This window comes from Gallinula chloropus (genome assembly GCF_964237585.1).
Source record: "Gallinula chloropus genome assembly, chromosome: Z".
Classification (NCBI taxonomy): Eukaryota; Metazoa; Chordata; class Aves; order Gruiformes; family Rallidae; genus Gallinula; species Gallinula chloropus.
Window position 1 is genome coordinate 1,091,430 of NC_140089.1, and position 70,776 is coordinate 1,162,205.

At 51.0% G+C, this 70,776-nt stretch overlaps 1 protein-coding gene across 1 annotated transcript; it reads left to right on the forward strand.

The window, feature by feature from the left end:
• Window positions 1-3,255: 3,255 nt before the first annotated feature.
• On the forward strand, window positions 3,256-37,815 carry PCSK1 (proprotein convertase subtilisin/kexin type 1; the record flags this gene model as incomplete). Its single annotated transcript, XM_084277942.1, has 14 exons — window positions 3,256-3,438; window positions 4,769-4,873; window positions 8,292-8,402; window positions 10,970-11,116; window positions 11,589-11,665; window positions 14,507-14,595; window positions 19,803-19,975; window positions 23,643-23,855; window positions 25,685-25,785; window positions 27,441-27,674; window positions 29,097-29,254; window positions 32,400-32,533; window positions 34,835-34,996; window positions 37,155-37,815. The coding sequence occupies 14 exons, from the start codon at window positions 3,256-3,258 to the stop codon at window positions 37,515-37,517; spliced, it is 2,250 nt and encodes a 749-aa protein (XP_084134068.1). The 3' UTR covers window positions 37,518-37,815.
• Between the last annotated feature and the right edge of the window lie 32,961 nt (window positions 37,816-70,776).

Here is a 70,776-nt window from a genome sequence, read left to right on the forward strand (position 1 = left end):
AGGTAACTACAGGCTGGTCAGTCTCACAGTGCAGATCCTCCTGGAAACTGTGCTCAGGCACATGGAAAATGAGGAGGTGACTGGTGACAGCCACCGTGGCTTCACCAAGGGCAAATGGTGCCTGACAAACCTGATGGCCTTCTACGATGGAGCCACAGCTCTGGTGGATAAGGGAAGACTGACAAACATCATCTGCCTGGACTTGTGCAAAGTATCTGACGCTGTCCTGAATGAAATCCTTGTCTGTTAACTGGAGAGACATGGATTTGATGGATGGACCAGTGGGTGGGTGAGGAATTGGCTGGAGGATCTCTCTGAAAGAGCTGTGGTCAATGGCTCAAAGTGCAAGTGGGGACCAGTGAGGACTGGTGCTGCTCAGGGCTGGGTACTGGTTAACACCAGGGTTTGGTGGTGTTTGACATCTGCTGGGATCGAGCGCACCCTCAACCAGCTTGCCAAAGACACTGAGCTGTGGGTGGGCTGACATGATGCAGGGAAAGGATGTCATCCAATGAGGCCTGGACAGGCTGGAGAGGGCACCTTATGAGGGGCTGTGGTGACAGGACAAGGAATGATGTCTTTTAACTGAGAGAGGATAGATTTAGATGAGATATTGGGAAGCAGAAACCCTTCTGGAGAGGGGGGAGGCCCTGGCACAGGGTGCCCAGAGAACCTGGGGCTGCCCTGGGATCCCTGGCAGGGCTCAAGGCAGGGTTGGATGGGGCTTGGGGCACCTTGGGACTGAGGGGGATGCCTCTCGTGGGGTCACTGGGGAGTCTGAGGGCCCTGCTCACCCCACCACCCTGGGGTTCTTCCACTGCACTCTATGATTCGATGAAAAGAGTGCAGAGGTTTTCCAGAACAGTCTTTGGGGTGCAGATGTTCCAACCACTGCACAAGACCTGGAAATACAAACAGCTGTTGCAGGTACACAGGGCTCCCGTTTCCTTTCTGTGTGCAGGTAACGCTTCTGCAGGGCTGCTTACTGCAAAATGTGAATCTCAAGCCAAGCTGCAGTCTTGGTGATGAGGAGAGAAGGGTAAGAAGCCCTCTGTGCCTTGAGTAGATAGGTGACACAGGAAAAGCCCGTGTGGACCCAGAAATCGCCCAGTGAGACAGCCACATGTACAGAAAGCCTCAGATCCACGTAGCTAAAAAGGGGAGAGAGGGATCTCCAAGGCATCTGTCCAGGGAAGTGAAGAAAATAACGTTTTTGGCAGTGAATCCTGAGAAAGTCATGCTGCGAGCACCGTAAATCAAAGCAAACAGAGAACACATGTCCTCCTCGCTGGCTTGACTCTGACAAACTGCACCCTGCCACTATCCCAGGCTGCGGGGAGGGCAGGTGATGGGGCTGTGCTGACGTTTTACTGGTGTTCGATCCGATATCAGTGTGTATCGATACCCTATCGGTGTTCCTGCTACACTTACTACTTCCTCATTGCCTTCCCCCCTCCCTTGATCCATTCAGATTCCTGGTATTTGGGGCTCCTTGACACCACCAGGGCTCAGGGCTCGTTGCTTCAGTATCCCCCCATCCCTACAGGCTCTCAGCACCGTGCCCATCCCTACTCCAGGATGCCTGAGGCTGAGATTCTGGATAACAAAACACTGTCCTTTCACAGTATTTCCCCTCTCCTCACTGTCCTGTATTTATATTTTCCATTAGTGCCCTGTTTTAGTAGCCAACCAAAGAGTAGGGCTGGTGGACCTGTCACTCTGCAGTGAACCGAGTGAGGAAACGAGTATTAAATCGCAGTTCTCACACTTAAAAGCAACTTACTGACTTTTCCAGTTTAAAAGCTGGAGGAATGGGGCGATGAAACAGACTTTTTACCTGCAAACCGAAGCTGCCAAAACGTTCAGGGGATTTAGGAAACGCTAGGCAATTTTTAGAGGCGTTTTCTGACACAGAGAGACAATGAATCCGGTAGTAAATAAAACAGAAGGAGCCCGGGAAATGCAGCTGCGAAATGAAAATAGGGAGGTAAACGAGTACTTAACAAACTGCAGCATTTGCTGGGGAAAATGCAACGTGTGGCCCGCCGGGTGAGGGTTAAAGGAGGGAGGGGAAAGGGGAAGAAAAAAAAAAAAAAAAGAGATAATTTAAAATTAATTTACAACGAGTCGGCACCGCACTTGGGGAGGAAGATGCTTGTTACATAATGGGACCCAGCCGCGGTGCCGATGGATGCAGCATACCCACGGCGGCTTGGAACTGCCGGCGACGGGGCGCGTTGAGGATGCACCACGGCGCACGAGGTCCCGGGGTTTTAATTTAATTGAAAAACAACCCGTTTGGCTCGGCCAGCCCTCCCCTCGCACCGCGGCTGGGATGCGAGGGATGCTCCCCTCCCTCCCTCCTCCCTCCCTTCCAGCGCCAGCGCGGGGCCGGGGATAACACCACCCCCCCACCCCCCCTCAATCTCCCCATCCCTCCCCCGCCTCCGAGGGGTCTGTGGGGGGACAGGGCGAGGTCCGGGGTGCTGCCTCACCTTCGGCTGGGGGGTGAATCCCTGCGAGCGTCTGTAACAAGGGCGCCGATCGCAGCGCAGCACAAAGCCGAGCCCCGCGCAGCCGTGCGCTCTCTGCCCCCGCCCGCGGGCACCGAGACCCCCCGCTCCCCCTCACCCCCTCCGCCTCCATCGCCCCAAGGGGGGGTGTGTGCTGGGGGGGGGGGGAGTCCGGAGGGGGATGGGGGATTGGGGTGGGGGGGCGATAAGTCCGCCAAGTTGCCGCCGCCGGGTACCGGCCGCCCCCGTCCCGCGGGTGCCGCCCGGTGCCAGCCGAGCTGCTCCCCCCGCCCCGCGCCCCTCCCGCTCGTTTCCGCGCCCCCTCCCCCGGGGAATTACCACCCCCCACACACACCTCCCACCCCCAATCGCCCCCCCCGCCCCCCCCCCCCCCCCCCCCCCGGTTCGGGGGCCAGGTACACTTGACGTCAGGATGGCTGTCGTCGTTTTGACGTGTAAACACTCATTTCCATTCCGGCTCCGGAGGGTCTGGGCGCCGCGCAGCCCCGGGCAGCCGCGCCGGCAGGCAAGGCAGGGCAAGGCAAGGCAGGGCAAGGCAAGGCAAGGCAAGGCAAGGCAAGGCAAGGCAGGGCAAGGCAAAGCAAGGCAAGGCAAGGCAGGGCAAGGCAAGGCAGGGACCCGCGCCGGGCCGCCTCCCCGCCCGCTCCCCTTGCGCTCGCCTAGCAACGCGGCGCCCCGCCGCAGCCCGCCGCCTCGCCGCCGCTGCCGGAGCCCCGCGGCCATGGACGGTCGGCTCTGGGCCGGCCGGAGCGCGGCCCTGGCGCTGCTGCTGGCCGCCTGCTGCCTGGCCCGCGGCGGCAGCGCCGAGCGCCAGTTCCTCAACGAGTGGGCGGCGGAGATCCCGGCCGGACCCGACGCCGCCAAAGCCATCGCGGAGGAGCTGGACTACGACCTCGTGGGGCAGGTACGGCCGGGAGAGGGGTGTGGGGGACACACACACACGGACCGGCGGGCAGAGAAGCGCGGGCGAGATGCCCCGCGCCGGGTCTGCTTTCCTTGCATCCCTCCATCCCTCCCTGCATCCCTCCATCCCCTCCTCTGGGCTGCCCAGAAACTTGTGGCCGGCGCCCCCCTCCACAGCCCCCCAGACCGCTACCCCGCGGGGCTCCGGGGAGTTTGAAGCGCCCTGTCCCTCCGACACCCCCCGGGTCGGGTCCACACCTGGCAGGGAGCCCCGCGGCCGTGACGCCCGGCCGGGGACGGCTGGGACGGAGGGGAGCGGGGAAGGCCGGGCAGGGCACCCCGCTCAGCCGGAGGGGAGCGGACAGGGCGCTGCGGCTCTGCCCGAGGGGAGCGGGCGGCAGGAGAGCGCGGGCAGCCCTGGCTCCGGCCCCGCACCGCCCCCGACCTGGCCCGCCGCCACCCCGCCCCCGAGGCTCCATCACCATCGCGGGGCTTCTCTCCAGCAGGCCCTCCCGGCGCTTTTTTTGGGATGCCGTGACGTCAGCGTTGTCAGGGATGAGTAACCGCCTTTAGGTAACAGCCTCGTCCCACCTCCAGACGAGGGGTCCTGTGCCAGGCGGCGCGTCTGGCAGCGCCGGGGGACCCCGCTCCTCCCAGCCGCCCCGCAGCCCTCGCCGCGGGTGGGTCCGGTGATGCGGGCGGCCCCTGCCTGGGTTCACACACCGGCCCCCATGCCCCGGGCACCGTCACGTTCCCCAGGCTCAAAGCCGGGTGTGATTCCACTGCCCTGAGTACGGTTGGAGCTGTCAGCCTTCCGCTCAACCTGTGTCCCCCCCCACTCCCCACCCTGCTTTGGGAAGAGGGGTGTTTAAAGCCGATGGGGTGCAGCCAGCGTTTGGGGAGGGGTCCAGCTGCTGCCCCGGTGCCAGCTCCAGCCCAGGGGATGCCGGTGCAACCCGCCCCCCCCCCCCCCCCCCCCCCCACCAAGTCGCTCCTCCAAAGCTGCAGTGAGTGTCCAGAGCAGGTGGAACTTGCGTGTGGCTGCACGTACAGCCCATCCTTTGCCGGCCATCAAGTGTGTGCTGGTCACTACTACGGGGTGCAACAGGGCTGCACACTGTAGTAGGGATACCGCTGCTTCCCTGGCTTACTTCCTCCCCAGGGTTCTTCTGGCTGCGCCTCTTTGAGGAGCGTTCCTCCGTTCGGGTTAAAATACCCCAAGGGTCGTTTGTTGCTCTTCCCCTCCCATCGTTTGAGCAGAACCAGGCGGTGACTGTTGATGCTTGTGGGGAAATACCTCTCCGTAGTTCAAGCACGCCTCTGTCTTACAGATCGGATCGCTCAAAAACCACTACCTGTTCAGGCACAAAAGCCACCCCAGGCGGTCTCGGAGGAGTGCCATTCACATCACTAAAAGACTTTCCGATGATGAGCGGGTGAGTGTTGCATCGGTGCTTTTTCATGCTCTCTGTTTATTCTGCCTCCTCATTGCCAGCTTCCTAATGAGGTCACAGGCAGGCTCTCCTTGCTTTGCAAGTCTAATATATCCAGCCATCCATACCCGTGCTGAATAATACTTTATTATTCTGTCATTAGCAGGCAGGATCTGACCTTCTCACACCATATTTTTTGCAAGCGCTTTCCAAATTAAGACTTAAGATAGGCAGCGTTGCAGAGGCTTGGGATTTCAGATGCCAGCGCTGTCGCTGATGAAAATACGACTGAGGATACACAGGGCTCAGTTCAAAGAACCAGAGGTGCAGTTGGTCCAGTCAGGCCACATCTGTGCAATTAATGTGGGAGTTAGGTTTGATTTAAAGGGAATGAATATTTAAAAATGAATAAGCGGGGGGAGGAGGGTGAAAGGCTGAGGTGATGCTGGATTGTCTTCTGTGCTAAAAAAAAAACCCCAACCCTTCTCAAAGGATCCATCACACGCTGTCTGGTGGCAGTCTTTGGGTACACTGGGATCCTGCAGCAACTGGGGAGCGGGCACACTGGAGAGCCAGGGATCTGAGGTGCAGGGCACTGATGAAGCAGGCTCCCTGTTTATTCAGCTTTATTCATGAGAGAGGCATGCCTGTAAACACACTGAGAAAATGGGGGGGGGGGGGTAGAGAAGGGTCAGGGAATTTAAGGAGCAGACCTGAATTCTGTCAGCCCCTCTTAAAAAAAAAAACACAACAACCAAACAAACCAATTTCTGGCAAAATTCAGAACAATGAAATTTGAATTTCAAATCAGCACGGCTGCAGCGAGCGCTGGAAAAATACAAGCAGTCCAAGGCACAAAGTAACCTAGTTGTGAAAACCAGCAATTTAACGGGTGAGGAGTTACTCCTCTGAGAAGAAGTAACTGGTTATCTGGAGGTTTTCGGTGGAGCTGTCACCTAGGAGCAAGTATTCTGGGCACAGGCAGAAGAATTAAAGGAGGGGGTGAGACGTGGGGCATTTGTTTTGCCTGTTCTGCTTCAAAACTGCACACTCAGATCTGTCTCCTTGTGAATGTTGGCTTCTTCCAGGTGATATCATTCTAAAACAGGGATGTTCAAAACCACAGCCATGACTTAGTGCTCTAATTCATACCCGTACCTGTATGGTTCAACACCACCATAGTAAAATGTTTGGGACTGGTCTTGGTTGCAGTTCCTTCCTTTTTTGGACTGAACTCCATCAAATTCATCACTTGCAACAGGGGAGCGTGACCATTTTTTAATATCCCCAATTCTGATGCTGTAGCCAGAATGGGAACACTCGTGTCACACGTGTTGATGTAGACTTACACACTTAGATCCAAAAGCACAGCTTCCAAGTCCTGCAGGTGATTTGCTAATTTTACTCCAATTTCCCTTTTATTTACCATCTAGTATGCAAATTGACTGGGTGAGTGAATGGGATGTAATTATGTCATTATGTAAGTATATAAACACAAAGCGATCATGCGATGCTGTGCAGTTAGACATGGACCTTTGCTCCCAAGAGCTCCTCTTGTGCAGCAGCAGCCTATTTAGAAAGATTTAAATCCGATCTTTACAGAGGGAGAGAGAAGGGAACCCCCTGCTTCTCTTTGTGTAAAGCCTTCATGAATTTCACGGTGTGTTAAGTGTGAAAGCCGGGACAACACTGGGCTCTGACCTGAATATTTCTCAGCTGCCTATAGATGTCCTGGTGCTTGTTGTAAACCCAGATAAAGGCCAGGGATGTACCGCAGGGGTGTGATTGTTGGGTTCCCTAAATTCCTCCAGCCTTTGTGCTGGTTTCTGAACCTGCTTTCTTGCAGGAGGCCTGCATCTGAAGAGCTCTTGCTGCGTTCTGTGTGTCAGCAACTGGGGAGCTGGCACGGGGCCTTCAGCCTTTGCCGTGGGTGGGTGGCCTGTCACCCAGCCACCGAGTGACAGGCATCTGGCTTGTTTGTCTGACAGACGTGCTCGGTGGTTTCAGCTCATTCCCCTCCATGCAGCTTGTCCACACTGAAATAATAAATAGCGAGGGTGGAAGTTGTCCCTTGTTAATTACTGCTGGGTGATGAGGAGGCCGCACTTTGCTGCGGGCAGGGAGGGGAGCTGTGCATGAGTATGTGTGACTCTGGGTCTCAATAGGGTGGTTTAAAACACTTCCATGAGTATATTCATCTTCTGTGACTAACTGTGGTTTGTAGGGGGGGTTGGCACCAAACACGTAGCGCAGGAAATCGTAGAGGAGAGCTTCCAGCGTTTGTGCCTGCCTGGTGTAGCTGCCGTTCTTCAGGGTGTATGTTCTTGTGGTGAATTTTCATTAGGCTCTCACTAGGAAGTCGTATTTTAATCAAATCAGCACTTTTTTATTACTGTAATTTCTGAGTCACCCTTGTTATCATTTCGTATATGGCGATGGATGTAAGGACCATCAGATCCCAGTAGAGAAAAACAACGAAATCTGTTCAGGCGTTTGCATGGGGAGGTTGTGTCCAAGGCACCCTCTGCTTGAGGCTTGTAGCAGGAGCGTGGCAGGGTACAGAGCTGGGGTTTGCTTTGCTGGCTGGGAAACTGAGATGAAACACACCAGCTCAGTCTGAGTGACTGTCCAGGTGCTGGCAATGAAGAACAGTTTTATTCCTGCTTCTGAAAGCAGCACACAGTACAGACAGAGACAGCAAATAAGGATTCGGATTGAACTGGGTTCAGTGGTGTGTTCAAGCTTTTAAAATGCAGCCTTAGTGACTTAAGAGATGGCTGTGCCCGTGCACAAATGCCACGCAGCTCGTTGTATCCATGCTTAAATAAAACATGCTGAAGCATTCTGGCTTTCAGTCGCCTTAAGTGGAATTATGCCAGTGATGAAGTTAGTCCAATATTCATAGCTTACTAATTGATGACATTTCAAAACACTACTGGGAAGGAGATTTGAAGGTCCAGCTGGGCTATGAGTAACAGCATCATTATGATTGCTAGACTAAAGCCAGAGATAATCTTTCTCCTTTCCTTTTAGCTCCTGAGGGAAATAGATGAGGATTAAAATGTAAGTAGGAGAAAGAAGCAGGCTGTGGGTTTGCTTGTTTCGGTAACCACCGCTGCTTAGATAACCTTCTAACCAAACCACACATTCGGTGTCAAAGCCTGCATCGCATGGCACTCACAGTTTGACTGTTAACTTGTACATAACGATCTCCTCTGAGTAGATTCTGTAGCGTTGTGATTTCACCGAGCCCTCTTCCCCAGACTGCAGTACCAGTGATCCTCCTCTCTGCATCAAAAATGACTCGTTCCGCTTTAGGCATCAAAAATCCCCCTGTGTGAGGGAACCCCTAACCCTCCCTAGGCTGGGAACGCTCTGACTTACAGAGGCTTGCTTGTCATGCTTGTGCAAATCGTTGTAGGTGTCGTGGGCAGAGCAGCAGTATGAAAAGAAGCGAACCAAGCGTGCCACCGTGAGAGACTCGGCAGAGAATCTCTTCAACGATCCTATGTGGAACCAGCAGTGGTATCTGGTGAGAGCGGGTTTCCTCATGTAACTGGGGGGGGGTGTTGAATTTTGGTTGTGCTATCAGCTGCCCTGAGCTATCAGAGTCATTGTCCCAAAGGGAGTTAATGAGGAGTCCCTCTCATTAGCACACAACACAAAAATGAGAGTTCTCTAGGATAACCCTCCCAGGCAACCTTCTGTTTCCTTTGTGCAAAGCCAAATTCAGACGGCTGCTTAGGATGGGGACTGGCATTAGAAAGTGGTGCCACAGCTAGAAGCTACCTTTGAGGTGCCTGAAATACTTCCACCTGGCATACTAAAAAGCCTGTGTCGCCTCTGAGGCTGGCCATGTGTTTCCTTACAGAACTGTGGTCATGCAGAGATGAAAACAAAAGCACACGCCTGTGGCGACTGCCCCCAGCCCCTTGGACTAGGGTTGAAGGAGAGAGGGTTCCCTGCAGCTTGCGTGTTCCAGGCCACGGAAAGGGAACGTCCTGCACTCTGTAGTTTCTCTTTGTCTGTGGCAGCTCAGAAGTGCAGTTGATCTCTTGTGCTTGATGTGGTTTCTTTCAAGCATCTAGCTGTACCTGCAGTCCGGGTGTCACTGCTTTCACAGGGGTAGGGATGGGATTAAAGGAGGGTGTAACAAACTGAGAAGAAGAGTCAAGCACAAGCGTGGGCCTGGGGGGGATGGAAACTCAGCACTGGGGAGGCCGCAGCTGGAGCGCTGGGCCCAGTGCTGGGCCCCTCACTGCCAGAAGGACATGGAGGGCCTGGAGCGAGTGCAGAGAAGGGCAACCAGGCTGGGGAAGGGGCTGGAGGGCAAATCCTCTGAGGAGCGGCTGAGGGAGCTGGGGGTGTTGAGCCTGGAGAAGAGGAGGCTGAGGGGAGACCTTCTCCCCACCTCCCCTGCCCTGCCAGGAGGGTGCAGAGAGGTGGGCGATGGTCTCTGCAGCCAGGGGCCAGGAGATGGGACAAGGGGCACTGGGCTCAAGCTGCCCCAGGGCAGGGTCAGCTCAGCTGGGAGGGAAAAGTTCTTCCCTGGCAGAGCTGTCAGGGCCTGGCCCAGGCTGCCCAGGGAGGGGCTGAGTCCCCAGCCCTGGGGGTGTTTAACAGGGGAGAGATGAGGTGCTCAGGGATCTGGTTTAGCACAGGACAGGGACGGTTGGACTCCATGAGCTTAAGGGGCTTTTCCAACCTGGTGATGCTGTGATTCTGTGAAATACCTTTCTCCAGTTCATTTTAGGGAGAGCAGACTGTTTGTATAACCGTTCCCCAGAGCTGGGGAAAATAAATTATAAGCCACATAGCGTAACGTGTTTCCAGATTCCTGCAGATGTCTTTTCAATGTAAAAAATTGGATATCTTTAAGAATTTGACTTTTCTTTGAAGCTGAGTATCTGTTTCCTTCTTTGCCTGTTTCCAGTAGGAGGCATGAAATTTTCCCTCTAGTTTTCCCACATGATAAACAGAAACATGATGCTTCCCCTTGTTTGCAGCAAGGGTTTGCAGCAAATTGTTGAATTTTTTTTCCTGTTTAAATGGATATGTGTGCTAGATATTTCCTTCCAAATATGTTCCCTGGCTTGTATTAAGTAACTTATTATTACCTGATTATTATGATTTGATGGCAACAGTTTTTTTTCTCTGTTGGGTGTACCTTCACACATCAACAGGAAAAATTATTATTTGAGGGATTCTGGAGAACAAATCTTGAAACTTCAAATAATTCCCTGAACAGAAACAAGTCAGGAGAGAGAGCATAAAATGAAAGAAAGCTCATTCCCATAAAAATTTCCTTTTTCTAAGCCTTGTTCTGTATGTGATGTTCATTTGGCAGCAAAGAAATGAAAAACCTGCGATCAACTAATGCGATTATGCACGGAGAAACAGAAATAAAATGCTTTTTTTTTTACACCAGTGTTTTTATGGGGGTTGCAAGCAAGTTTCCTAAATAAGATGTATGCGCTGCACATTTAATATTAGAGAGGAGAAATGACCCATTTAGGAGCTCGTCTTCAAAGAACTCACTGTGGAAGAAAAGGCTGTAGATGATTCATGCTTCCAGTTGATTTACCACAGGAACAGTAATGAGGGTAGTAAACAGAAAGTTGTGATTCAGCACAGTTGTTCCTAACCAAACGACTACCTTAATTGCTTTATCCATTAATTATTTTGCTCTGGCTAACTTGAATGTCAAAGGAGAAAGCGGCAGCTCACTGCACTGTGGGGCACTGTCTTGGCTTCTCATCCTTGGGAAGAACAAACATGAGCAGGTCTGATTATTTACTCAGACTTCCAAGGTTCATCCGTGCATCCCTACTATCCCCTGGTTTCTGCTGCCCACCTCCATTAAATACAAGATGCTCTTTGTTCATAAGGGGTCTTCAGGGCCCTCCAGGTAAAGGGGTTAATCTCTCAGTGCTACAAGTACCCGAGGAAACCAGTTTTTGTTTTATCTTTGCAAAATTTGAGGAAAAAGGTACAAGTTCAGGCTGGGATGATTTAGAGCTCCTTTGAAATATGACTTTGGGTCCATGTGCTATAAATGGATAAGAACGCTGGTGTATTTTAATCCTTTCTGTCCTCCAGCAAGACACAAGAATAACTCCATCCCTGCCCAAACTGGATCTCCATGTTATTCCTGTGTGGCAAAAAGGGATTACAGGCAAGGGAGTTGTCATCACAGTCCTGGATGATGGCCTGGAGTGGAATCACACTGACATCTACGCCAACTACGTAAGTTTGGGCATTAGAATGCTATGGAGTAAATGAATCAGTTGTAAATTTGATATGCAGACACTCATCTCCAGGTCGCTCTCTGTTCTGCAAGTCAGCTCCTACAGCACAGAGACTGAAGTATTTGCCTTGGGCATAATTTGGAACCTGGTCTGTGTCACAGGAAGCTGAGCGTTACTTAGCAATGATGGCAGGGTCTGGTTGGGTTGGGTTTTGGTTTTTTTTTTTGCTTAGTTCTGGGGCATGTCTGTATACAGTAGTTTAATGCTGAATTATTAAAGCTCCTTAAAAAATTTATGGAATTGTTAATGTCCATCAAATGCTACCAGCTTGATTTCTGTCATCACGAAGCACACCAAATAAATAAATAGCCCCAGAATCCATTTTGCTGTGCATTTTAAAGTTAATTTTCTAGCTGTCTGAATTAATTCTGGGTTTCTGTTTGTTTTGGGTTTTTTTTTTTTAAATGCAGGATCCCAAGGCAAGTTATGATTTCAACGACAACGATCACGATCCCTTTCCTAGATATGACCCAACAAATGAAAACAAGTGAGTAGCCTCCCGGTTACCAAAGAGAACAAAAGAGCAGATTATTCACGTGTGTGTTAGGACTCTGGATGTGTGTCCCCCCCCCCCCGGGGCAGTTATATAATGAAAGGAAACATTTGCATAACAATATCACAGAGGGGTTGAGGTGGGAAGGGAGCCCTGACCAGGCCAGGGCAACCAGGGAGAGCTGGAGGCGGGTTGCCCAGGACCGCATCTGACTATCCCCAGGGATGGAGACTCCACAGCCTCCCTGGGCAGGCTCTGCCACTGCTTGGTCTGTCATGCAGTGAAAAAGGGGAAACTCCTGAGTTTAAGTTCACACAAGGATGTGCAGGATTTGGCATGTGCACTGGAAACTAAGGACACTGAATTCCCAGGTGAAGAGCTTCATAGCTGTAGTCTCCCCATCATGTCTGGGATTTCTCCCTGTCTCTCTGTGTGCAAGGCACTGATATGTTTCCATAACCTGAGGGGAGCAATCTGTTCGTGCCACTGTGTGTGCTTTTAGAGTGGCACCTCCCTAAGCAGATTTTGACCTCAGTTCTCTGCTTTGCCCTGGGACAGTTAGATGTGTCTGTTGTGGTTTCACCCCATCCAAGAGCTGAGCACAGCGCAGCTGCTTGTTCTTTGATGGGGGGAGTGGGGGAAAGAGGGGGAGAAGAAAACCCAAGGAACCAAAACGCCTTGGGTTGGGATAAGGAGAGTTTACTGGGATAGCAGAGAGCTTGAGATAATAACAAGAACAGGACTTTATAGCAAAATACAGGAGACTGGTGAGACACAGTGCAGTGCCTCACCAAACCGTGCAGCTCAGAGCCATCCCGAAAACAAACCATCCCCAAACCTGTATGTCCCAGAACTGCCTGCTCCTCCCCCCACCAGCCCCCCTTTATGCTGAGCATCATGTAATTGGCATGGAATATCCCCCTTTGGCCAGTTCAGGTCACCTGTCCTGGCTGTGTCCCCTCCCTTCTCATTAGCAGGGAAATAGGAACAACTGAAAAGTCCTTGATTGCTTGGCAACAACTAGAAACATCCCCGTGTCATCAGCACTGCTCCCACCCTGACTCTCAAACACAGTGTTCCATCCCCTGCTAGGAAGAAATTAACTCTGTCCTGGCCAGAGTGTCCTGTGAAGGGCTCTGGAGGAGACAGTCTGAGAGAAAGCTGCTAAGAAACCCATCCCTTCAAGCCAGCTTTTGTAGCTGAGGCCACTGTTCTCCACTTCTGGCAGTGCCTCCTGAACCCACAGAGTCCCTTCTCGTTGTGCAGTCACACTCTGACCCCTCATGTGGGTTATGACAGTCAGACCCCAGAGGAGGCTACACTCGCTCTCATGACACTCTTCCTGCCTCTTCTGAGGCAAGAAGAAAGCTCATTCAGGTCAGATTTGGCCTAAACATCCTCAAAAGAACAGCCCAGGAAGTTTTGAAAGGCCTGAGCACAGGACAGCCAGTTGCTTCACTTAGTGCCCTTGTGGGTCGTGCAAGGAGGGAGGAATTTCTCTGATGCTCTCTCTAGGGCTACCTCTTGATACTCTGTGGAACATCTTGGTGAATCTGTCACACCTAGGCATATCCACGGTGGTTCAGGAAGGGATTTTGTCCATCAGAAAGGGAAGATTGTGGGTGTTTTTAAGGGCTGGTACACAGAAGATGTACATTTCTTAAACTGATTAGGGTGCTGCTAATCAGTAAAAGGATGGTAAGGATCCCTGTTGCCTGTCAGACCATATACAGTAGCATCCACAACGTAAATCAGTCTATGGGGAAAAATGCCAATCAATCAAAGGATAAATGTCCCATCAATAAGGCATCTGAAAAATGACATTTCTGCTCTGTTACAGCGTTATTTAAGAGCAAGCAGCCATTATCCTCTTGTTCCGATGACATTATCTCTTAAATCTACCTGTATTGCCTCCAATCTTTATTAATAAGTAAATGGAATTCAGCCCAGAAGCATTCAGGCACTTCATTGAATAACAGTCTGCAGGTTGTTAAGTAATATACCTCTTTTACAACCGCGCTCACATGGAGGCTTTCTGTGCTGTGGGATAAGAACCACCTCCTTGGGAAACAGTTGGCTACAAGAAAAACTTGGCAATGGTGAGGATACTTCAAAGACTGCCTGCTGCCTGCAACCCCAACAAATGCAGTCGTTAAAGGAGTCTCTAAATGTGTGATTCAGAGACCTGTATCGTGCTTCTGTCTGAAGAAGTTTTATCGGCATCTTACCCCCAGAATTTGACACTACTTTTGCACTGTGCTAAAACACTGCATCAAGAGGAGTGTGGGCAGCAGGTGACAGGAGGGGATCCTCCCCCTCTGCTCTGCCCTGCTCAGGGCCCACCTGGAGTGTTGTGTCCAGTGCTGGGCTCCCTGGGATCAACCAGCCAGGGATCTCCTGGAGAGAGTCCAGAGGAGGCTGCGAAGGGGATGAAGGGCCTGGAGCATCTCCCCTGGGAGGAAAGGCTGAGGGAGCTGGGGCTGTTCAGCCTGCAGAGGAGAAGCCTGAGAGGGGATCTGATCAATGGGGATCAAGAGCTGAAGGGTGGGACCCAGGGGCCATGGGCAGCCTCTGCTCAGTGTCTGTGGGGACAGGACAAGGGGCGATGGGCTCAAGTTGGAGCACAGGGAGTTCCCCTCAATGTGGGGAAGAACTTCTTGGCGGTGAGGGTGAGGGAGCCCTGGGACAGGCTGCCCAGGGGGTGTGGAGTCTCCTTCTCTGGAGAGATTCCAGCCCCACAGACCCCCCCCACATCAGGGAGGTCACTGATGAGTCTTTGTGCACAGTAAGGAAAGGTGCTATGAGGTGTTTTTTTATCCTTACCTGTTTCTTCAGGCACGGGACACGGTGTGCAGGAGAGATTGCCATGCAAGCCAACAACAGGAAATGTGGAGTTGGAGTGGCCTACAATTCCAAAGTTGGAGGTAAGGAAATTAACTTAATGAGGTGTCTAATATGAAAGGAAACCAGGCGGGTGCTCTGAAGTGCTGAGTGTTGTTCAGCTACCATCAGTCTGGCATAAGAACAACTGGTCCTTCTCAGAAAACACTGATCTTGCTGTGTTAGGCTACACAGTCCTGTCTGGCCATAGTGCAGAGCGTTATGTCTGTCTGACAGCATTTCTTGGATGTCAGCATACTTTCTGGGACGTGCTTATCAGTTGAAGGTGGGTAGAATATATAACAACAGCAGCAACACTGCAGGTGGTGATTGTGTTGATGATGATGGTGGTGGTGGTGGTGATAAGAATAGCAGCAACCTGTATTTTACCCAGAGATAGGACTGTATTTTTTAAGGAATGATGGGCTCACTTCTTATAATGGGTTATCCTGGAGGGTGGTGGCATGGGGGACGAGAAGGGCTGGGCAGAGTGGAAGTAAGAATGCACAGATTTATACCCACCCATGCCTGCAGCCTATGCTTTCCATCCACACAATTACATCTGAAAGGTCACGTCAGTCAGGATGCTCACAGGGCTGTGGCTGACGTTTCAGCAGCTTACTTCTGTGCTATCATCCTAAGTTAATTTTGAAAATAAGTAGAGTCTTGCTTGCCTGTCAATCAATATTGCCATCTTTTATTCAAGCCCTGACTGCAAGCTTTAATCCATTAGAGGTTTATAAAATGGTGACGATCGAAGTATCAGTTGCAAATGGTTATTTAGCTGAAAGGAAGATGCTTCTTCAATCCTGGTTTTTCCATTACTCCCTTTTTTCCTTCTAAACAAAGGGACAATGAGTGGCAATTGACACCCATTCCCCACCCTTTGGGTCTTGTGTTTGCGAGCTCCCATTTAACCCCGCCGAGCTGTCACAGGTGTCAGCTCCGCAGCCTGCCTCTGCCACGGTGCATTATGCTGTCACGCTCTGTTTAAACAAAATATCTCACTCAGAAGACGGAGACGCCGAATTTTCCAAGCAGGGCAGAGCGGGTGGAGCTGCAGAGATGCCTCAGCTCCCGCTGTGACCGTGTTTTAAGGCGCCTGCATCGACAGGGAAGATGCTTACCCAGTTGTTTGCATACGCTGTGTGTTCGTTTGCAAACACCGACTGCAGATCTGCACAGGGTGGTTCGTCTAGAAAAGGGAAAATAACAGGTGGAAAAAGCATCCCAACAATCCAAGTTGCCCAGAAAGCTGCTGACACCTGGGAGGGGAGAAGAAAGAATGGAAGAGCTGAAGGAAAGTGGAAGCTGTTACGTATGACCAGCCTGATGAAGATAAAACTTAGGGATCCCTATCCCTGTAACCTTAGGGATCTCTATCCCTAAGATGTGAGGGAAAAGTTCTTCCCAGGCAGAGTTGTTAGGGCCTGGCACAGGCTGCCCAGGGAGGGGCTGAGTCCCCACCCCTGTGTGTGTTTAACAGAGGGGAGATGAGGTGCTCAGGGATCTGGTTTAGCACAGGACAGGGATGGTTGGACTCCATGGGCTTAAAGGGCTCTTCCAACCTGGTGATGCTGGGATTCCATAGAATCACAAAATCATAGACTGGACTGGGTTGGAAAAGACCCCAAGGGTCCCAGAGCTCCAACACCCTGCCACAGGCAGGGACACCAACCTCCAGGCCTGGAGCTACACAGGGTTGCCCAGGGCCCCAGCCAACCTGGCCTTGAACACCCCCAGGGACGGGGCACCCACCCCCTCTCTGGGCAGCCCCTTCCAGCCCCTCACCACTCTCTCTGCACAGAACTTCCCCCCAGTCTCTCCTCTCCCCCTTCCCTCCTCCAGCTTCACTCCAGCCCCCTTGTCCTGCCAGTCTCTGCCCTTTAACAAGCCCATTCCCCTCCTGTTCCTGGGGTCCCTTCAGGGACGGGGAGGCTGCAGTGAGGTCCCCCCACAGCCTTCTCTTCTCCAGGCTGACCCAGCCCAGCTCCCTCAGCCTCTCTCCCTAGGGGAGCTGCTCCAGCCCTCTGAGCATCTCCATGGCTCCTCTGACCCCTCTCCACCAGCCCCACATCTCTCTTGTACTGGGCCCCATCCCTGGAAGGTATGTTCACAGAGCAGTGGGTGACAGGAGAAGCCTGCAAAAGGTTCAGATACATCTGGAGTGGCTGAACATCGGAATGATCTCTTGGATGTTCTGGGCTGTGCAGGATTCCTTTCTTCACAGCTGTTTTTTTCTCCTTTTTTGTTGCTAAATCCATGAAATGATGCATTACACGCTTCAGTTTGACATTAGTTCAGGATGGCTTCTTTATGTGGCTGTTTGCTTGTAGCAGTTGCTATACTGGATAGTTCCAGTGGTCCACAGCCGATGCCTCCTCCCTGACAGCCAGAGATAACAGCTGTAGGGAAGGAAACTCCTGGCACGTGGAATACCTTGTTCTCCGAGCTTTGCTGGCTTAGCTGTGCCTTGAGGGGTAAAACAAAAGGTTCCATTCCTTTTTTTTTTTCCCCTGTTTGCCACAAATATACTGACTTTGGTAATGCATGGTGTCCTCAGGACTCCCACCGGCGCCTAGCCGCGGTCTGGAACCATGCTTAGTCTCTTTGGTGCTCAGTGGCTGTGAGCCCCATGGGCTCTTCTGTGTGGAGAGAGGGAAGAAGCAGCTTGTTAACGCCAGCTGCTGGAGTGACACCTCTCAGTGTCCTTTATTGTTCACCTCATGTTCTGCACAGCAATGAGGGATGCACCTGTATCCATCACCTGTGGCGTGAAGCAGGGTGAGTGCATATTGACAGGTACCTGCCTGTAGCACTGAGCTGGGATATTTCCCTGGTGCTGCCATGGAAATCAAATGATGAAGAAGCTCCATTTTGCAGAGGACTGGGCTGAGAGTTCCCGCACAGCGATGTGATGCTAAAAATAACCCTCTGCTGGGCAGAGACATGGATGTGTCTGAAACTGCCTTGGGCTTTGCCCTTTGATTCTGTGGGACTGGCGGTGGGGACGGGCACGTGCAAGAATAGGAAGGAGTTTCTGCCAGGGGACCTAATTGGAGTCTGCTTAGGGAAATGCCACTGCAGTCATCACATCCCTGAGTTGACTTAAACGTGCAGGATTTTTGGAGATGGCAAAAAAAAAAACAAACCCCAAGACAGTGGGTTTTTTTAATTATTTTTCTTTCCCCTTGAACCGTTTTCACCAGCCAGTCGCCGGTGATGTCTTGTTTCCTTCCCCACTGTATCATTTACCCGCAGAGTTGGCTTTGTCTTCTCCTGTGGGAAATGTCTGCCCACCACCCTCTGCATTCCCAGCATCTCATTATGTGTTGCAAGCTCACACCCGGAGCCTGCAGCCGCTGCCACGCAGGCAGGTCTTTGCTCACAGCGCGCCGCTGCGCAACAACCTCACCATTCCCAGGGAGCTGAAAAACAGGGATGGGAAACGTGACAGATACAAGCCTGTCCCGGTGTTCTTGATACCTGAGGCACAGGATATGTACCCTGATCCTGTTCCCAACTTTGTCAGTGGCAGTGGAGTGGGGCGGATTAACGCCTTTGTCTGTTTTCTCCGCTAATTAATATGAAATAATAAAGCCTGGCTGTATGTCGGAGGCATTGCCAGTCCTAGAGCCCAGCCACTTGGGAAAAGAACTCCGCTGGCAGTCAGGTTTCTTTTCCCTGCTTAACAGTGTAAAAAAAAGAACAAGGCACTGAGCTGTGAGGGCAAGGTTGGGGTGGGGTTATTTTTTCCCCCCTTTTCTTATTCTTTATTTTTTTTTTTTTTGCTTTTTAATACAACCACCACGTTTTGCTTTGGGGAAAAAAAAAACCACCAAAAACCCAGCAACCCACCCCGTTTTGTGGAAGATGCTAGAAAACGAGCACTCGTAATTCACCAACTGCCAGCAACGGCGCAGCTGCTGTGGTAGGAACTTGCCAAGTTCAAGACAACCCAGACGTTTTTATTGCTTGAGAGCACAGGCTGGATCCCGGCTGCGGTGGCTCTCAGGCTGCTGCTGTTGCTGGGAGAGCCACGCCGCTGCGGGAAGTGTGCCAGGCTTGTGCTGCTCCTCTCCTCCTCTGGCACTGGACAGGGGTAGCCATCCTGCTGCAGAGCCCAGGATGCACAGGGTAGGAGATCCAGTGCAGATGAGGCACCGCTGGATTTTAAGTGCCACCGAGATCAGGCTGGCTCTGAAGAACATGGGATCGTGCCGTTGCTGAATGAAACATTAATGTCTGGGTACCTCTAGCCTCTCTGGATTGATCATGGTATTAAAAAGCCAGCAGAATTTTTCTGTGGTGGAGGTGGAAGAGCTGGTGAAATAGCGTCACAGAGACAGCAAGCCCTCAGTGACTGCCAGCACAAAGCGATTCAGAACACAGAGATCTACGTCTTTGAACCAAAAACTCTTGGAACTCTTCTAAAGATAAGAGCAGCGTTGGTAAGAGCTGTGTAATTTTAGCAGCTTGAGAAGTCTGCTGCAGATTTAAATGAGAGGAAGAAGGAGTTGATAGAGGCGACAGCTCGGTGCAGTAAGGAAAAGCAAGCACAGGGAGCAAAACACCAGCAGAAGGAGGGACAGAAGTAAATAACAGGCAAACAGGATGTTGTGAGGGGGGTTCTGTTAATGGTTGTAAGGAGCTTGGGGTTCTGAAAATAAAGATGAATGTACCATTTCCCACCAACACGTGCTGACCTGGGTGTTGCTTACATGGGCAGCAGTAGGCTGTGGCTGCAGTAGAATCATCATAGAATCCCAGCCTGGTCTGGGCTGGGAGGGACCCCAAGGGTCCCAGAGCTCCAACCCCCTGCCACAGGCAGGGACACCAACCTCCAGGCCTGGAGCTACACAAGGCTGCCCAGGGCCCCAGCCAACCTGGCCTTGAACACCCCCAGGGACGGGGCACCCACCCCCTCTCTGGGCAGCCCCTTCCAGCCCCTCACCACTCTCTCTGCAAAGAACTTCCCCCCAGTCTCTCCTCTCCCCCTTCCCTCCTCCAGCTTCACTCCAGCCCCTTGTCCTGCCAGTCTCTGCCCTTTAACAAGCCCATTCCCCTCCTGTTCCTGGGGTCCCTTCAGGGACGGGGAGGCTGCAGTGAGGTCCCCCCACAGCCTTCTCTTCTCCAGACTGTCATTATATATTAGTTTTGCTGGAAATATAACAAATGGTTAACACAGGCAAAGAGGAGGGAACAGGGAGTAAATCCAGTCTGTTTGTGGTTTCTTTTCCCCTCTGTCCAGGTATACGGATGCTGGATGGCATAGTCACTGATGCTATTGAGGCCAGCTCCATTGGATTCAACCCCGAACACGTGGACATTTACAGCGCAAGCTGGGGCCCTAATGACGATGGCAAAACTGTGGAGGGGCCTGGGAGGCTGGCACAGAAGGCTTTTGAGTATGGGATAAAGCAGGTATGATCCCTGAGAGGAAGATGCGGTGCTGGGAGGGGGCAGAGAGCGGAATTTTAAAGCAGTTGGTACCAGGGAAGAAAGGGAAGCGCTTGGTGCTGGCTTTGCTCAAAGATGTTTGAAAAGGAGGAGGTAGATTATCATGGTGCAGCTCAGAGAAAGTACCAGACAGAACAGGACTTGTAAAAACCCACCATCAGAGGTATCGAAGGTGGTTTTAAGCAGCCATCCCCCACAGATAAGCTTTCCTTCTTTTCCCATCCTTACTTTTGCTGCTTTTGTCTCGCCCTACCCCCACCCTTCTCTGCTGCTTGTTTTGTGCTGAGCAGTAATTGGATTTCTGTGCTGAAAGCCTATAAAACTTCATACAGAATTTCCTGCTCTGTGGATATTTTTCTGTGTGAAGTAGCGATGCGTTTTAGCACCCCCTGGATGGGCTTGTATTCTGTTAACTGCTTTAGTTTATAAATCAGTGTGTGTCGTGAGCCAATCGATGGTGAAAATGCATGATGAAGAGTATTGGGAACACAGATGGAATGAAATCCAGCTGGAGGCCGGTCACGAGTGGCATCCCCCAGGGCTCAGTCCTGGGTCCAGTTCTGTTCATAAAATCATATCATAGAATCCCAGCCTGGTCTGGGTTGGAAGGGACCCCAAGGGTCCCAGAGCTCCAACCCCCTGCCACAGGCAGGGACACCAACCTCCAGGCCTGGAGCTACACAAGGCTGCCCAGGGCCCCAGCCAACCTGGCCTTGAACACCCCCAGGGATGGGGCACCCACCCCCTCTCTGGGCAGCCCCTTCCAGCCCCTCACCACTCTTTGTGTAAAAAACTTCCCCCTAACATCTAATCGAAACCTTCCCTCCTTTAGCTTTAGTCCATTCCCCCTTGTCCTGCCATTATCTGCTCTTTTAAAAAGTCCAATCCCCTCCTGCCTATCAGCTCCCTTCAGGGACGGGGAGGCTGCAGTGAGGTCCCCCCACAGCCTTCTCTTCTCCAGGCTGACCCAGCCCAGCTCCCTCAGCCTCTCTGTGTAGGGGAGCTGCTCCAGCCCTCTGAGCATCTCCGTGGCTCCTCTGACCCCTCTCCACCAGCCCCACATCTCTCTTGTCCTGGGGCCCCAGCTCTGGACACAGGACTCCAGCTGGGGAGGGCAGAGCAGAGAGGGACAATCCCCTCTCTGTCCCTGCTGCCACCCCTCTGCTGATGAAGCCCAGGATCCCATTGGCCCTACGAGCTGCAAGAGCCACTGTTGGCTCATGTCAAGCTTCTCATCCACCACAATCCCCAAGTCCTTCTCAACATCTTTATCACTGACCTGGATGAAGGGATGGGATGTTCCCTCAGTGGTTTTGCAGATGCCACTGAGCTGGGAGGAAGCGTTGATCTGCCTGAGGGTGGGGAGGCTCTTCAGAGGGACCTGAACAGCCTGGGCCCATGGGCTGAGAGCCAGGGGATGAGGTTTAACAAGGCCAAGGGCAGAGTCCTGCCCATGGGACAGAACAACCCCAGGCAGCACTACAGGCTGTAGTGCCCACAGAGAGGTGGGCGATGGTCTCTTCAGCCAGGGGACAGAGATGGGACAAGGGGCAATGACATGAAGCTGTGCCAGGGCAGGGTTAGATTGGATAGTAGAAAAAAATTTTTACTGAAAGAGTTGTCAGGGCTGGCACAGGCTGCCCAGGGAGGGGCTGAGTCACCTTCCCTGGATGTGTTCAAGAAAAGGGTAGATGCGGTACTTAGGGATCTGGTTTAGCTCAGGATGGGAATGGTTGGACTTGCTGAAATACAGAGATGTTTTCCAACCTCGTGATTCTGTGATTCTGTTTTTGCAGTTCCTGTTTTGGGTCTGTTTGGAAGATAAGCAGGGTGCAAAGGGAGAGCTGATGGGGTTGTATTGATAAACTGATCTCGCCGCTGAGGTAGAGAGATAGCTGAAGATGGACAGGTACTAATATGGTGAGGAAGACTGAATCAGAGCCAGGAGAGAAGAGAAATGGAGGAAGGCTTGAAGGAGAGAGGCTTGAAGCAAAGAGAAAGGGGGTTTTGGAAGAAAGGCTGTTAACATTAGCAGACAGAAGGAGAGCAGAGGAAGGAAGAGGCTGGCAGGTGACAAATGTGCTCTGAGGGCTGAACAGAGACCTAGAGGAGTGGGCTGGCTGGTGAGATCTAAGTCCATAGACAGGCAGCAAGAGGAGAGGGAGAACTAAAGGCAGTAATTAGGGAACCAGTGTTGAGTGGTCTTACTCTGGAAAAGCAGGTCATTTGTTGAAGAATGTGTCTTTATTTACAGCTTTTTTAAATTTACCCACTACTTTGTGTGGCTCCCCTTGGCAAGGGTCTGTATGGTCCCCATTCTGCTTGAAGTCAGCCAGAGATGGGGCTGCCAGCAGCTCTCATCCCTGATGCCTTCATTGCTGGGCTGGCAAAGCACTTTATCCTACGCTTAGCCCTGAGCACCTGGGAGGCGTAAGTGGCATCCTGAGTGAAATCAAAGCAAGTGCTTACGTGTACCAGTGCTTCTCTGGACTGCAGCCTTTATTCTCAAAGGATGATACTCTCTCATCTTCTGTAATTGACGTGGCTTGTCCTTCTCATTTTGGCAGCTGTATCACAGAGAGCGCTCCTTACATTTCCTTACTTTTCATGTTTTAAGTGCTGCAAATGTCTCTGCACTTGCATGAATAGCTTCAAGCCTCCTCCGAGTGGGATGATAAAAGTCTGTATTTCCACTTCTCTTTCCAGCAAACAGACATATACTAGGGCTGGACAGGGTGAGATGTGCTTCTCAGTGGTAGCTGTGAGGGTTTACATGCTGTCAGGATCACTTGTTAGCTGCTGCTCCCTCATTACACGCTGCAGAGCAGGGCAGGGAATGAACCTGGAGACCGGTGGTGCTGTCCCCAGGCTTTTATAAGAGAAGGGAGGGTTTTCAGCCAAAGGGGCTTTCAGCAGGCAGGTGGTAGCGGTGAGAGGCTTCCTTACAAAAAATGAGCTGCTGGAGAGAAGTCATGTCGTGTACATCACTCACACTGCTTACCTTTACTCTGTGGTTATGGGAAAGGTGAAGTAAGCCCTGGTAAACTTGCAATTTCTTTAAAAAAAGAGAAAAGAATAATTAAAAAAAGATTAAAAATTTTACAAATTAAAAAATAAGATATATTGTAAACATTTTACACAACATTTTAAATTTTTATTTTAAAAATACAATTTAAAAATACTTTAATTTTTTAAAAATTAAATTATATATTTACATACTTTTAAAAAAATTAAATAAAAAATGTAAAAGAAAGAAAAGAAAAATAAAATAAAGAAAATTAAAAAAAGGGGAGAGGGATTTTTCCCAGAAATGTTCAGGAGTGAAGCATCAGCATGTGAGAAAACTGACCTTTAGAGCACAGTTTCTAACTTAAGAACCTATCCTGAGGAAAATTTCTGTGCCTGGAACACCAAACCTAGACCAGTCAGACTCAGGAGTACTGCTGGGTGTGGAGTAGGGAACTCAGGCAGCTCATTTCTCCTGCCTCCATGTTGTGTGGTTCTTATGGAAAATGTTCTTTTTCTACCTGGAAATATTTGGTATTAGAGGGTTTTGGTGGGGAGAGAAATCATCAGGAACACGTTGAGAGCCGTCAGTCCCTTTGGTAACCACCTACTCGCATTTCTCCAGGGCCGCAATGGGAAAGGCTCCATTTTTGTGTGGGCCTCTGGGAACGGAGGCCGCCAGGGCGACAACTGCGACTGCGACGGGTACACGGACAGCATCTACACCATCTCCATCAGCAGCGCTTCCCAGCAAGGCCTCTCTCCCTGGTATGCGGAGAAGTGCTCCTCCACCCTGGCCACGGCGTACAGCAGCGGGGATTACACCGACCAGAGAATTGTAGGTCGCTTTTACCAGGTTCAGAACAAACGCAGAGATGTGTTGTGTAGGCAGGGAGCAAACCAGAGCTCCTGACCCCTCAGTTTCATGTGCCTGCTTTGCGTTACCTGCTCTGTGCTTCTGCCTTGAAACACCACAGAATCACAGAATCCCAAGGCTGGAAAAGCCCTTTAAGCTCCTGGAGTCCAACCGTCCCTGTCCTGTGCTAAACCAGATCCCTGAGCACCTCATCTCCCCTCTGTTAAACACCCCCAGGGCTGGGGACTCAGCCCCTCCCTGGGCAGCCTGGGCCAGGCCCTGACAGCTCTGCCAGGGAAGAACTTTTCCCTCCCAGCTGAGCTGACCCTGCCCTGGGGCAGCTTGAGCCCATTGCCCCTTGTCCCATCTCCTGGCCCCTGGCTGCAGAGACCATCGCCCACCTCTCTGCACCCTCCTGGCAGGGCAGGGGAGGTGGGGAGAAGGTCTCCCCTCAGCCTCCTCTTCTCCAGGCTCAACACCCCCAGCTCCCTCAGCCGCTCCTCAGAGGATTTGCCCTCTAGCCCCTTCCCCAGCCTGGTTGCCCTTCTCTGCACTCGCTCCAGGCCCTCCATGTCCTTCTGGCAGTGAGGGGCCCAGCACTGGGCCCAGCACTCCAGCTGCGGCCTCCCCAGTGCCCAGCCCAGGGGCACAATCCCCTCCCCAGACCTGCTGGCCACGCTGGGCCTGGCACAAGCCAGGCTGCCCTTGGCCTTCCTGGCCCCCCGGGCACACTGCTGGCTCGTGGTCAGTCACAGTCACCCAACACTCCCAGGGCCTTCTCTGCCTGACAGCTCTTGGATTTGTAATCCAAAAAGGGACTGGATTCCCAGGACATCTTACTTCCTGGAGCCAGGTGAAATCTTGGTTTCTATATGTGTAAATCCACCCGCTGTTTGCGTACGACACAGGTCTCTGCATGGAGCTGGATGCAGACCCATTCCTTAGAAAGGACAGACGAAGGGAGACATGGAGTAAAAGGAGAAAGAATCTGTGAAGTCGATGTACCCTATGAGTCAGTACTTCTGATATAACTTGCTATTAGCTTTTCTGAGACTGCCAGCCCCCGGGTTCCCACTTACGACAGCGACAATAGTGAGCTTCCAAACCTGTGAAAGGTACTCAGCAAGCAGGCAGCGCAGCAGCCTCTGTGCCTTCATTAAATGTGCAAGAAATAACTTGTACTGCAGAAAATTGCTGTGATAAAATAATGTAGCAGCACTTGTAATTTCTGTTCAGCCGCGGTGGATGCTAATTTTACAATAGCCTACATGGATGGGGATTAAAAGGATGTCAATCCAAGTTAGCCTGGAGATCCATCCCTCCTGAGTGGCTTCTCCTCTTAGCCGAGATGTAGATACACGGGCAGATGAGTTTGGTATTTAATTTCCAAATAAAGCACGTGTTTCATTGCAAATTATAGTTCTTCTGCTGAAGAGGGAGCAGAACACCAATACTAATCCTATGAGTAATTTTCTAGCAAGCAGTAATTTTAAATGTTCTAGGCCCAACACAATGATCTGTTTTTATGATTCACCAGTAAGCCTGAAACACTTATTGTGAAACCTTAGAATAAAATAAGATATTCAGTGTGGGAGTATTTTGTTCCAACACAAAGCGTTTTGATACAAAAATTATAGCTGAAGTGAGAAGAGTGGATTGAAATCTGAACGGATTTAGACACCCATCCCTGCTCCTGCTGGTGAGGAGTGCATTAATACGCACCGCGCCGGGGAGGCGGGGTTGGGTGTGTGTGGCTGTGACTGTATTTACAACTGTTTCTTCACACAACCCCCATGTTTTGGGTCTTTCAGACGAGCGCTGACCTCCACAACGAGTGCACGGAGACGCACACCGGCACCTCGGCCTCCGCTCCGCTGGCAGCGGGGATTTTCGCTCTGGCGCTGGAAGCCAAGTAAGATGTCACTGGGTCACCTGAGCATCTCCTCTCTCTCTCAGCCACCCCAGCATCTCCCCCAAAATGTTCTCCGTTGGAGAGCAGCACCACCTCGTACTGCAGCTCCATGTTCTGTCAGTCAGGCTCGCTCAGCCTGGTGACAAAAATCAAGCAGCTGCCTGGCAAAGCAGAACCGACGCCAAGTAAATCATGATGACTGAGGAGTTCTAGTCTGTTCTGTGCAACAATTGTTTGCCAAGTTCTGGTCAATTGCACTTAAAAGCAGGGAGGCCTGTGTCAGGACAAGGTAATTTGGAGGCAGGAGGTTACAGGGGTTTAAGTTAAGTCTTCGGTCAATTTACTAAACCTTTTTCCGCCCATAAGGAGTCATAAAGTGGGAGGTACAGCATCATAGCAGTCAGGGAGCAGGCAGGTTCAGGTCTTGTAGGGCTGGTGGTTAGAAGATAAGTCTTGGAGCCAGGGAGAGTGAACAGGATGGGGCAGGACAATGGCTTTCTCACAGAAAACACTTTGGTCACTGGGGCGTAGGCTTAGTACTTGAATGGTGTAGGTTCAGCTCTGTTTTCTGCTGCATACTCCTTTGATGGCTGAAGCCAGGATACCTACAGCCATATTTTAAAGGGCAGAGTTAATCACAGATAGACATCATAGAACCATAGAATCATGAACTGGTCTGGGTTGGGAGGGACCCCAAGGGTCACAGAGCTCCAACCCCCTGCCACAGGCAGGGACACCAACCTCCAGGCCTGGAGCTACACAAGGCTGCCCAGGGCCTCAGCCAACCTGGCCTTGAACACCCCCAGGGACGGGGCACCCACCCCCTCTCTGGGCAGCCCATTCCAGGCCCTCACCACTCTCTCTGCAAAGAACTTCCCCCCAGTCTCTCCTCTCCCCCTTCCCTCCTCCAGCTTCACTCCAGCCCCCTTGTCCTGCCAGTCTCTGCCCTTTAACAAGCCCATTCCCCTCCTGTTCCTGGGGTCCCTTCAGGGACGGGGAGGCTGCAGTGAGGTCCCCCCACAGCCTTCTCTTCTCCAGGCTGACCCAGCCCAGCTCCCTCAGCCTCTCTGCGTAGAGGAGCTGCTCCAGCCCTCTAATCATCCTTGTGGCTCCTCTGACCCCTCTCCAGCAGCCCCACATCTCTCTTGTCCTGGGGCCCCAGCTCTGGACACAGGACTCCAGCTGGGGAGGGCAGAGCAGAGAGGGACAATCCCCTCCCTGTCCCTGCTGCCACCCCTCTGCTGATGGAGCCCAGGATCCCATCGCCCTTCCCAGCTGCAAGAGCCACTGCTGGCCCATGAGATGTACAATATAGAATCACAATATAGATATACAAGATAGAATTCATAAATACCCTGTGAATTTTCAAAGTCCAGGTCCCATAAAGACCAGTAGGGAATACCAGTTTTTCTAGTTAACTTTAAATTCACAAACAGCTTTGAAGAGCTGGACCCTAATCTGGCTAGACACCTGCTCATCATTTACACAGAAAGCTGGTGGAAGAAGTGTTGTGAGGATAAGCATGTGACAAGCTCTGTATTTTAAAATAATGGGATGCCATACACGTTCAGAGCATGTTCTGCTGGAGGCTAATAATTGAGAGAAAAAATGGCAGGTGGCCCTGAAACAATTAACCAGGAACATTTTCTCAACAGCCCAAATCTAACGTGGAGGGATATGCAGCACTTGGTAGTGTGGACCTCGGAGTATGATCCCCTGGCTGGAAACCCAGGCTGGAAGAAGAATGGAGCAGGACTGATGGTCAACAGCAGATTCGGATTTGGACTGCTCAATGCCAACGCCTTGGTGGATTTAGCTGATCCCAAGAGGTGGAAAGGTGTACCAGAAAAGAGAGAGTGCATTGTCAGAGACAAAAGCTTTGAGCCAAGGTAAGAGTTTGCATTAGCAGCAGCTTGAGTCTGTCTTAGTAAAGCCTGGAGGGTGGCATTCTGCACAGACTGCTCCCAACCTGACTCTGAGGTTTCTTTTGGTTCATTTGGCTTTGCCATGCTCTGTTCCTCAGGGGCAGGCAGCGGCTGCCTTGCTTGCTGCTTTCAGTGCAAGGCTGCCAGGAGCCACTAGCATAAAGCCTTAGAATGATGTCTGGTTGTGCAGCCAGTGTATGGATGGATGATCCTGTGAGGCTGAACCCGATCAGGTAAGATAGGACTGTTCAGACTGCTATCAGAAGGAGAATAAAAAGATAACAAAGTCTCCCAGGGATTTAAAATATACCTATATATATCTATCTTATCAATTCTCCTCCTGTGACAGCACAGTACATGTAGAAATCAAGGTGATACATGGAGCTTTGGTCACATCCCCAGCACGTCTCTTATGAATCACAGATGTCTGAGAGGCTCACTGGGAAGGCTTAGCTCACACATTCACCAGTGCTCCCAGTGTGGCCAGCCCAAACTGAGCTCAGCCTGTGGGGAAGTTACAAGCAGTCTCTGAGCTGGTTAATCAGTAAGGATATAGGGACCGTTGTTTTGTCTCCACTTGTTTACTTAGGGCTCTGTTGTCTAGAAAAAACCACAGCTATTTCAGAGATTGAAATTATACTGTGTGAGTGCATGGAAAAGCTGCCCCTGGAAACATCCCACAGTGTTGCAGAGTGTCACTGCCTGGTAACCTTATTATTGATGCTATTTCACTATCAATTTACTTTTATGGGCTCTCTCCTTTCCGGGGTGCTGATGTAATACGTGCTGTTTGTGTGTTTTCACTGCAGCCCTCTGGGTTACACTCTGAAAGCAAAGATCCCATGGCTCTTGAGTTGAGAACTGTTTGTCTGGAGATGCAGACACCCTCTTCTCACCAGGAGCAGTGGGAGTCATGCAGGGAAAGCCATGCAGGGAGGCTCCCCCTTGATGTTTGCTGCTTTCCCCCCCTTGAGATGGCATTGACTACAAAGGGTCAAGTCAACCATGTGCCTGCTGCAGTATCTTAACTCCATCTTAACAGCTCTTCTGGATGCTGGGATGAGTGGGATGCAGTGTGGTGTAGCTACCTGCAAAGACTCCTTCCTTGCAGTCTCTGTGGGACAACAGAGCGCTGACAGGCTTGCTTGCCTCCAGGATGCTTGGGTCTGCCTCATGCAGTGCCTCTCACTTGTTCCATTTCAGGGTTTAGCTGTGCTTCCAGAGCTTCATGTGGCCTTTGCCAGCGCATTTGATAAATAATGAAAGTAAAATTTCTCTTTACTTCTCCCTCTCTTCCCATCCTGGAATGGGTGTTAAATGTCTCGTTCACACTTGGTCCCGAATCAACAGTCCCTGTGAGTAACCAAAGGACTGTGGTTTTCCCAGGTTGTTGAGAGCAAATGAGGAAGTCATCATTGAAATTCCCACAAAAGCCTGTGAGGGTCAAGAAAACTCCATCTCCTCTCTGGAGCACGTGCAGCTGGAGGCAACGATCGAGTACTCCCGCAGAGGCGATCTTCACGTCACTCTGGTTTCTCCATCAGGTACAGGAGGCAGAGCCCCTTCGTGTTTGAGTTGCTGTGGTGTGTAACGTTCTATTTCATTAAAAAACACCGCCACATTCTTCTTAAAAAGAGCTAAATATGCCATCAGACAAAAGCTAGTCACCTCCAGCAGCGGAGTGTGGGGACAGAGCATCCTGGGAACTGGAGAACGGGTTCTCTGAACCCCCTTCCCAGCCTTCATGTGTTCCAGGTTGTTTTTTTTGAGGACAGGTTTGGCAATCACACTTCAGAAAATGAAGGCACCATTGCCAATAGGTTCTTGTTCTGTCAACAGGACCTTTAAAAACTGAGAGTTCCTGGCAGGCAACAAATCACCGTTGAAGAGTGCTCATCAGGCTGACTGTGATTTCGTAAGCTAATGGAAATGACCCCTCAATTTCTGGGTTTCATGTCACCGTGTCCCCTCACTGGTGTATTTAAAACCACAGTGTCTCCATCAGGCACTTCAGGACAAAATGTGCTGGAGTATGGCAAGCTGTCTGACAGTGCCCTGAAATCACACTGTAAAGAGAGGGGAGAAACAGGAAAGGGAATGAGTATGAACAACTTTGTAGAGCAGGATCTGTTAGATCAACTGGTATAGTTAGAAGAAACAGACCAGCTTTCAGGTTTGAGAAGAGAAGGCTGCAGGGGCACCTCATTGCAGACTTCCAGTACCTGAAGGGAACATACCAGTGGGAGGGGAATCAACTTTTTAAAAGGGTAGACACTGGCAGGACAAGGGAGAATGGATTAAAGATAAAGGAGGGAAGGTTTATATTAGGTATTAGGGGGAAATTTTTTACAGAGAGAGTGGTGAGGGGCTGGAAGGGGCTGCCCAGAGAGGGGGTGGGTGCCCCGTCCCTGGGGGTGTCCAAGGCCAGGTTGGCTGGGGCCCTGGGCAACCTTGTGTAGCTCCAGGCCTGGAGGTTGGTGTCCCGGCCTGTGGCAGGGGGATGGAGCTCTGGGACCCCTGGGGTCCCTTCCAACCCAGACCAGGCTGGGATTCTGTGATTCTGTGAGTCTGCTGATCTGATTTTGGGTGGGTGTTGGTCCCTTCTCCCAATTAACCGAGGGGAAATGGGCTCAAGTTGCAGCAGGGGAGGTTTAGATTGGAGTATTGTGCCCAGTGCTGGGTTCCCTGGGATCAACCAGCCAGGGATCTCCTGGAGAGAGTCCAGAGGAGGCTGCGAAGGGGATGAAGGGCCTGGAGCATCTCCCCTGGGAGGAAAGGCTGAGGGAGCTGGGGCTGTTCAGCCTGGAGAGAAGCAGCCTGAGAGGGGATCTGATCAATGGGGATCAATAGCTGAAGGGTGGGACCCAGGGGCCATGGGCAGCCTCTGCTCAGTGTCTGTGGGGACAGGACAAGGGGCGATGGGCTCAAGTTGGAGCCCAGGGAGTTCCCCCCAATGTGGGGAAGAACTTCTTGGCGGTGAGGGTGAGGGAGCCCTGGGACAGGCTGCCCAGGGGGTGTGGAGTCTCCTTCTCTGGAGAGATTCCAGCCCTGACCTGTGCTAGGGACCCTGCTTTGGCAGGGGGTGGGACCCTATGGGCTCTGGGAGCCCCTTCCAACCCCCACAGCTCTGTGAGTCTGTGATTAGGAAAAACCGAGTCACTGGAAGAGCGGTGAGGCGTTGGACCAGGCTGCCCAGGGAGGTGTTGGAGTCACCATCCCTGGAAGGGTTCAGAAGACACGTGGCACTCCAGGACATGGCTTGGTTGATGTGGTAGTGTTGGACTTGATGATCTTAAGAGACCTTTTCCAGCCTTAAAGATTCTGTCATTCTGTGATTCTGATTTGCTGACATTAAAGGCTAATTTAGTAATTCACAGATAATGAGCCAGGAGAGCCCTGCTCATATTATTGCGGGGTCTCACTAGAGAGCAGGGTTAAGATACTGTACACTGGGTGTGCTTCAAACCCTGTCCTGCCTGAGATTCCCTCAGAGCCCATCCTGAACTCTTCCTTCTCTGATTTACCTCTTGTCCCACGGGAGCACCGCTGCTGTGAGGTGTTTGACCCTCAGCTCTTGGTGGCATTTTCAGATTTAAACCCTCAGATAACTTTTAGTTTGGGAGAAGATGTATGTCCTGTCTCTAGGTACATCATGCGGGTGGCAGCAACACTAGAGACACTTCACGACACCGTGAAGTGTAGGGAGCACGGCTTCAGCTCAGGGAAACACCCCTTTTTGCACAGCTGGGGACTCTATTATGTCCTTCATCTTCGTTTCTGTCTGCCTGGGTTTAGCTGGGGTAGCAGCACTCCAGCCCTGCTGCCCACCCCACAGCATCATCCTGTTGCCTTCGTAGTTAAACTGTTCTTTCCCCTGGTGCTTGCTGTTTTTCCATTTCCCTGCAAAACAGTGCTACCAAATGTATGTCATTCCTTTTCTGTGTCTATGGTGCTACCTTTAAATATATTTATAGCTTCTGATCAGGCTCCCTGGGGCTCCTCTGCTCCTTCTTATGTAAATACAGCTCCCCTGCTCTCTGTATGCAAACAAGCGCTGCGGATTTCCTGCTGTGCAGCAGAATCTCTTCAGCTGCAGAAATACCCTGTGAACTCCAGCATTTTCCTAATAATAATAACAAAGCCAATGCTTTTCACCCTGTTGGAGTTCCAGGCTGTAACAATTTACATCCACTCACTCTCACACACACACAGAGATGCAGTGATGAATTCAGGATAAGCCTTTGCATTCACCATGACTGCCGGAGCTGGATTCTGTTCCAGGCTCCCGTCTCAGAAGTTTTCTGAACTGTTCACCGGTGGAAAACACTCTTTGTGCCTGGCCTCTGCTGCTTCTTTTGCTTCTCTGTGCACATCCACTGCTGCTTTTTTCATGTGCTGGGGATTAAACATTAAGCAAGGTGTACCTTTGTACCTTCCCAGCGTGACCTAACGCGCTGGGGTTTATGCTCCTAAACGCCGCCGTGAAAATAATCACAGAGAGTGATTCACAGGGTGATTAGTGCTGGAAAGGACCTTAAAGAGCATCTAGCTCCGGATGGAGCCGGTGGTCAGAAATAGCATGTTTCCCCTTCCACCAGCCACTGCTAAATCTTGTTTCCCAGCCTGCCTCTGCTCCAGGCAGCGGTACAGGTACGAGTAGTCACTACTCTTGGTCTTGCTCCAACACAGGGACCAGCACCGTCCTGCTGGCTGAGAGAGAGAGAGACAAATCTCCCAACGGCTTTAAGAACTGGGACTTCATGTCTGTTCACACGTGGGGAGAGGATCCAGCAGGCACCTGGGTTTTGAGGATTACGGATGTGGTGAGTACGTCCGCGTGTCCGCTCGCCGCGCTGGGAAGCTGATGGCAGGTGGAGTGGTCCCTGAACCACTGCTGAGCGTGGTGAAGGCTGCTCCCTGGGCAAGATGCAAGAGTTCATTCACACTGAACAGCAACGTGGGTTCAGGAGGAGAGGAGAACAAGGGGGTTGGATTCTCTTTGTTTGGCTGACAACGTACCTGTCCAAACAACCAGCTTCATGCCCATGTTTTTCACACATTATTATCTGACAGAGAGGAATCACTCAATAGAATTTCCAGTAACTCATGGAGTGAAATATGTAATCAAATTAACATATGGTTAATTGCCAGTTAGGTTGTTCTGTGGAAAGCAACACAGGATGGATCTAGTCTTTTCTTGGTGCATCAGCATAATTCAATGGCAAGACAAGGGGGGATGGATTAAAGCTGAAAGAAGGTTTAAATTGGATATTAGGGGGAAGCTCTTTGCAGAGAGAGTGGTGAGGGGCTGGAAGGGGCTGCCCAGAGAGGGGGTGGGTGCCCCGTCCCTGGGGGTGTTCCAGGCCAGGTTGGCTGGGGCCCTGGGCAGCCTTGTGTAGCTCCAGGCCTGGAGGTTGGTGTCTCTGCCTGTGGCAGGGGGTTGGAGCTCTGGGACCCTTGGGGGTCAGGCCCTGCCAGGAGCCAAATGCTTCCTATCAGCCCCCAGCCACTATTGGCCCCAGGATCTGAACAGGAGGATGATGCCAAGTACTAGGCAGATGGACAAGGCAGTAGAAGTAAATAGTATTATCAACAGCATAGTGTTAGTACTGCAGGCTTGTAGATAACCCCATGGTTACAGATATCCTGCTCGTTGTAATTAACATGATGCATTTCTTGGAACGAGGGTAAGGGAAGCATTTTGCTGGCGATTATCTCACATGTTCCCTTTTCAAGTGAGAGGCTCCTGACACTGAGAATAGACCCAGCTTTCAGTCCCTGCATGGTAGCATGCTCTTCCCCCAGCTTGGAGGGCTTTGTGACTCCCAAAATAAGCTTTCATGGCAACGGCCCTAACTGAAGTGACAGGTTCTACTGTCATTTTAAATTGGGTATTAGGGGGAAGTTCTTTGCAGAGAGAGTGGTGAGTGGCTGGAAGGGGCTGCCCAGAGAGGGGATGGGTGCCCGTCCCTGGGGGTGTTCTGGTTGGAGCTCTGGGACCCTTGGGGTCCCTTCCAACCCAGACCAGCCTGGGATTCTGTGATTCTGTGATTGTACTGCAAGGTGGCTCACAATGTAGTTGACATGTAAGTTGTGCATGTTGCTTTGTTGTAGACTTATATTAGAAAAGATCAGCTTCAGGAGCTTTCTTCAGTCACTAAAGGACTGAGCAAAAATTCTAGAAGCAGCCAGGGTAGGAAGCAGTTTGGGTTTCTCTGGACTTGCCCCTTCCACCTCCTACTGTGGAAACATGGATGGCAAAGCTTTGTGGGCAGAGCCCTGGTGGGTCGTTTCCATGGGCTGTGTTTTAGATTGCTGTTGTAATCTGAAATATATTTTAAAATTAGATATTAATATATATTAATATATATACATTCATACATATATATACTGATAAGTGTTTTATATATAATATATATAAATATATATAAATGTATATATTATATGTTAAATGTATATATTTGTATATAAATATTGTCTATAAATATATGTTCTATCAATATATTTATATACAAATAATTATATTTTATATATTATATATTTAAATATATATTTGTGTATGTTAAAAGACATAAATGTATATATTAATAGATGTATAAATATATAAACATATATATGAATATATATTGTGTATTTCATATTATATATTAATATATATTTTTATATACATTTATATATAAAAAACACCTATCACCATATTGATAAACATCCTTTGGAACCACTCTGACAGCAGAGGTAACCAATTATGTTTCCCAAATTACAATCCCAGAAGTAACCTTGTGCAGAAGCTGCTGAGGGGTGGCTTAGTGACCGAAATTCTGCCTCAGTGATTTCTGACATGCTGCACTGGGACAAAAATCCCATTGATGCTTACACCATTGATTGACAGCTACATTGCATGAAAATGTGAATATCTGGAGTAGTTAAGCCCTTGTATTAAATCCCACTTTCTGAGGTAACCTCTCTAACACATCAGTCTTTCTGAGCTCACAAGTCACTCTCTAAATTTAGGTTCTAAAAGCCTTATGATTTGTTGCACTCGCTGCAGCTGCTTTACAGTCCAGTGTCCCATCCCCTCCTCTCACGCCCTGAGCACCCCTGCTAATGCCACACTTGCCTTTCAGTCCAGGAGGATACAGAACGAAGGCAGGATTGTGAACTGGAAGCTGATCTTGCACGGCACTGCTACCCCCCCTGCACACATGAAGCAGCCTCGTGTGTACACCTCCTACAACGCTGTGCAGAACGACAGGAGAGGGGTGGAGAAGATGACAGACTTCCTGGAGGTAACCTTGCTTTAATTTGTTTACTTTTTCCTTTTCCTTCCTTTTTGAATTGGTAAGAAAGAGATACAGAGATACTCCTTCCTCCTGAGAAGCCACCTGCTTGTTCTGCGTTCATTTCACCCAGCCACCTTTGACTTGTGTGCTGTAATTTTGTCTGTGTCAAGGACCAAGGCTTGGACTGGACTGTGTTCTCACCTGAGGGTTGTAGGGTGGTGAGTGGCTGTTGCTGCTAAAGCAGGGAATGCAAGAGCTTGGGTGGTACAAGGAGGCAGGAGGTCGCCTCTGACAGGCACACTGAATTTATGTTGTTCTAGTGAGAGCAAGCCTCACACCCAAAGGCAGGTTTCCCTGCTGGGCTGCTTCCAGGCAGTTTGGGATGAGGTTCCTAACAAATCAGAGACTCACAGAATCATAGGGGTTGGAAAGGACCTCAAGAGATCATTGGGTTCAACCCCCCTGCCAACGCAGAGGTGGCATGACCAAAGCCCAGACTCACTCCTCCAGAAGTTGTGGTGAGCTGGGTCTGTGGCTGCTTCCTCCTCTGTCACACGTCCTTTCCTTTCAGGTAGAGTGCTCTAAACACACTCTGGGCTGCTGAGGGTGACAGTGGGTTTCTGAGCACACAAGGTGGTGGTATCTCCACAATGTGTGATTATATCAGCTTCTTCACAGTGCTTTATCACTTCAGTTTGGCTTCCTGTTAAGTCATTAGGGTGCCTGTAAAGTCTAGGGGGATCAGCCTTCCTCATCCAGGTTGTGAAGAACGAGGTTGAGGCCAGATGTGGCTCTGGTCTTTAAATACAGTAGTTAAGTGGATGTTGTAGTAGTTAAGTGGACGTTGCAACCATGTGCAAGCAAATAAAATGAAGAAAGTAAAAGTGGATTCAGGAGGTACTGGAGCAGATGATCAGGCATAGTAAAACCAGATGAAGATGATGATGTGACTCTTTGGTTAGAATCCAGAGATCACCAGGTTGGAAAAGCCCCTTAAGCTCCTGGAGTCCACCTGTCCCTGTCCTGTGCTAAACCAGATCCCTGAGCATCTCATCTCCCCTCTGTTAAACACCCCCAGGGCTGGGGACTCAGCCCCTCCCTGGGCAGCCTGGGCCAGGCCCTGACAGCTCTGCCAGGGAAGAACTTTTCCCTCCCAGCTGAGCTGACCCTGCCCTGGGGCAGCTTGAGCCCATTGCCCCTTGTCCCATCTCCTGTCCCCTGGCTGCAGAGCCCATCGCCCACCTCTCTGCACCCTCCTGGCAGGGCAGGGGAGGTGGGGAGAAGGTCTCCCCTCAGCCTCCTCTTCTCCAGGCTCAGCACCCCCAGCTCCCTCAGCCGCTCCTCAGAGGATTTGCCCTCCAGCCCCTTCCCCAGCCTGGCTGCCCTTCTCTGCACTCGCTCCAGGCCCTCCATGTCCTTCTGGCAGTGAGGGGCCCAGCACTGGGCCCAGCACTCCAGCTGCGGCCTCCCCAGTGCCCAGCCCAGGGGCACAATCCCCTCCCCAGACCTGCTGGCCACACTATTTTTTGGAAAGGTGTTCTTAGTGAAGGTGAGGAAGCCACACAGTGACATTCCCCTGTGTCAGCATGGGAGGCATCATCAGCACTGCTGAAATGAGATCGTGCCTCCCACCGCCCTCCCTGGACAGCCTGACGTGAGTCTCCCCAGGTTTCTGAGATAGGTGTCCCAGCTCCTGGTAGCCAGACTGCACCCTCTTTCCCTCAGGTGCAGCATCCCCAGAGCAGGTTGTGCAGACACTCTGGTCCAGCCCTTTCCACAGGGGTGTGTGGCAGGGTCAGAGCTGCAGGTACCTCCTGCAGCCAAACAGCTGAGGAGCTGCTGTCTCCCGTAGCCCAACCAGAAACATCTCCTACGACTGGGAGGATTCCTGCTGTAACACAACCTGCTGCCTTCTGCCAATGCAGAGCCTGAATTTCTAACTTCCCATGTGTGTGGGGGGGTAGTATTTCTTACTTTAGTCCTTTCAGTAGTCTGCTTTGGTGTGTAATGGGCTGGTTCTAAGTGCTGCTGGGTGGCTTCTGAATGGGGAAAGAAAAATAGCATCTACCCACGCAGAGATGGGAACCCTGAATCAAAGCAAGCCTGAATCCCGTCAGCTTTTTCATTGACCCCTGACTTTTTGCCATGCTAATCTGTCTTCCAGGACCACACAGTGCAGGAGACTGTGAGTGAAAAACCCAAAGTCACCGAGCAGGCCAGCAGCAGTGATGGCAAAGCAGAAGATAAGACCCCCTCCGAGGCCATGCTGCACCTACTGCAGAGCGCTTTCAGCAGGCAGATGGCTCAGAAGCGGCTGCCCAAGAAGACCCAGGGTGAGAAGCCAAACATCCCCTACGAACACTTCTATCAAGCCCTGGAAAAGCTCAACAAGCCCTCCCAGCTAAGGGACTCAGAAGAAAGCCTGTACAGTGACTACGTTGATCTTTTTTACAACGCCAAACCATACAAGCATAGAGATGATAGACTGCTGCAAGCCTTGGTGGATATTATAAAGGAAGGGAACTAAACCACTGGGCAGGGCGCTGAGTTGGAAATATTCACTCTCCCAACCTCACCTGTAGCTTCTTTTCTTTTCCAGAAGTCCGTTGTAGGCTCTAGTCGTGTGATTGCTGCTTTGATTGCTTCATATTTAATACAAATACCAAGGAAGGGGGAAAAAATAAACGGGTGTGTGAGGATGAGGCAGTAAACTGATGCTCTTTAGTAATAGCTTTTTTTTTTCCCCCAAGCCTTTCTTTATTACCATCAGAGTAGATTTGCCCCCTCAGGCATGAAATTCAGTGCTTTATTCCCCTGAAAACCGTAAAGCTCTATTTTAAACAATTTTCACGTTACTTATTCTTCCGCCCTGCTCACTTAGCACCCAGAGGGATTCAAAACCAGAATGGCCAAGCAGTTTTGAACCGAACTGCCACAGCTGTGGGGGTATAGTCTCACCCCTGGGTTTGTAATGAATATTGCAGTCTTTTCTCCTTCCAGGTTCAGCCGTTGCAGCCAGCGCTGCTGTCGTCGCAGGTCTTTTGTTCCTTCTCCAGTGCTCCCTTACCCTTCTGTTTCCCCTTAAGGAGCAGCTGGGAGGCTGGAGCTGGGCTGCAGCATCAGTGAACACTGGTGAAGTTACTCACAGTTTAATTTAGACTGCAGACAGACTGACATTAACACAAGAGAGCCCCAAGTGAGGCATCCCAGACCATGGGGTGGCATGCTCACCACCTAACTTTGACTACCTAAGTGAAGTGCCTGAATTAAGACCCTAGTCTCTCTAGGCTGTGTGTAGCTGATGAAGGCAGAGGGTCCTGTAGACAGCCCTTCAAAGCATTGTCTGGTCTTCACACTGGTTCTGAATTACCTGGTGGAGTACAGATATGTTTGTACTGATTATATAGATCACAGAGTCACAGGATCGTAGGGGTTGGAAGGGACCTGAAGAGATCATGAGCTTTGGGGACCACGCCTGTGGAGCCTGAGTTAAATACCTAAAGTTAAATAACACAAATGATTTCTGAGATGCCTGCATCAGTGCTGGTCAGGACAGCAGAGCTGGGATCACTGTCCTTGCCTGGAACTGTCACCAAAGTGGAATAGAAAGGGGTAAAAACCAGCAAAATCCACCCAAGGATGGGGTCTCGGGGTGTCTGTGGTAGATTGTAACGCTTCCCAGGTGTCTAGGAAGTTGAGGCAAAATGATGAGATGAAAAAAAGAGACCCTGAGAAGGAAGGTTGGGAAAGAGCATGTGGAGGAGGGAGAGTGAGAGGAAGGGAAGGAATGAGAAGGAGGAAGAGAAGGAAACAGAGATGGCTGTGGGACAGCAGCACGGGCAGGCAGCTCCCTGGCATTAGCAGCATACTAGAGGAACAGATTTCCACACATACAGCTTTAAAGTCAGAGTGAAGATTGACACATTATTTTGCTTTTCATAATTAAAAATGAAAAAAAAAAAGCAAAAAAAAAAGCAAAAAAAAAAAAAGCGCTGTGTTAGATGCTCATAAATTGAAGGGGATCTAGAACAAGAAAATGAAGATTCCCAGGGGATATTTATCTCATTGCAGTGCTAAAGATAATCCAAACAAGTGCTGACTGTTTTTTACTTGTCTTTCTCTCTTGTCTACTATTGAAATGTGTTTTTCAAACATGTGAGAAATATTTGATTCTCCTTCACTGTCTACTCCTTAAACCGATGCCAGTGTGTCTCCAGACAGGAATCCAGCACCTTTTTTGTTCATAATTCACCAGTTCAGATGGAGATTTTTTTTTGAAACTTCACGCTAAATCCTGTAATTTACATGTGTATCTATTTCCTGTAACAGTACTTCAGTCTTTGATGGAAGAATTACCTGCTTAAAGAGCGACTTTGAAAATTGTCTTATCAAACTTCAGATTTAAAAAAAAAAAACCCAATCTCTCTGCTTATCCGTTCTTCGTGGTGGTTCCATGCCTCACTTGGGCTCTGTCTGCTTTTCTTTTTGGGGCAGCTCTGAGTAGATTGGTCCTAGCTGATTTGAAGAATCCACCCCCCCCCCCTCCATGTTTGTAGCCCCAACTTCAGGGGTTACAACTGCAAGACCCAAATGTCTCTTACACCGAATCTCCCCCTCCCTGACAAGGAGTTGGCTTAGAATGAGAAGTGGTTCAACCAAAAAAATGCCCCCAAAGTGGCCCAAATCAGAAAGGTTTCTTGTGCTGTCCCCTCAGCACACCAGCTTTCTGGCAATATATAACCCCCTGGTCAAGCAGAACGTCAAGAAGTCCAATGGCTGCTGTGGCAGAGCCAGAGCAGTAACTTTTATCCCCTCATTTATTTTCCAAACTGGGAGTTAATCTCCACCACACACGTCCCAGTCTGGTGAGGCAGGACCACTTGTAGCCCTGTGTAAGGAAGCTGAGAGGCTGGTGCCCTCAAATGATGGCAATTTTAGCCAGTCCTCATTCAGGAAAGCACCAGCAACACTCAATCTGCCCTTCAAAGAAGCTTTTAGGGCAAAAAAACCCCAAAATAGTGTGTGTAAAACATAGGACCCTCCTTAGTTTTAAGATCAGTTCCCATGTTGTAGCCAAAGTTTCATCAGAGGACAAGTTGAAAAAAAACCCCTCTTTTGAATGTTTCCAACCCAGGGTAGATTGTACAGGAGTAAATTATTTTTATTGTCAGTCTTTCCTTGGTGCCTGCGTGGGTTTTGTGAAAAATTGTAAAAGGGGAAAAAAAAAAAAAGGGGAAAAAAAAAGAAAAAAAAAAAAAGAAGAGTTTTCTCTCAGAATTTTAAATTATATTTTCGTTACAGGTATTTATAATACAGAAGAGATTTTATTGAACAGACAGAATTTTAAAAAGGCGTAATAAATTATATTAAAAGAGCCAGATTTTTCTTGGGAAAGAGACAATTTCATCCAATAAAGGTATTTTTTAAAAGGCATGTTCCAACAGCAACCGCAACATGTATGTGACGTGATGTTAAAAAAAAAATAATCTGTCTACTAGTAGCATAATACAGTGTGTGAGCAGAGCTCAGAGTGTGTGGTCTTAACGTTTGTGAAGGGCGCAGAGCGAGACGGGTGAGCCGTGGACTCGCAAGGACTGGGAAGCAGAGTTTAGGGTGAAACACAAGGGTTGGAGGGGGGGCTGGGTGGAGGAAATGTGTCTGCTGAAAGATGAGGAGGGTTCCTGAGAATCGCGGGGTCTGAATGATCACAGAGCCCTGAGCACGGGCTGGGTGCCTCTCGCACGGGCAGCTGGACTGTGGACGCGGGTGACAGCCAGTGGCACCGTCCCACCCCGTGCTCTGGCTGGTCCAATCCTGCCCCTGTCCGCAGCGCCGTGGCCAACTGATGCTGCTCCACATCTGCAGCATCACAACTGATGCTGCTCCACATCTGCAGCATCACTCCTGCTGACTGAGAAACTGGCTGCCACTGGGCTGGACAGGGGGAGCCTCAGCTGGGTTGGAAACTGGCTGGATGGCCGGGCCCAAAGGCTGAATGGAGCCAAAGGCAGCTGGAGGCCGGTCACGAGCGGCACCCCCAGGGCTCAGTCCTGGCTCCAGTTCTGTTCAACATCTTTATCCGTGACCTGGAGGAAGGGATGGGATGTTCCCTCAGTGGGTTTGCAGATGCCACTGAGCTGGGAGGAAGCGTTGATCTGCCTGAGGGTGGGGAGGCTCTTCAGAGGGACCTGAACAGCCCGGGCCCATGGGCTGAGAGCCAGGGGATGAGGTTTAACAAGGCCAAGGGCAGAGTCCTGCCCATGGGACAGAACAAGCCCAGGCAGCGCTACAGGCTGGGGGAGACTGTCTGGAGAGCTGTCAGGCAGAGAAGGCCCTGGGGGTGTTGGGTGACACCAGGCTGAATATGAGCCAGCAGTGTCCCTGGGCAGCCAAGATGGCCAAGGGCATCCTGGCTTGTATCAAAAACAGTGTGGCCAGTAGGTCTGGGGAGGTGATTGCGCCCCTGTACTCGGCATTGGTGAGGCCACACCTCGAGTACTGTGTGCAGTTCTGGGCTCCCTACCATAAGAAGGACATGGAGGGCCTGTAGCGAGTGCAGAGAAGGGCAACCAGGCTGGGGAAGGGGCTGGAGGGCAAATCCTCTGAGGAGCGGCTGAGGGAGCTGGGGGTGTTGAGCCTGGAGAAGAGGAGGCTGAGGGGAGACCTTCTCCCCACCTCCCCTGCCCTGCCAGGAGGGTGCAGAGAGGTGGGCGATGGGCTCTTCAGCCAGGGGGAAGGAGATGGGACAAGGGGAAATGGGCTCAAGCTGCCCCAGGGCAGGTTTAGGTTGGATATTAGGAACAAATTTTTTACTGAAAGAGTTGTCAGGGCTGGAACAGGCTGCCCAGGGAGGGACTGAGTCACCTTCCCTGGATGTGATCAGAAAAAGGGTTGATGAGGTGCTCAGGGATCTGGTTTAGCTCAGGATGGGAATGGTTGGACTCGATGATCTTCAAAGGTCTCTTCCAACCTGGTGATTCTCTGATTCTGTGAAGATGGGGTTCAGTCCGACCCCACTACTCACCTTTCAAGCCAGTAAAGGAACAAGCCCCGTGTACCCTGACACGCTGTCAGCAGCCGCGGGGAGCTGCCGTCTGCGGGGCCATACGTAGGAGTGGGGTCTGGGGGACACACTGTGTAGCCTTGTGTACAATTTGGGGTGCTCCCTAAGCACCTCTCACCCACACTGATGCCCAGATATAGTTGAAAGATGCAGTGGGGTGTGTGGAGCTCCCTGCTCCCACGAGGCTGAAGGGACGGATGTTTCACAGGGTAACGTGGGGTCGAAAGGGACCTGGAAAGCTCACCCAGCCCAACCCCCTGCCAGAGCAGGATCACCCAGACTAAATCCCACAGGAACACATCCAGGAGGGTTTGAACGTCTGCAGAGATGGAGACTCCCCAACCTCTCTGGGCAGCCTGTCCCAGGGCTCTGCCACCCTCACAGGTAAAGATGTTCCTCCCTTTTGAGCAGCTTTCTCCCCTCTCAGTGAGCACCGTGGAGATGAACTGGCCGCCTTCCCAAAGCTCTACCCTCCTCAGTTTTTACACACCCCACGCTCAGGTTTACTTGGCTGCACAAGTCTCAATACCAGCTAACACAGCCTGCTCTGCCAGGCGCTGCAGGGATAATCAAAGCTTTCAACAGGCCACGTTTCCATTGCAGAAACGCTTTGGGTAAACGTCCGCAGATGACAGACTTCTGAAGCAGCTCAGGGAAAAATCCCTGAGTCCACATCCAATCAATAATAACTAGCTTCCACACAATAGATTTTTCTCTCAGGTGGGTTTGCTTTTTAAATGTCAGGCTGCACCTGAACTTTCCAGCTTCAGCTGCTTCGAGTCACCCAAGCAGAGCTTCCCATCAGTCACACCACGTGGCTCCAAACTCTGGAATTTCGTTATTCAAAAGAGGCGTCTTCTTTTCAAGTCTTCTGTCTGTCTGTGGGGACAGGGCAAGGGACAAGTGGGTGTCTCATCCACTGCTGAGACATCCTGATACAAACAGCCAGGGATCTCCTGGAGACAGTCCTGAGGAGGCTGCGAAGGGGATGAAGGGCCTGGAGCATCTCCCCTGGGAGGAAAGGCTGAGGGAGCTGGGGCTGTTCAGCCTGCAGAGGAGAAGCCTGAGAGGGGATCTGATCAATGGGGATCAAGAGCTGAAGGGTGGGACCCAGGGGCCATGGGCAGCCTCTGCTCAGTGTCTGTGGGGACAGGACAAGGGGCGATGGGCTCAAGTTGGAGCCCAGGGAGTTCCCCCCAATGTGGGGAAGAACTTCTTGGCGGTGAGGGTGAGGGAGCCCTGGGACAGGCTGCCCAGGGGGTGTGGAGTCTCCTTGTCTGGAGAGATTCCAGCCCTGACCTGTCCTAGGGACCCTGCTTGGTCAGGGTGTGGGACCTCATGGGCTCCGGGGGTCCCTTCCAACCCCTACAGCTCTGTGAAGCTCTGAATCTCTTCCTTACCTCTCCTGAAGTCACTTCCCTCTGAGAACAGAGACGTTGTCCATAAAAAGTTTTTTTAAGAGGGAGAAGGGGACTTTACACACACAGTACTGGAATTAGTGCCAGGAATTAGGGGTGGATGTCTCCTGTTGATGAACAAGCACGTTACTTTATGTGTGGCAGGTGCAGATGGTACAGTGGCTGCCTGTGCTGGTACCTGGGCAGCAGCTGGAGCATCCCTGTCCCTCCTCCTGCAGCAGCCAACCTGCCTCCTCCCTGCCTTTCCCAGGTGCCCCAGACCAGAGGGCGGCTGGCTCGACAATTAGTTGAGCTCTGAAAATGATCACAGTTTAAAACTGACTGTGGAAAAACGTGGTTGTTGGCAGGGTAACCCTGGTCCTGTGCGTGTGCTGGCACAAACTATCTTCACAGGCTTAAAAACTCCCTGTTCCATCTGCTCTTTCCTTGTGGGAAGCCCGTCTCCAGACCTCACAGCAGCGTTTTGGAAAGGGACAGCCCCAGAGATGTGTATTTTGCTCTGAATCAGTTCCTTAGCTAAGCCAGTTCTGACTGCAGATGGAAAAGGATCAGACCCCGGCCCTTCTAGGCACCAACGGAGATCGTTTCAGTAAACATTTTCCTATTTAATGGCACAAGTGCTCATTAAGACTATTGCTTCTCTTATTGCAATTTATGAAGATAATGTAACCAGAAAGAACGAGAAAATTTGCTTCCAGCAAGGCAGTAAGTGCTGGGTGGGAAAAAAAATAGGTCAGATATGTTCCAAGTTCCACTAAGATACCGGAGAAAAATAAATAGACAACATGTGAATATGGGCAGTTATCAGGAAAATATATCTTAATGGTTATATCATTTCAGCTCTTTGACTGCCTCCAATCCAGTGTAGCTGAGCATGAATCTCTCTCTGTCTGATGTCATATTCTTCCCCTCAAACAAATGAATGGGTTGCTGTTACATGTGCTGTTTTGTTTGACTATGCCCACGTTATCAGTCGGCGTTTCGGATCATGAGCACGTGGTGTAATGCAGTGCCATATATTCTGATAAGGAGATGCAGCCAGGACTAAGGGCGTGCGGCTTGGCACAGGCAGAGGCACAGGGAGCTCATGAGAGGCAGCCTATAAAGCCTGGGTGAGGAGCAGAGCCATATGCCAGCTCCATTAGGCTGAGCGACTGAGTCCCAGGCTGAGGGACAGCAGTGGAGTGGTGCTGAGCACCACCGACACCCAGTGACTCAGGGTGGTGCCGGGTACCACAGATCCACAGGGAACTTGGTTGTCTTCAGACGGGTTCGCAGTTTGTGAGGGATGTGGTAAAAAACAAGGGTTTAAAAACAAAAGCTACCTCCTATCTGCCAGCTTTTCCTCACGTACAGAATCCCAGAATCACAGAATCCCAAGGTTGGAAAAGCCCTTTGAGCTCCTCGAGTCCAACCGTCCCTGTCCTGTGCTAAACCAGATCCCTGAGCACCTCCACATGAAACAGAATAAATACCTGTGTGCACCTGTCCCTGTGCTCATGCCCTGTGATGCCAGAACGCAGCAACTATCAGCAGGACCAGCGAGAAGGGAAAGGATGCAGCACTCACTTGCTGTAGCACAGCCTGAATCTACGTGTGGTTCAGGTTGGTAACACTAGTTGAGGTTGATTAGGAGGGCAGCAGAGGAAGAGGGGAGATTTGTTCCTTTGGTTATCCTCTCAACAGCCAGGGGATGTTTTGCCATAGAATTCCGTGTTCCTGCAGATGCTGTGATAGAAAATCAACCCCACCGTTCCTGTGCACTGAACAACCAGAACTTTGCTGGGAGCTTTGAAGAGTGGAGACAGTTAAGTAAATTTTTAAGACAGCAGTGAGGATTGAAATGCTGGGTCTTGGGTCAGAAGGGTCAGAATTCCGCCAAGGTGGTGAGCCTTGAATTTTAAACTCTCTAGGGAAGGGTATTCCTAGTACTCCAGATATTTCTTTAGCTTACCCTCAAATGCAGTAGGCATGGCCTGCTTCAGAGCATCTGTTCGGTTCAGGGTTGTTCTAAATGATGCTACAAGGCGCTGTTGCATAGAATCATAGACTGGTCTGGGTTGGAAGGGACCCCAAGGGTCCCAGAGCTCCAACCCCCTGCCACAGGCAGGGACACCAACCTCCAGGCCTGGAGCTACACAAGGCTGCCCAGGGCCCCAGCCAACCTGGCCTTGAACACCCCCAGGGATGGGGCACCCACCCCCTCTCTGGGCAGCCCCTTCCAGCCCCTCACCACTCTCTCTGCAAAGAACTTCTCCCTAATATCTAATTTAAACCTTCCTTCCTTTAGCTTTAATCTATCCCCCTTGTCCTGCCATTGTCTACCCTTTTAAAAAGCTGATTCCCCTCCTGTTTCAACTCATGGCTGGCAGCAGCTCACTTCTGAATTCAGGCACAGAGTTCACATGTCTAAAGCTGGGCAGTGTGAACGCTGCTCCCATCACCCACCCTCAGGTGCTGAGCCCTGCTGAGCCCACCTGGGTGCTTGGGAAAAGCTGGGATGAAGCTGCTAAGCATCCATTCAGACAACTGCTCTCCGGGCTGGTGGTTGCCACAGGAATTTTATAAGGTTCTCCCACTTCACTCCAGGATAAAGACCCCGTGTCACTCCCCAGGCCTGGGGGAAAATCAGCTCAGAAAAGCGGTGGGTGCTCTTTAGTTTATCAAGTGGTCGAAGCACAGGCTGCAGGTGATGTAGAACCTCAATGTTACGTGCTGGTGTAACCCACTCCCCTGTCCCGTGTAAGCATGGGACTGAGTGTGTGACCGAGCAATGCTGGGTGTGGAAGGCTCGCTCGCCCGGGGTACCCCTGGACCCCAGAAAGGGGGTGTCATGTTAACCGCCTTGCCATCACGAACGTCTGCCTGTGATTCTATATTAGGTGTTGTGAGTCACGCCTGGATTTCCGTACAGCTGCCACTGAGCTCCACGACTTGCTCACGCTGCAGTGCTCTGGGTCTCGGCCTCCTGGGGTGAATCACTTTCCCTCGGGGAAGTGCCTGTTCTTCGTCAGGGGAATGACACTTGGACAGCCCCGGGCAAGCCCTGTAGGCTTGGAGACCTGACTTCTGTGCAGGTTAATTCCAGGTTCTTGCTAAACATCTCGGGCACTGGGGAGCTTCAGACCTCTGTGACCTTAGTCCTGTGAAGTTCGGAGGATGTGATCTGGTTGATAGGAAGCTGGGCCACAGCATAGCATAGAATCATAGAATCACAGAATCCCAGGCTGCTCTGGGTTGGAAGGCACCCCAAGGGTCACAGAGCTCCAACCCCCTGCCACAGGCAGGGACACCAACCTCCAGGCCTGGAGCTACACAAGGTTGCCCAGGGCCCCAGCCAACCTGGCCTTGAACACCCCCAGGGACGGGGCACCCACCCCCTCTCTGGGCAGCCCCTTCCAGCCCCTCACCACTCTCTCTGCAAAGAACTTCCCCCCAGTCTCTCCTCTCCCCCTTCCCTCCTCCAGCTTCACTCCAGCCCCCTTGTCCTGCCAGTCTCTGCCCTTTAACAAGCCCATTCCCCTCCTGTTCCTGGGGTCCCTTCAGGGACGGGGAGGCTGCACTGAGGTCCCCCCACAGCCTTCATGGTAATTAATTTGGTTTCAGGTTATGGTGCTGGGTAAATACACTGGGACTGAGGGACAGTCTGAAGACAGAGACGCTGTTACTTCACTTGACATCAATTTTTAATAACTCTGTTGTCCTTACAGGCTCACTCCAAACGCTCTCCTGTACTGGAGAATTGAACCATGCTGAAAATAAACTGTGTTTGGTGTTATTCCATAGCAGTGGGAAAGAAGAGAAAAGAAAGGGATGACAGATTGGGAGGAAACCCAGACAAGAAAGAGTAGAGATGCCGTGAAGAGCCAGAACCAAAACTCACTGGCTTTGGTGACGATGGAGCAGGTCCCTGGGCACGCAGGGGATCCCCTGCTCCTCCTGATGTGTGACTGTAAAGGGTCCGTGACACGTCTTTGACACAAGACATGTATATTAATGATAGATGGCTACTCATATGTTTTTCAAGGAAGGGTTAATTTTTCCATTCTGAGAGCTCATTATCACCCATCCACCTACCCCAGTGCTGATAATCTCTTGGAGGGCTTCAGAGACATTTGATGGCAGTTTACTTCCCTTGCCCCTTCCCATTACAGGTCCCTTTGGTGAAGCTTTAGCTTTTCTCTTGCTGATGAAGCCATGGAGCTGGGGCTGCAGCCCTGAGACCCCTCCTGTTCTTTCTCCCTCCTGTTCTTTCACCCTCCTCCTCTTCATTGCTCCCTTCTGTGGTATCACAACGTGCACCCTGTGCTAACACTACGGTCCTTTAGGCAGAACGTTGTGCATCCTTCACATAGTTCGTTGCTGGCCAACCAGTATTTACTGTGCCCCCACTTGAGTAGATTTTGTGCTTTTCCATCCTCTTTACTCGAGCAGCTTTCTGTTGCATTACCCTGACTTCAAAGGACAAATTTTAAAGATCTCTTCTGCTGCTCATGCTGATGAGTCAGATACGGTTTGTTTCATAACAAAATTCATTGCTTTCTTGATCTCTCACGTCTCCCTTTCCTACCAGAATTCTAATTATAAACCCCAAAGCCCAGCATTTCCAGATACTCAGGGTTCATTGGCTCTGCAGTTAATCAGCTCACTTCCTTGACTTCACCCCTGCAATTTCAGTCTAGTGGGGGGGGTGGGGGTCTAAGCTGTTACCCATTTTCAGGAGGGTTCCCCAACCTGAGCTTCCCTGTGAGGTGCTCACACTGGCTTTCTGCAGCGGGGCCTATGGCAGTTGTGTCAGCTCGGCCTGTTGCACTGCCCAAAGCCTCTCACACACATGCCTCAAACATCACCCCCACACACCCATCTAGAGCATCACCCCCCACATACACCCGCCTCAAGCATCACCACGATACACTGTTCTGGTGAGGCAGTGTCAAAGGAGGGCCAAGCCCTCATGGAGACCTGAAAAGGAACCAGAAGGAAGTCAGGGCCCAGCTTCCTTAACTTTTCAATGGCACCTGAGTACTCAGCATCCCTCCAGATCTCTTCTTACACCCCAGCCCATATTGTATCTCTCTGGAGCAGCCCATCCCCGCGTGGATTGTGCAGTGTAGCTCTGGGATTACGCACTAAACCCTGTGTCACCACCTTCCATCAGCACAAAGCTGGGGCTCAGCCTGCACATGTTTTCTGTTTGCCTGCCTCTGCGTTGTGCACAGTCACACAATTAGTTTCTTGGCGTGGGTGGGAGTAACAGCGGAAGGGGAAGAGATTTAATTTACTGCCTTGCACCTTGCACTTAAAAAAAAAACCAGAAAGAAGAGAAGCTGATGTCTAGCTCACCCTGTCCCCTGACAGGGCCAGAGCAGCTTGTCCTTTCCTGAGTCACAAACTGAGCTCATCGGCTTGAGCTCTTTGTTTTCTCCAGGCAGCACTGCTGCCACTCCTCTGCTCAGAGAGCCAGATCACAAAGAAGAGTTAACAGCCACACAGGCTTTATGCGTTTAATAAAGAACAACCTTTTTTTGCTTCAGGAGGCGTCCTGCGTGCCCTCAACCCTCAGTGAGTGCTTGAGGGTGATTTTCCATTAGAGGCTACCTGCAAGGAGCTGCTCCCATGACGTACCAGAATTTAGCCCAAAGCATCTTTATCCCTAACCTGGGAGAGGTTGAATGACCTGTGAAACCTGGAGTAACCCAGGCAGCATGGACAGAAGCAGGACAGTACCCCACCTCAGCCCAGTCCTGCCCAGCCTAAAATCTCCTGCCAAAATGCCCAAGTAAGAAGTCATTTCTGCTTGTTAGAGTGCTGGGCCCAGTGCTGGGCCCCTCACTGCCAGAAGGACATGGAGGGCCTGGAGCGAGTGCAGAGAAGGGCAGCCAGGCTGGGGAAGGGGCTGGAGGGCAAATCCTCTGAGGAGCGGCTGAGGGAGCTGGGGGTGTTGAGCCTGGAGAAGAGGAGGCTGAGGGGAGACCTTCTCCCCACCTCCCCTGCCCTGCCAGGAGGGTGCAGAGAGGTGGGCGATGGTCTCTGCAGGCAGGGCACAGGAGATGGGACAAGGGGCAATGGGCTCAAGCTGCCCCAGGGCAGGGTCAGCTCAGCTGGGAGGGAAAAGTTCTTCCCTGGCAGAGCTGTCAGGGCCTGGCCCAGGCTGCCCAGGGAGGGGCTGAGTCCCCAGCCCTGGGGGTGTTTAACAGGGGGGAGATGAGGTGCTCAGGGATCTGGTTTAGCTCAGGACAGGGACGGGTGGACTCCCAAGAGCTTAAAGAGCTTTTCCAACCCAGTGACTCTGGGATCCTATGATTCTGTATGTATCTCTATATAAAACAAAATAAACCTTATAAAGATGAGCACCCCCAACTCCTCTCATGGGAAGCACTACTTTTCCTTCAGTGATGATGTTTGATGCTCGTTCGTAGGCAGCAGCTGGAGGGCAGGCAGACCCTCCAGCCACGGCTCCCTTGTCCCACCATCCATCCTAGGCTTTTGTTTTTCCAGCCTGCAGACAGGCAGGAGAAGGATGAGCACTACCACTTCAGCTAAGCGGAGGAGAGGCAAGATCACCTTTTGTTTACCCTGGAAGAGGGGAAGGCTGAGTCATCTCCAGGCACATCGCATGTTGAGGAGCTTGCTGTGCCATCTGTGTCCCTGACGTGCAGAAACTTTCTGGTTCGGGGTTATTCTCGGCGTGCCCCAGCTGCTGCCACCAACAAATAGGTTGCTCGGAAGCCCCTGGCCAGAGGAAAATTTATTTATGGTATTTTTAGATTGAGGTAGGATGTAGATCCACAGCAGTGCTTTTCCATGCTCACCTCCCTTGCTGGGTGGGTGAAGCTGTGGTTTCAGCCCCCTGAGCTGTGCTTTGCCTGCCCATTCTTCCTCTGACATGACAGCCATGACCCCCACTGATGCTTTCCAAGCTGTGGCTTTGCCAAGGTGTGCTTGCAGCAGAGCTGCAGCGCTTCCAGGCTTTTCCAAGAGATTGATCCTTCTCCACCACTTTTATTCCCCTCTTCCAAGGCCTGGCAGTGGTGGAGTTGGGCAGGATGGAGCACCAAGAGGGATGGTGCTCACCAAAATGATGCCTAGACCTGGAGGCAGCTGAGCACCTGGCAGCCCTACACATCACCCTGTGTGATAAGAAACTGGGGGATGACCTGCTGGAGAGGAGCTCTGTGGAGAAGGACCTGGGGGTGCCGGTGGGTGACAGGGTGGCCATGAGCCAGCAGTGTGCCCTGGGGCTGAGAGAGACAATGGGATCCTGGGGGCATCAGGAGGAGTGTGGGCAGCAGGTGACAGGAGGGGATCCTCCCCATCTGCTCTGCCCTGGTCAGGCCCCACTGGAGTGGTGTGTCCAGTGCCGGGCTCCCTGGGATCAAACAGCCAGGGATCTCCTGGAGAGAGTCCAGAGGAGGCTGTGAAGGGGATGAAGGGCCTGGAGCATCTCCCCTGTGAGGAGAGGCTGAGTGAGCTGGGGCTGTTCAGCCTGGAGAAATGAAGCCTAAGAGGGGATCTTATTAATGTTTATAAATATCTCAAGTGTGGGACCCAGGGGCCATGGGCAGCCTCTGCTCAGTGTCTGTGGGGACAGGACAAGGGGCGATGGGCTCAAGTTGGAGCCCAGGGAGTTCCCCCCAATGTGGGGAAGAACTTCTTGGCGGTGAGGGTGAGGGAGCCCTGGGACAGGCTGCCCAGGGGGTGTGGAGTCTCCTTCTCTGGAGAGATTCCAGCCCTGACCTGTCCTAGGGACCCTGCTTGGGCAGGGGATGGGACCCCATGGGCTCTGGAGGCCCCTTCCAGCCCCTGCGATTCTGTGATAACTCGGCTCCTCTCCTGCTGAAACTGCTTCCCATGTTACTGCTCCCTCTGTTTCCTCTCACCAAAGGGATGTTTCCTCTGGCTGCAGTTTCCTCCTCATTAAATTAGCTTTCCACCCGCGTGCTTCGTGCCTTTTGCTGCTCGCTGCCCGTGATGCTGGTGCCTGCTCCTCTGCATTAATCTGCAGCTCTCGCCAGCTCCCGCTAATCCTCCCAAGTATCAAATCTCATTACACGCCGCTCGTTTCTTCTTCTGGGCCGTTAATGAGGATGTTAAGTAGAACGAGCCCTGACACCTATCCCTTTGCTGTCGTATTATACAAACCCTCCCCGTTTTGCTGCATTGTCACTTACCATTTTGTTTAGTCTTCCAGCCAACTTTAAAATGAGGGGGGTCCTTCCCAGCTGGGCTTACATTAATTTATCAAGAAGGAAATTTCATTAGTCTGTCAGGTATTCCACTGCAGCTGAAATCTGGGGTTTTTTTTCTCTTCTCCTACCTTGCCCTCTGGTGATGCTTCCAAAACAAGGAAATCAATAAGCATCGGGCAACACTTGTTTCTCTCTGCTTGGGGTGGGTGGGGTTTGGGCATCCAACTCTCTGGTGGCACTGTCTGTGAGCTGCATTTTACTTCTGTGCTAAGATTCATCTACTCCAGTGACAAACATCATCTATGGTGATCTGGTACAGCATAGCATTTCTGAAGTGGCATGTGCTGCAGGTGTAATGTTTGGACAGAGGCACAGGAGTAGAGGAAAACATGTTTTTTGGGATGCTCTTCATTGGCCAGCATGGATTCCAGCAAACACTTTGATGTGTTCTTTGGTGCTCCAGGTAACAGCAGGGGAACAAAACCAAGCAAATAAACAAATAAAACCCTGGGACATGGAGAAAGGGTAGGAATGTGCCAGTGGATGAGATGTAGGACTGTTGGAGAGGGGTCAGAGGAGCTACAGAGGTGATCAGAGGGCTGGAGCAGCTCCCCTACACAGAGAGGCTGAGAGAGCTGGGCTGGGTCAGCCTGGAGAAGAGAAGGCTGTGGGGGGGACCTCACTGCAGCCTCCCCGTCCCTGAAGGGACCCCAGGAACAGGAGGGGAATGGGCTTGTTAAAGGGCAGAGACTGGCAGGACAAGGGGGCTGGAGTGAAGCTGGAGGAGGGAAGGGGGAGAGGAGAGACTGGGGGGAAGTTCTTTGCAGAGAGAGTGGTGAGGGGCTGGAAGGGTCTGCCCAGAGAGGGGGTGGGTGCCCCGTCCCTGGGGGTGTTCAAGGCCAGGTTGGCTGGGGCCCTGGGCAACCTTGTGTAGCTCCAGGCTGGAGGTTGGTGTCCCTGCCTGTGGCAGGGGGTTGGAGCTCTGGGACCCTTGGGGTCCCTTCCAACCCAGACGAGGCTGGGATTCTATGAGCAGGCAAGTGGGGGAAGGCAGGGTCTGTGCACACAGACGTCCCAGTGCTCACAGCTGTGAAGATGGTTACCCCCAGCTGCGGTAACCGGTATTGAGACAATCCTTCATTTTACCACTGGAAAATAACCATCCCTTTCCTTCCTCATCCTGTCGCTGCTGGACTCACCAGCAGCTACTTTGATAGGTGCCAGCCTTCCTCCCTCTGTGGGGGAACGCAGCCTTCCCGGGGTCGGTGTCTCTGCTGGCACACCTGTATTCACATGTGAACAGCCTGTGACTGGTACTGCTGATTCAATGACATGTAGTCATGTTGAACAGATTGATGCAGATGTAGCTTAAGAGACAATTAATATAACTTTAATTTTCATGTTTAAGAATAGATTAGTCCTGGATTTTAGCAGAATATGGCCGTATGTGTGAGCTGCTTCGTGAGAGCAGCTGCAAACCTGAGCCAGAACAGGGCAACAGCCTTGGAGATAAAGAAGTGAAGATGGGGATTCATCAATAATGAGACCAACTACCAATTAAGAGACAGAGATCATCCTGTCTTCAGCTCAAAGGGGTTCCTCACTGGTTTGTGCAGAAATGTGTGTTTGAGCTCAGGAACTCACATACAACTACCTGCCAGGAGGGTGCAGAGAGGAGGGGACAGGAGATGGGACAAGGGGCAATGGGCTCAAGCTGCCCCAGGGCAGGGTCAGCTCAGCTGGGAGGGAAAAGTTCTTCCCTGGCAGAGCTGTCAGGGCCTGGCCCAGGCTGCCCAGGGAGGGGCTGAGTCCCCAGCCCTGGGGGAGTTTAACAGAGGGGAGATGAGGTGCTCAGGGATCTGGTTTAGCCCAGGACAGGGACAGTTGGACTCCAGGAGCATAAAGGGCTTTTCCAACCTTGGGATTCTGTGATGTGTTTTGGTAACCACGGAGAAGAAACGTAAAGAGCATGTGCTGAGGGAGAGGCAGACGTCCAGCCTTCATCCCTGAAGACCCCCAGAAGACCCCCTGAGTGTCCCTGAGCATGCTGTGTCTGGGAGGAGTTAATGGAAATGGCTCCCTGGGAATACTCTGCATCACCCTGGCTTTTCTCAGCAATGCTGCTGAGTCTGCAGAGTGAATCTGTATCAGTGGGAGAGATTTGGCTTCAATCAGGCACCCCCTGGGAGGAGCGATGGATGCCCTGTGTGCCCAGCGCTGCGATGGAGGATCCTGCTTCACAGGCACCAAGGCCAGGGAGTGTGGGTCCCGGCTTTCTGAGCCATCACCATGCACCCACTTTTAGCTTTGTGCCACCTCATTTTTGGCAGTAACTGAACTACCTGGGGCTCTTTTCAGTCCTCCTCGTTTCGTGCTGTGGTCGGCGCTGGTAGATAATGTGTTTTTTTGGAGTGGAAAGTGGATTGAATGATGTTTGGTTTGGGTTCTGGTGTGTGAAGATGTGATGTGTCTTTTTCACACTCAGCGAGGAGAAAAACCCACGCTCAGGTCTGATTTTCCTCGTTAGCCAGAAGACTGTGTATAATTAAAGCACTGCCAGGTGCCTTCCTATTTAGCATGCTTACAAACCCTGCCGAGCGCTCGGGCTGCCTTGAAGCGCACCGAGCTTGTTAAAACACAGAGATTGTACAAAATAATTGGACAATTACCAGTATTGAGAACATCCTTCATTTTACCACTGGAAAATTACACCCTTTACCGAGGAGGTAATTTTGATAAAATCAACACTTTGGGATAAGAATTTATTAAGCAAATAAAGGTTGATTACCACTACTTGATAAAAGCTTGAAATAGTCAATGATAAATCACTAATAGCATGAAAACCTCTTGCTCTTTTTATTTACTGAATCATCTTATCTATTGATGTAATAATTGCAGCATACAAGTTCAATAGTAGTCTCAATTTTGCCGTCAGTTAAACGGAGGAAAAAAACCAATATTACCGTGAAGAATCGAAAAATGTATTTTTTAATTTTCCTATTGCCTTGTGACCTTTGGAAAGAATTGCTCTGTAGCCTCACACGTTTTCCTTCAGCTCTCTGAGACCATATGTTTAGTTTCCAATTAGAGCGTGACCTTACGGTGAGGGTGATGGCTGCCTTGTCATGAGCTGCATGAGGTGTTCCTCCCGACTTCTTTCGGTGCATAGGTACCGTGATTTATTGAATCCTTCTGTATTTCTCTAAGACCAACGAGTCTCCTGCCAGCTGAAACAATTTTTCCCTTTCCCCTGGGAGCTGGTGCCCCATTCCTTGCTGTGTAGGAGAGCCTGAAAGTGAATCGCACTTGCATCAATGCCACAATTCCGTATTTATTTGCAATTATCTGGCTGTGTTGGTGCTAAACTTTCTTATGCTTGAATGAATCAGTCTGCAGTTGAAGTGAAAAGCTACTTCCATGAGAGAGGGGGAAATTTTGTCTGGATAACGGGGATTGGAGGAATTGCTGTTTCTATACCTTACACACACAAAGCATGCTTGTCCTTTGAGGTGTATTTTCTAAGCACAAAAATTGTCATCCTTGCATGTATTAACATACTTTTATTGGATCAGAAAGCTCTTTTGCTGACTAATATGGCAGGTATGAAGATGGTACTAGTAACTTCTTTTCTCTGCTCTGTAACTTGTTCTTCCTAAACAGGGGATCTCTCCAAACTATTATTAGATTATCTTCTTAGAACTTCAGCTGGGTATATCAAAACCAGTAAGGCGAACTAGAGATCTCTAAGTATTCTGTACATGGAATAGTATGCCCCTCTACTCTGCCCTCTGCTCTGGGGAGGCCTCCCTGCAGCACTGCCTCCAGCTTGTGTCCCCAGTACAAGAAAGGTGTGGAGTTGTTGGAGTGAGTCCAGAGAAGGCCATGGAGATGATCAGGGGCTGGAACACCTCTCTTGGGAAGCCAGGCTGGGAGAGCTGGGCTGGTTCAGCCCGGAGAAGAGAAAGCTCCAGGGAGACCAAATTGTGGCCTACCAACACTTAAAGGGTCCTGCAGGAACGTGGGAGAGGGGCTGGTCCCCAGGGAGGGCAGGGACAGGACACGGGGCGATGGCTTTGAGCTGACAGAGGGCAGGGTTAGCTTAGAAGGAATTCTTCACTCTGTGGGGGTTTAGGCCCTGGCACAGGGTGCCCAGAGAGACTGTGGGAGCCCCATCCCTGGAGGGGTTCAAGGCCGGGTTGGATAGGCCTTTGGGCCCAAAGGAACTGCTCCAAATTTTGTAGGAAAACCAATGACTTGTTTTGTTCTTAGTTACTTAGCTGGTAGGGAGAGAAATTATAATGAAAATGAGATAGTTATAAATTGGTGAGGGTGCCCCTGCCCATGGCAGGGGGTTGGACCTAGATGGGCTTTGAGGCCCCTTCTAACCCAAACCAGTTTGTGATTCTATGATTCTATAAATTACATTAAAAATGCTGCTGTTGTTAAGCACATCTGTCAACAGGCAGGAGCAAAACAAACAGAAAACTGATAGCCAGTGTTCTGTACAAAAGGCATGAGATTGGTACCCACAGCAAGACCCAGTTACTGAGAATTTGAGAAGCAGTTGTTTTGTCTGCCTGTGGTGGCTCACCCTTATGCTGGAGCTCAGCGATTACATGCTGCATCACACTGAACACATCTGTCAAAGAAATCATGCCAGATAAAAGCATCTCCTTCTAGAATGCTGTATTGAATTCTGTAGGAAAACCAACGACTTGTTTAGTTCTTAGTTAATTAGCTAGTAGGGAGAGAAATTATCATGAAAACAAGATAGTTATAAATTGGTCAAATTAGGTCTGGATCCTAGGAGTTTGCATGTTGAATGCTCAGTAGCTTGGTCTCCATCAGCCAGCTCCTGAGGCAAAACCCACAGCGTTCAAATAGGAGATGGGAGGAGAATCAGGGTAGAGAGGCTGGATGTCTCCAGGTCTTTGCAGTGAGCAGGAAGTCACAGAGCGGGTTTAGCTTAGAATCACGCTGCTGGGGAGCAAAGCTGCTTAATCCTGGTCTAGTGGGAGGTGCTCAGCACTGATCAGAAACTCTGGGACTTGACACTGAGAAGTTCCCAGACCAGAGCGTAAATCCTCCTTGCAAAACTCCAATCAATAAGTAAAATTACCTCAAATTAATTAGCAAAGACTCCCCAAAGAGCTGACACCCCCTTGCCCTGTATTTACACTCAAAGCCAGGAAATGCTGCTGTTCCTGCTGTGGTTTTTGTGTTGCCTGGGCCAAATGTTGGGAATGAGAAGAGCTGCACCAGCAGTGCCTACACACAGACCCACTCTGTTGCATGGAAGGAAGAGCGGCAGGAGAGCTGCCCAGCAGGAAAGGACATGAGCCAGCAGTATGCCCAGATGGCCCAGAAGGCCAATGGTGTCAGCAGTGGTGTGGCCAGCAGGACCAGGGCAGTGACCGTCCCCTGTACTGGGAACCAGTGAGGCCGCCCCTGAAGTGCTGGATCCACTTCTGGGCCCCTCACTACCAGAAGGACATGGAGGTCCTGGAGTGGGTCCAAAGAAGGGCAACCAGGCTGGGGAAGGGGCTGGAGCACAAGTCTGATGGGAGGGGTTGAGGGAACTGGGGGTGTTGAGCCTGATCATTCTCCACAGCCACCTGAAGGGAGGTTGTAGTAAGCTGGGGGTTGGTCACATCTCCTAAGTAACCAGCAATAGCACAAGTGGAAATAGTCTCAAGTTGTGCCAGGGGAGGCTGAGGTTGGAGATTAGGAAAAATGTCTTCACTGAAAGAATGGTCATGTGTTGGCCCAGGCTGCCCAGAGGGTTGGTTGAGTCACCATCCCTGGAAGGGTTAAAAAAACACGTGTAGACATGGCATTCCAGGACAGGGCTTAGCTGACATGGTGGTTGGACTTGATGATCGTGGAAGTCTCTGCCTGAACATCAGGAGAAGAATGTAGGCATGTCCAGTGGGACGTTCACCAGCACACAGGACAGCAGAAAGTGCAGGGGCCCTTCTTCCGTGGGGTTTCTGAGGTGAGCAGGGCCCTGCCAGCACCACAGGGTGCTGGGCTGGTGCTGAGCATCCCCAGCAGCCTGCAGGGAGTTACCTTGAAATGACTGTTAGTAGCATGGATGCACGAGGGATGCCAGAATGGTGTGGGATGGCAACAACCTACCAGGTTTCAAAAGAACTCTGATCAAATTGGCTCTTATTTTGGACTGGAGCATCTCCCCTGGGAGGAAAGGCTGAGGGAGCTGGGGCTGTTCAGCCTGGAGAGGAGAAGCCTGAGAGGGGATCTGATCAATGGGGATCAATAGCTGAAGGGTGGGACCCAGGGGCCATGGGCAGCCTCTGCTCAGTGTCTGTGGGGACAGGACAAGGGGCGATGGGCTCAGGTTGGAGCACAGGGAGTTCCCCCCAATGTGGGGAAGAACTTCTTGCCAGTGAGGGTGAGTGAGCCCTGGGACAGGCTGCCCAGGGGTTGTGGAGTCTACTTCTCTGGAGAGATTCCAGCCCTGACCTGTCCTAGGGACCCTGGTTGGGCAGGGGTGGGACCCCAGGGGCTCTGGGGGGCCCTTCCCACCCCTATGATTCTGTGAAACTTTCGGGCTTGGCTCAGGTGATATCATCACTGCTGCTGTCAACTGTATGAGAAAAACAAGCAAAACCATCTCCTGAACAAGCTGTCCCTTGCAATGGTGTGTAAGTTTACCCTAATTGTTCATTTTATTTCTGATCCTCTATACTCTCCACGACCTGTTTGTGCCGGGGCTGCCGGAAGGACATTTATTTTCCTGCCCCCACCACAGAAATTGATGAGGTGAGTTTTCAGGGAAACACTTGAATTGGCACTCTGCCTGAGCCAGTTGCCATTAACGGCCATTATCCACCACCCGAATTCACCAATAATCTCTGCTTTCTGCAGCTTTTCACCGCAAAACTGAAGCTGACCTGGTGCTATTTGTTGGCAATTATCCCCCATTATCCTCCCAAGGCTTTTCGGGTTTGTGTGCTGTGCTGGAGAGGTCCGGTGATTGAACGAGAGCACAAACCCACGTTAGCTACAGCCAGAGAAACAGTCAGAAAAGAAAACCATCGGCCTCCTGGGGAAATAAGCACTCGTTTGGTAAGTCAGTCGATGACCCAGCCACAGCTCTGCAGCTCCGTGGGAGGGAAGAGGACGGAGCCGCTCGTGGGGAGGAATGTGATGGGAAGGGAGAGGATGGGAAGGTCCTTGCCGGGCTCATCGTCACGCCTGGAGCTCCACCTCGTGGATGTTGGTCAACGGGAGCTGGCGCTGGCCAAGGGTGCTGAAGTTTCTCAAAGCTCTCCGGGGCTGAACCAGGCTGTCGGAGACACACACACACACACACACACACTGTTTAGACATCTTGTTACTGCTGTTTTTCCCACGCTGATCAATGCAGGGCAGCTCCTGGTGCATCAGTCTTGTCTGCCCGCGTTGGCATTACCCATCAGCATCCCGGAGGTGTCTGCCTGTTGGCTCCTCCTGCTCTGTCAGGAAGCTGCTGGGCTGAAACGGATTGCTTTTGTTTAATTAAAATACTTAATGTGCAGGCATCTGTCATTTTCACCCGAGGTGTTTCCACAAGGCATGTTCAGCTGCCCAAGGTCTTGTGAATATGTGCAGTGTCCATATGTCAGCTGCAAAACGCAGTTCGCTGTGTATGTCACAGCGCTGCAACATATGTCCATGGGATCGATGGCATTTCCTTCAGAGATAATGGAGACAAAGTCACTGGGGAGTGCAAAAAGGTCTCTACCAGATGCCCATGCATCAGCAGCTATCTGGGAAGGACTCAACAGTAGGCTGTTAGATAAACACAGTGCGTAAGGAACTGCTTGTTTGATGTGTGTCTTCGGCTGTACGTCTTGGGAGTCAGCGCCAACACAGGCACAGCCCTTCCTCATCCTCACCAACAAGCAACACAGGCTGCACCGGCTTGGGGGAGATTCCCCTCTGAAAATGACTGGGGAGCCAGGGGAGGATGCTGGCGGTGTTGGGGGTCCTCAAGGTGAGGGGAGAAGGTGTGCAGAGAGAGAGAGAGTCTTACGTGCTGTGTTTGCCTCAGGAGTAGTGGTAGGTGTAACAGCAGAAGTCTGTAGAAATAAGAACTCTTCTGATGCAGAGATGCAAGTGTCTGAGCTGGTGTTCAAGACAAAAGCACAAAGCTAGTGGCAAGCAGTGCTGACCTGGAGGCTTTACAGCCTCGGTGAATAAACCCTGTGCTGGAGGAAATACATCATTTAATCCTCTGTACAGAGAGTATCTTGACTTGAGTAGCTGTTGGTAAAGCACAGCCAAGCTGAAATGGTTGTAGCTCTTTTTGGGAACCTTTAAACAGATCCACACTAAGCTATTTTCAGAAAAAGAACCCCACTATCCCTCCATGGGACTGGCAAGGATGCAGAACCTGAGGGTTTAAAATGGCAAAATGGATTCATGGCAAGGGTGTCAGGCAGATCTAGCTGTTGGTATCTGCTGTTCCTTGGGGGCCTCTGAGACCACAGTGCTCCATGAAGATGCTGGAGCAACATTCATGCACAAAAGCCCACATGCTTTCTGAAAGCAAAGCTCTCATTTTGCCACGTCATGTAGATGCATCTGGACACAGACCAAGTGCTAAATAAAGCCCTTGATGAGCAGCCAGCTGGACCCTTTCCAAGATGCTCTTAATGATCAACTGACACAGCAGAACTGATGTACAAAATCCTCTAAGGAGGTGGAAGTTCTTAACAGCCACTTTCTCAGCCACGAGAGGTGGTGGGCGAGTTGGCTGGCCTTGCAGGAAGCAGACAAGACAGGCCGCTTCACTGCTCTTTATAGGTTTTCATGGGATGGATATAATCCCTTCTTTAATTCTGCCAAGCCAACCTGGGGGAGAAAATATCTGCACCTGACACCTGAACTGACCATCAGCTTTGCTGCCATGAATGCCAGTGCTGATGGGGTGTCCCACGTGGAACCAGTGTGCCACCACGGTGTGACTGCTGTGCAGAAGCCACAGGGGTGTTTCCGATGGGAGAGTGAGTATGATCCAGATATAGGACCACAGAATCACACAGAATTAAAGAATGTGCCCAGGGTGCCAGGAAGGCCAAGGGCATCCTGGCTTGTGCCAGGCCCAGCGTGGCCAGCAGGTCTGGGGAGGGGATTGTGCCCCTGGGCTGGGCACTGGGGAGGCCGCAGCTGGAGTGCTGGGCCCAGTGCTGGGCCCCTCACTGCCAGAAGGACATGGAGGGCCTGGAGCGAGTGCAGAGAAGGGCAACCAGGCTGGGGAAGGGGCTGGAGGGCAAATCCTCTGAGGAGTGGCTGAGGGAGCTGGGGGTGTTGAGCCTGGAGAAGAGGAGGCTGAGGGGAGCCCTTCTCCCCACCTCCCCTGCCCTGCCAGGAGGGTGCAGAGAGGTGGGCGATGGTCTCTGCAGCCAGGGGACAGGAGATGGGACAAGGGGCAATGGGCTCAAGCTGCCCCAGGGCAGGGTCAGCTCAGCTGGGAGGGAAAAGTTCTTCCCTGGCAGAGCTGTCAGGGCCTGGCCCAGGCTGCCCAGGGAGGGGCTGAGTCCCCAGCCCTGGGGGTGTTTAACAGAGGGGAGATGAGGTGCTCAGGGATCTGGTTTAGCACAAGACAGGGACGGGTGGACTCCAGGAGCTTAAAGGGCTTTTCCAACCTTGGGATTCTGTGATTCTGTGATTTAACTGCAATCTGACGCCAGGTGTGAGCGTGGGGTTGTGACAGGCACACTCCGGCCTGACATAATCGCCTGTTTCACCCCGAGTTCTCTAGAGGGCACCGTGCTTCCGCAGTTCTGCCTGCAGAGACTGGCAGCTAAATTCGTTTAAAATCGTGTTTCTTCACTTGGGACTTCTGGGGACATTCGCCACTGCTGAGACATCCTGGTATAAACAAGCCAGGGATCTCCTGGAGAGAGTCCAGAGGAGGCTGCGAAGGGGATGAAGGGCCTGGAGCATCTCCCCTGGGAGGAAAGGCTGAGGGAGCTGGGGCTGTTCAGCCTGCAGAGGAGAAGCCTGAGAGGGGATCTGATCAATGGGGATCAAGAGCTGAAGGGTGGGACCCAGGGGCCATGGGCAGCCTCTGCTCAGTGTCTGTGGGGACAGGACAAGGGGCGATGGGCTCAAGTTGGAGCCCAGGGAGTTCCCCCCAATGTGGGGAAGAACTTCTTGGTGGTGAGGGTGAGGGAGCCCTGGGACAGGCTGCCCAGGGGGTGTGGAGTCTCCTTCTCTGGAGAGATTCCAGACCCATCAAGCTGCCTCTTCCTTCCAGCTGGGGAGAAACACTTTGGAGAGGGCTTCGGGTGGCACCTTTGTGGTGTACCTCTGTTTCTAGCCCTGGTCCTGACTGTGGCACAGGCCAAAAATAAAAGAACAACACCCCAAAAAAGACAAATAATTTAGTTAAAAATAGTCTGTGCCATTTCTTTCAGGTACCAATGTGGGGCTTGTGCTCTGCAGCCAGCCGAAGACATCAGGCCTGTGCAGCGCTGGGACTTTTGTTCCTAAATCTCAGAGGAGATGGCAGTCCAGGCTGTAAGGCAGGTTCCCAGCTGCCACCAGATTTATTCAGACAAGTGTCTGAAGTCAATTTGTTGCTTTGAAAGTTCATTCGGGATTGGAAATTATGGGTTTAAAAAAGGAATGTGTTATGAAAATGGCTCTGACATGACTAGAGTCCATATCATCTGCTCTCAGCTGGCCTGTAGTTGAACTACTGACTTGCAGAAGATGTCATTTCCTACCAACATCAGTTGCTTTGCCCATGATTGCTGGACTCTGGCACAATTAAAGCTGTCTTACTTGGCTGCAATACAGTCAGTGGAGCTGGATGGGGTACTCTGGGCCAAATCTTCTCTCAGCTCCCCTCATTTATTCCCTGAGGGGCCATGTCTTTCTCTGGCAACATCTGGAACAACAATAATTACCAGGAAAAATCTTAACAGGTTAATTGGTTAGACAAAGTGCCAGGTAAACTGAATGTGAAACTCTCTGGGTCTTAGGAGGTGGGAGATGTCCCCATGTCAGACCTTTTTAGGAGGGGAAGAGGAGTGGAGCTTTGGGTGGAGGTTTTGTCTCACAGAAAGTCCTGGTCAACTTCCAGGTTTTGTAGACAGAAAATACAAGTTGGAAATCTCTTTTTCTCCCCAGCTAACGGGAACAGAGTGGTTGGTTAGGGGGGAATGGCAGTGCTCGAGAGGGGAACCGCAGTGAGAAGAAATGGACTGAGAGGCCCCAGGAAAGCCAGGAAGTCCCTGTGATGTGCCACAGCGAGATTTGTGTTGCTGATAATAATGTTTTTTGTGATAAAACACGTCCTTTTCCTCAAAGGAGGTCCTTGAAAGGACGCCACAGAAAGTACACGGCCCTCTACCAGCCGCATTCCTGTCCCTGCGCTGCAGCACCCCGCAGAACAACCCGTCCCACTGGGGCCTTGTGCTGACTGTAAGGGACTGATCTGCCCAGCTACTACCGCGAGTGACAGCAGTCCAAATAAACACTTGCTAAACTTAGGCCTTCAAAGGGATTTTTTTTTACAAAGGTGGGAAACAAAGGCTGGCAGGGCTGTCTGGCAGGGAGCCTGTCCCGGCAGGAGGATGGCAGCAGGACGGCCACCCACCTGCCTGTCCCCTGCTCTGGCCCTGGGATGAGGCTTCCTTCCTCTGCGATGCGCCGACTGCCCGACACAGGTACCGCTGTGTTTGGCACCAGTCCTGTGAAAGCGAGGGTAATGCCAAGGGAAATAATGCAGGAAAACCCGTTTTTGGCCATCCTGTGGCTCCATGGCTGGCAGAGAGGCGTTATGGTGGGGGGTGCCATCAGCTTTGTGTAAGAGGCTGGTTTATTACTCCCAATTAAGTGACAGCTGGACATTTGGCTGGCACTTGTTAACTGAACCAGATGATGCCAACATGCAAAAGCCAAGTGAAATGAGTGAGGCAGAGCAGGGGTTTCACCTCAAAGCTTACCACTTAAAATTGAAACAGCTCCTATCAATACAGCCGAGCGAGAGCCCATAATCCTGTGGTCTTCAAAACCAGCTGGCTGGGGTAAACCCAGGATAAAGCTTTACCGGTGACTTTGACATCTTCTTGGAAGAGAAGAACAGAAACCAAAGCCATGGCCAATATCTACAAATTTTCCTGGCAGTGAGAGAGGATGAAATGCAAAATTCCAACTCATCTGTGCCGGTGGTGCTGCAGGGATGCTGCCTGCAAGGTGATAGCAGCACAGAAGGGTTTTGGGGTTGTGGTGTAGGGTTTACAGCGCTGTAAAGGGACAATCTTCATGTCACAGACCCAGGAGTGATACAGAGGCAGTAGTGAAGAGGTTTTTCCCCCATCAGTGACATATGTCAGATTCAGCAGCCGCCTGATTTGTAGACAGACACAAAAGTCACCAAATCATCTTGCAGACTGGTGGAAGTAGGTGGTGGATGAGGCAGGAATGGGCTGATGAGCAGGGTGAGAGCTCATCGTCAACCTGCGGATGAGTGTGGTGATGCTCCCCTGGCTGCACCTTCCCCAGCCCATGGCAGGTCAGAGCACAGGCACCACTGAAACTACTGACACGACTGCTGTTGACTCTGGCAGTGACTGACACAGCACAGCTGGAAGGGGATAACCTCCTTGGGCAGCGTGGGCAGGCAAGAAGCTCTGCCTGAATCCCAAGCACCCATGGCTCGCACAAATATGGGTCAAAGCTTCAGAGAAACAGATAATCAGGTTCAGATTAGATATTAGAAAAAGATTTTTTACTGGAAGAGCTGTCAGGGCCTGGCACAGGCTGCCCAGGGAGAGGGTTGAGTCACCTTCCCTGGATGTGTTTAAAAAAGGGCTAGATCAGGTAACTTAGGCATTGGGTTTAGCTTAGGATGGGGATGGTTGGACTTGACGATCTTAAAGGTCCTTTCCAACCTTGTGACTCTGTGATTCTATGAGAAGTTGTATGCCTGAGTACTGCTCAATGCATTAATGATCTGTCAAAGAGAAGACTGCAGGGTGACTTGCTTGCAATCAAAAAGTACTGATGGGAGAGGAAAATGGGCATCCTGGAGGGTTCTATGTGAGGAGGAACATGGCATGAAGCTGTATGTCATACATGGATAAATAGTGGGGCAAAGAATCACTGAAGTAAAACATCTGGAAAATGGGGTAGTCCCCTGAAGTCCTTGAGTAAAGGTGGGATCACTGTTTTAGAAGGAAACTCAGTAGAGATGCAATTATCTCCCTCAACAGAGGCATAATTGGATGAAACACATCAGCCTGGAAGTTAGTGATCTCCTTTGGCTTTCAGTTGGATGAATGCATTAATCCAGCATTGATCCAAATAAAGAGAGAAATCCCAAGACAGGAAAACCAAGACAGAACTCAGGAAGTTAACCTGCTGTTTGGCTGTTGTCTTCTCACTCCTGACAGAAGCACTAAGCCTGTTCTCCTGGAAAGTCACCCCACAAGTCAAGTAATAGGTATATGAGGGACTTTTGGGGAGATGGGGGACCCTGCTCGTGTCTGTCCAGCAAAGCAGGAAAGGTGATACTGAAAGTTGCTGAACCATCCAACAGGAACCAAAGCTGGTGCATGGAGACAGAATGATCATGGATGTCAAGATGCCAAGGCAGAGTGCAGCTCCCTTAGCCAGCTTCAATTGCAGAAGTGTGGATGCTGCCAAGTTCCTGCAGGGTACATGAAAGAGGCAGCCAGGCAGAAAAGCCCCTCAGGGCTCCAGGTACTACAGAAGATATAACCACAAATGGCATTGTCTAACATCCTGGAGAATTCACACACACAAAAAAAGAGGCATTATAAATTCTTTAATGACAGGGTGAATTTCAGATGGACCTCGTGCTTCCTTCTGACATCAAAGTCAATCATGTGAGAGGTGCAGATCCCCAGGGACCCCGGCCTTGTTAGTTCTGGTGCTCACAAAACTGTTGCTTTTCTTTAAGGGAAGCAACTTCATGAGCTATGCAGTGTACCCTGTGCTTAGGGACACCTTAGAGCAAAACCCTTATCCACAAAGTAGAAGTACTCTGAGCTGAGGCTTCCCGTAGCGTTGTTAATTAGGGATTTAATCCAGGTAGGTCTGTGTGAGGCAGGTGCTTCAGCAGATGATCCTGCTGCACGGGCACTTCTCCATGGCTACCTGTAAGCACGTGTCTCTGCCTGACACAAAACTGCCCACAGACAAGTGCTCAGCAACTGCTCAGAGCTCATCTCAAAGCAGACGAGTGAAATAAGGAATCAGGGTGTAGAAATTATGTATGAGATGGGTAAAGACCAAGGGTGCATGCTGAGAGGGCTGCTGGGGCACACAGAACATCTGAGAGGTGGTTACAGAGAGTTTTGTGGACGAGGAACCTCCTGAGGTGCCAGAGCCTGAAGTGAACATCTCCATGAGCTTCAGGTTATATTTTGAAAGGTGATACAGGCACCCTTTGAGAGCCCAGCCTGTCATCCCTATCTGCTCACTGCCAAGCTCAGCCTCAGCTCCCACTTCCCCCTTAGGACCAGCACTGGCTCTGAATTCAGTTGCACACAGCCCAGTCTGAGTCCCTCCTATCGGAAGGCAGCGCACCCACCACCATCGCATCTCACAACGGGTTTGGGAAGTGTTCTTCTCCTTTTACACCTGCAGGACTGGGGCCTGGCTCGCTCTGAGCAAGGCTAGTTGGGTGTCTCACGCTGTGAATCCAGGCTGTTGCTGCTAAAGCTTGTGCCTGGTGCCTGAGACCATCCTCTTCTCCTCACTGACAGTCCATGAGCGGACTGTTTGCAGGGACAAAGATGTGGGACTGGTGGAGAGGGGTCAGAGGAGCCACAGAGATGCTCAGAGGGCTGGAGCAGCTCCCCTACGCAGAGAGGCTGAGAGAGCTGGGCTGGGTCAGCCTGGAGAAGAGAAGGCTGTGGGGGGACCTCACTGCAGCCTCCCCGTCCCTGAAGGGACCCCAGGAACAGGAGGGGAATGGGCTTGTTAAAGGGCAGAGACTGGCAGGACAAGGGGCTGGAGTGAAGCTGGAGGAGGGAAGGGGGAGAGGAGAGACTGGGGGGAAGTTCTTTGCAGAGAGAGTGGTGAGGGGCTGGAAGGGGCTGCCCAGAGAGGGGGTGGGTGCCCCGTCCCTGGGGGTGTTCCAGGCCAGGTTGGCTGGGGCCCTGGGCAGCCTTGTGTAGCTCCAGGCCTGGAGGTTGGTGTCCCTGCCTGTGGCAGGGGGGTTGGAGCTCTGGGACCCTTGGGGTCCCTCCCAACCCAGACCAGGCTGGGATTCTGTGATTCTATGAGATCCCTGCAGCATGAAGCCCATGACTTTTCCTCTGAAATGAGGCTTCTGAGCTGCAACCTCTGCACCGTGAGCTGTATCTTGTCTTTCAGGTTCCCCACTCCTCTCCAAGGTACCTGCCTTGGTTGCTTTGATTCCAGGCAGAGCTAGCAGCTTTTGTGAAACTGGCTGTGAAAGAGCCCGCAGCTCCCAAACCCTCAGGGAAGTGAAGTCCAACGGGCTTCAGACACTGTGCTGAGGGTGTGCCATGTGCTTCAGATCACTGACTCCTAGGGGCTCGAAGGGGTTGGAAGGGACCTTGAGAGATCATCGGGTCCAACCCCCAAACAGGATCCCTTTTAGGAGCGGTGGTGTGAGGAGAGCATCCCCGTCCACCTACAGAGGCAAAGCTGAACACGTGGTGACTTCATCAGTGCCCAGCTCTTGGTGACACCTGCCTCAGTCTTCAGCTGAAATCATGTGAAAGGGTTTAGGGGAGAAAAAGGAAGAGAATAAAGAGGAATATAAAAGCTGGTGACCTCACAAGTGGGATGGTTCAAGACTGCACTGGTATAACTCGTGAAGAAGCCCCCGCAGCAAGCGGCTGAGGTTATGGCAGTGACTGTGTGTGTGCTCTGGCTGCTTTCCTGGAGGACTTTCACTCTGCAGGCAGTTCCATGTCCCGCAGCACAGGCTGCATCACTGCTGGGCTGCCTTCCCCGCTGCCTCCCATGGCTCAAACCAGTTCTCCCCTTTCCATATTAGTATCAGGAGGCAGAGCAACAGCCAGCAGGCTGGGAGCACCGAGCTGATTGAATCCTGCTGAGGACAAGGCTAATTACACAGCTCTTCAAGCAGTGTCATGGCATCCTGCCTGTATCAGGGCTCCTACAGCTGCTGACAGTGGGCTGTTTGGTTTTAACGTCCCTTCTGTAGACACAGCCCCTGCATCCTTGAAGCACCGTTGTTCCTCGTGCAGCACACACACTGCATCATCTCACTGGGGTTAAATCGTTTTACCATGTTAGGAATTATGCTGCTCACGAGTTTTATTTAATTTGTAAAGCACCTTTCAAGTTCTGATTCATGAATACTAGTAGAGGGTAAATAAATAATCAGTGGAGTAAACTGTAAATCAAAAATTGGTGCAGTAAATTGAGTGCAGACCTTTATTCTTCTAATATTTAAACCAAAGGTAAAACTAACACGATGCCAAGGCAGTCATTGACACAATTAATTCTGGGGTAATACAAGTAGTAAACTGTAAAATTCCTTCTGTTACTCACATGCATAAATGTATACCTAAATATATCTATGTATCTGATATATATAGATAGCCAAAGAGATGCAGGTATTGATATATGTATATATCAATGTATCTATATATGTATCTGTATAGGTATCTATCTATCTATAGATGGGCTGTGCCATGCTGGATACACCCCAGGATGAGGTTGGCCCTCCTGGCTGCCTGGGCACGCTGCTGGCTCATGGGTATCCCCCTGCTGACCCCAAAATCCCTCTCACACAGACGGTCTCCAGTGCCTGACCCCTCTCTCAGCACAGAACCTCTTCCTGACACCCAGCCCAGGATGCATTTTGCCCTCCTGGCTGCCTGGGCACGCTGCTGGCTCATGGGTATCCCCCAAATCCCCTTCACACGGCCAGTCTCCAGCGCCTGACCCCCCTAGGCTGGGTGTACAGCCAGGGTCGCCCCTTCCCCATGGGTGCTGACCCATGAGGCTTGGAGGTGGCTCTCCCATTTCCACTTCTCACTCTCCCCATGATTTGCTCACAACACTGGCCTAATTGTGACCACAAGGTGAGCTTATGATATGGTCCCATGATATAAATAGTCTCCGTGCCCCTGTTTCCCCAAGTGGAGGAATGATTACTGTCTCTCTCTCGGCTTGCAAATGTTCACGGCTATAATGACTGTTTATAATGAAAGGCTCCACAGAAGAACAGAAAGGGGATATATTTAACTCTGCAAATGAGTCTTCATGTACTAGTCTGCCAGTGACACACCTGTAGCTCTACTGGCTGTTGTCTGCACGAGTATGTAAAGGATTTAATGGGGCTGTTCCCACCGTGCAAAGTGATAACCATAAAGACTGCACTCACACAGATGTCATTCTGCTGCTGGTGATTACAGGTCAAGTGCTTGTGCTGGATTGCTCTTGTCCCCACCAAACATGCTTTTTCAACGTTACAGGTGCCCAAGACACCCACCCTTGTATCTGTCAGTCAGATCTGGTTATGATCTTGCCAGATTTTTAACTTCTGGAGTGGAGTTCTGCTGGAAGTGGCAGGCACGGAGAGAGCGGGTCCCTCCATGGAGCTTCACTGCTTCAGACGTGAGGGGTCTCTGCCAGCGTGCTTTGATGTAACTGAGAAGTTGAGTTCTGGGTCAGATCTCTCACTGGTGGAAAGAAAAGGTGGGAGCTTAGGAGCTTGGTGAGGAAGATGCTGGTCCCCAAACACCCTACAGGTCTGCCTGTGCATGTAGCTCAGCACCGAAGGATGGCCCAGGCAGAGACCTGACCCCAGCTGAGCTGTTGTTGGTGCTCATGCATCCTTCCACAGTCAGCTCTGCATTTAAAGTCAACTTGATGAATTCTTTTGGGGTTAAGAAGACAGCTTTGTGAGCCTCTGGCAGGGCATCCATAGACCTTTCAGCAGACAATATGGATCTTTAAAAGTGACAAAGAGGGTTTGGTCCTTGATGACGCTGTTTAGCTGGTGCAGTGCAGATGGCTAGGCAGAAAGACATTAAATACATCACTTCTGGGAGGGCCTCACCTTTGCTCTCCTTTTATGTACTAATAAGTCCTTAATTTGGTTAGTATGCAAATATCTTGCACCCCTTCACATAAAAATAATACTAAAAAAATTTAAAAGCACCTGCTTTCTCTACTGTAGCGTTCAAGGGGATCTTAGGGAATGGGTCAGGCTGCTGCGGTGGCCCTTTCTCCTGAGAGGTCCTGTGATGGAAGAAACTTGTCGTATCTTTTCTCACTAGAATAGAAATCAAACCAGGTACAGGGAACAGCGAGATGGTGGGTGCTAACCACACAGAACTGCTGTTTCCAAAACCAGAGGGTACTGGGGGTTTAGCACAGCCGTACTTATCTACTAGCAGAGCCTCCACTGAGACCTTGTTATGCTAAAAAGACGATGGGCTCAGGTGAATGTGTGCATGCATCAAGGAATTCTGGAAAACAATTTGTTTAGGGGTTTTTTTTTGTTGTTGTTGTTAAATAATCACAGAGAGAAACACCCACATTTTCCTTCAGAAAAGCTGGAGTTTGGCTCAGAGAGATTCTGTAAGGTCTTGAAGAAGAGCAGCATCCTTGTGGCTACAGCACCTAAACCAGGGTGAGCTGATCTTGCCTTAAAGTCTGCTTGATTCATTGCACCCATAAGAGAGTTACTAAGGACTGCAAGCTACGGCATCGGTCCGCCAGCTTGAATAATCACCATGAGAAGAGGATGTTTTAATGCTTTATTTTTGTGGACATTCAGGGCCAGACTAGGAAGCAGCTCATAATTAAACAAGCTGGATTTTTTTTTTTCTTTGTGGTATTCTTTTGCTGGCAGTTTACACAAATGTTTTGGCAACAGAATATTACCTTCTGGAGAGATTTTCCTTTCCTGCTCCCTCTTCTCCCCACACTACACTTACCTAAAGGTTTAAATAAAAAGCATAGAAATCAGAGAAATGTTGTTTTTCAGGAAGAGGCTTTCAAGGGCATCTCCTAAGTATAGCCTATTCTAATGTTTTTTAAAGTTGAGTTGAGCAACATGGGGCTTAAGGCATAAATATGGAAAACACTGGGGTTGTTTTTCTTCTGTGTATTTGGATG